A 57,602-nucleotide genomic window follows, 5' to 3' on the forward strand; every position below is an offset into this window, starting at 1 on the left:
TTTCATATGAAAAGGTTCCCAGCGGCGATGGAGAAAACTTTGAAAAGAGATTATCATAGCTGGATTTTTCCGAGTTCAGTTCACGGTTGTCCTACTCGGCGTTTAAACGAAATGATGTGACATTTCGTTTGTGAACATGTAGAAATAAATGATTGCTGAATCCGAGTTTGGTTAGGTCGAATGAAATGAAACAAAACTCGATTTGTGGGTTCTTCAAAGACGTTTTATTGAACGGTAAGAGATAACGAAAGTGATTACAAGTATTTTAAGGAAAAGAGACAAGTTCGGAGTTTCGTTGAAAGCACCGACGAGAATACAAAGAGGCTCGATCGGTTGTAAAACCCTAAACTTGCCGTCAGTGTTTTAGTGTCTATTTCGGATCCCCTTTCTCTCTCCTGCGTGTCTTTCTTTTATAGCTTCAATTCATTATCCTTCGTTCCCCCTAAGGCGGTGTTCGCCCTAAAGGCCCAAGCTTGATTACATCTTTGATGGGCTTTTGAGTCGAACAGAGGTTTGCTGAGCTGATGTTGACTTGATCAGTCGATCGTTTGTGAGGCTAAAGGAGTCGAACGAATCCTCAAGCCGGCCGATCCATTAACCGAGCTCATCAACGTCGGGGTTTCTATGTTAATGCGCCGAATCATGTTGTTCGATGGGCCTTGTGGAGGAATGTCAAATTCATCTCCAACAGTAACCCCCCCCCCCCCCCGGTAGCCCACTCGTGAGGGATCATGGTTCGTCTCAGTGGGTAGCAAGAGTTAGTTCTGAAAACAACATGTTCGGTCCTGCGCAAATCGATCGTTTAATGCTCTTTGGTATACTATTTGACCGATTGACATGCGCCGATTGATCGATTCACATGCGTCCAATTGCTCAAGTTTTTGATTAATGCTCACCTGATCGCAGGGGATTGATATGTCGCGGGTTTTAGAGAAGTATTGTTTGGTGCGAGGTTGTTTATCACGAGGATGTTTTGGTCTTGTTAGGCATTAGGTCGATCAATCGACATATACCTAGTTGCTCAAGTCCTCGATCGATGCTCGCCTGCTCGTTCGTTCTGATACGTCGCAGGGTTTAGAGATCGACAATGTTATTTGTCGTTTGATTGCTAACTGAGTTATCTGCCTGGTTTCCGTTGTATGGCATTCCGTTGTATGGCATTTGGGCGAAAGGAGGGGAACATTGATTAGTTATGCGTTGACCGGTTGATTGATCGGCCGCCAGGTTGCTCCTTGCATTGCTCACATTTTTGTTGAAGACTCATCGATCGGACGGTCTGATTTGACGTGGAAAACTGAAGCGACAACTCTAGTGGTGCTGAAAACGAGGCTTTAATAGGCCCAATAAGCCTAATGATGGGACTGTTCCCAAAGCCCGTATGTTTTTGCTATAAATAGGGTCTTCATCCTTTATTTTGTCATTTCTGCACAGATCCAAAAAGGTATCCTCTCTCTCCCTTCCTTATATTTTTTTTTGGCCGACCTCCTCTTGTTTTCGAAGAGCGCCATCGGATCTGGTCTCCGTCGCCGACTTAGGTTCTCGCCGTCGGATCTCCGCCGGATCTTTCACTGTCGTTGAGTCGTTCGATGTCGTCGCTCCGTCGGAGGTATTCTGAAAATGAAAAGGGAAAGGGCATTAAGGCCGATTCGAGTACTTCGATCGATCGGTCGTCTGGTCTAAAGCTGTTGGATGCTGCGATTAGGGCTCATCGAGGGGCTCCCGGTGATGTTGCTAGCTTGAACTCCGATCGGATCGAGGTCGCTGGCGATGCTGAGGAGCGATTCGGAAAACGATTAGCGACTACGACTCGCTGGCGAACGATGGGGTCGTCAACATTGGTAAAGAGGACGCGGGTGGTCGCTCGGACAATTCGACAAAGAAGACCCGTCAGCTGATTCCGTTCCTTTATCAGCTGGATCTCTCGTCAAGATTCCTTCGACCGGCTGTCATACAGGGGCAGAGTTGGAACGACGTTTTGCCCACCTGATCGACTTTCAAGAGTGTTTCTTCGCTGTTGAAGGAGTGTAGAGCGCACGGCATTGAGTTTATTATTCCTCGGCCCCACCAGTGGCCTTCGGCTCCACTGATCGGTTTTCAATGCGTCTATGAGTGTTTCTTCCAACAAGATTCTAAGTTGTGGTTTCCGATTCCTCGCATAATCACCTCTTATTGTGCGCGTCGGGACATAGCTATGACTAAGTTGATGATCAGAGCGGTGAGAATTTCCATTGCGTTGATGGTGATGGCGGCGGAGATAGACATGTCGATGTCTGTCGATGTCTGTTCGAATCTTCGAAGAATTGACACATATCCAACTGAGACCCGGCGGTGTGTACGCTGTGCAGATGCGTTCGGGGTTAAGTATCCTGACCGGCCATCCTTCGAGGATGAAACTCTGGCAGCGTTACTACTTTTATGTTAAAGCTAACAGTGCCTTTGAAGAGCCGCCGGACGACCCCTTCTGCATCCTAGTCGTACCGGTAGTTTAGCTGATCTCAAGCGACTGGTTGATTTTTTTAATGTCGGTTTAAAATGCTTGTCTTCTGACTTTGCAGTTATTCATCTGAATACTATTGGACCATTGGATACCTTTTGGAAGGACGTTCCGAAGATCGTTGTACTCAGTCGGCAACATTGGGAAAACTTTGACCGTCGGAGGATCAGTCGCCAGCAAGAACGAATCGCTAAAGGTCCCTTCTTTTCTCCCTTTTTATGATCAATCGATCGGCCATCAAATATTTCTCTGGGTTTACTTGTGTTTCTCTTTGCCTCAGACGATTGGCCATCGAACGTTCCTTGCGAGGAGATAAAGGGAAAAAGATTGAAGCTTCCACTCATGGGTAAAATCCTGAAGTCTTACCCAAACTACAGCGACATTCTCGATGCTCAATTAGGTGGCGAGAGATTCAGTGCCATGACGGCAGCGGAAGAGGAGGATTCTGACGCTCGTGGATCTCCTGAAGGGTGGATAGATGCTTATGCGGGCAAGGCTTTGGTAGAGGGGGCGATTGATCAGGTGTCTGACACTCGTCCGTCCAAAAAGAAGAAGAAGAAAAGTAAGTTTTCTAAGAGAGCGAAAGTTGGTTTTGAAGGGGAAAGAGAACAGGAAGTTGAGATCAATCGGTAGAGGACGATCGCCTAACCGATGAGGTGGAGGGGAATTGCGAGGCTGCTCAGACGGATAATCTTGAAGGCTTAACCGAGGACGGTCAAGTCGAATCTTTAAGATCAAAAAAAAAAAGTTGGTTGAACATGGTGTTCTTGAGTCCGCTGTTAAAATCATGTCAAACCAGTAGATGGGATTTTACGTAAAATATAAATCCCATCTACTCGTCTGACGTGAAATCCCAGTTTTATAATTTACGTGATATCATATATCAGGTCCTGAGTTAACATATTTTTTTATTTTGGAGATTGACTTAACATATTTCTTATTTTGATTAAAAAGTAAGTATTTGTATATTATACTGCTAATTAGGTGGGTTTAGGTTTTGTATTTTAATACATATTTGTAGATAGACCGAGTTATGATCTTATTATATAAAGCTTGGTTCTTAAAAGTTGCTAATTAATATGATCGCGACACATAGCAATTATATATTTAAGATTGTGACATGTGTTAATTTATCTCATAATTAAAAATATATACTAAGATATTAACAAAAATAAATTTAATAAAAGTTTTTTATATATATTATTTAATAGTAATTTTCTTTTTTTAAATCCTAATCAAAAGATTATTGCAAAAGATTCTTTGATAATAAGATATTGTGACTTGTGTTTAAATATATAATGATTAAAAATATATATAATAACATAATAAAAACAAAATTTGAAACAACTACTTTTAAAAATTATTTAATAGTAAAAACGATTTTTTTTAAAAAAACTTTAGTAGTAATTGTTTTAGAAATTTTCTTTTTTCAAAATCCTAAAAAATAGATTTGAAAACAATTTATTTAATATAATTTTCTTTTCTAAACTTTTAATGAAGATATAATTATAAAAGATTATATTGAGCTTGGTTCTTCAAAATTGCTAATTAACATGATATGACACATGGTAGTTATATACTAAAAAATGTGATATGTGTTAAACTATATCATAATCAAACATATATATACTAAATTAATAAAAACTATTTTTCTGAAAAATTAATTATAAATATTATTTAATAGTTATTAATATTATTATTAATATTATTATTATTATTATTATTGTTATTATTATTATTATTATTATTCATCATAATATTTGTATTAAAAGATACTAAAATAGTGAGTTATAAAAGATAAACATTAATTTTTATGAAAAAATGTTTAAAAAACGAATTGTAAAATCCTGCAAGTACAATAAATTATTTAAAAGAAACATGAAGAAAAACTAATTTTAAAATAAATAATATTACTTTTTTAAAAGCATAAATAAAACAAAATTGTAAAAGTACTCTTATTAGTTTCTTATATGTAAATAACTTACCCTTTTTAATAGATAATTGTATGTTAAAAAATTATGACAAAAAATAGCTGCAAATATTTCATATCTATATTTAAGTTTAAGCTTCCACAAATTATTTTAAAAAAAACCAATAGTATTTACATGAAAAGTATTACCTAAGTATTTTCTTTTAATTTCTTGATACAACTCAATTTTTTTATTATCCATACTACATCTTATGATGCTAGCATAACTTTTAATTTTGATGCTATTGTCGTACATGAGTATGTGTGATTATGATAAATATGTGTTTGTATGTATAAGACAAAATAAGTAAATAATTAAACAGAATATTTCTATTAAAATAAAATAGTTGTATAAAAATCTAAAAGAAATAAAATAATTAATTTCCTTTTTAAAATTCTAAATAAAATATAAAAGTAGAAGTAATCTTATTTTTCTTATAATTAACTAACTTTACTTTTTAATAATTTTGTGTTAAAAAATATAAACCAAAATTTCAAAATAAACATAGATCATTAAATTGTGAATGTGTTAATAAAAACTTTCATTATGTTAAAATAACTTCTTCTTTTCCTAGAATCTTAATAATTTCTTTTTTTTTCAAAGCGTGACCAAAGAGAATTTTAAAACTTTATTTAATAGCAATTTTTACTTCAAAAATTTAATGATAAACATCATAGTAACAATTATTCAATTAACAAGAAAAATTGTTAAAATATTAATGATATTGAAATTTGTTTTTGTTTTTTTTTTAAATTGCAACTTTTAAAATAGTTAATTCACTGGAAATAGTTATTTGATATAAATTATATTTTTCTTAAATCCTAGACAAATATAATTGTGAAAGATTATGTAATATTTGTTTTATTTTCTAAAATCTTACAAAACTGTAAAAGAATATTTGATAGTTGTTTTCTTTTTTTATAAAAAAAGTCCAAAACAAAAGAAATTTGTATAATATTTTTATGTCCTAACGAAAAGAGAATTGTAAAAATTTATATGATATTATTTGTAAGAGAGTGTTTGATGATGAGCATGATAGTAAAAATTATTTATTTAACAAAAGAAGTGTAAAATAAGTATTGATATGAATGGTAAAAATAGCAATTTTAAAAATATTTGTTAATAACTAAAAATAATTATTTGATGGAAAATATTTTTTTCTGAAATTCTACAGAGAAGATAACTGTACTAGGTTATATGATAGTAATTTAACTTTTCTAAGATCTTAAACAAAATTGTAAAAGAGTATTTAATATTGTTTTTTATTTTTTAATTATAAATAAATAGGAGATTTATAAAATAGAATGTTTTCCATTTTAAAAAAAAAATCATAGCAAAATAAAATTTTAAAGCCTTATTTAATTAAACATTAAATTAATACATAAGAATATGGATAATGTTGTCATTAATTCGATTGGTGTATTTAACTTTCATTTCTTAACTTTTAGTTTAAATGTTTATGTATAGTATTTTCTCTAATCCTAAGTATAAAGTTTATAACAAGTCATCTATGTACCATGGTAATAAAATAGAAATATTAACTTAACCTTATGTGTGAAAACAAGTTTTAGTTATAAAATAAATCTCAAACAACATATGCAAAAAAATAATCATAATACTATAATAAAATGATTTATTATTTTATGGTTTTTATTAAATTAAAACCGCAAACAAAATCCGTTGCAACGCAACAGGCTCATATCTCGTTTTATATAAATAATAGAAATCGTTATTCTTAGTTATTTTTGATGGCATAACATGTGATCAAATAGCAATTAAAAGTTTTGTAATGTTCCTCAATCAATTTATATTACTACAAATTTTGATTAAAAATTAAATATAGAAAAGTGATTACAATGTGTTTTTTTATCCAACAAACAAACCAAAGAGAAGGAATACAATTCATACATTCCTTCATAAGAAAATCAATACAAACATATAAATCAATAATTTTGTTACAAAATTTTATAACATTAAATGGACGTTTTTGTGTATGAATGTTGTTTAAACAATATCCACTTCTACAACGGGCAGGGTGACGATGTGGGCGACGTTAAGCTGCATATTAGATAGCAATTATCTGTTAATATATATATTTTTTTTAATTTGAGAAAGTATATTTTATTACCATGTATAAATACTAAATAGCATATATTAAAAATAAATCTGGAGAAAAAATTCTTACTCTAAGAAACTTTTCCAGCAAGAGTCACTTGTTTCATCATCAAGGAACTTCTCCCAGTCCTCTAGGACATCTGAAGCTGATGAGTGTTGAGTCGTACCACGATATTTTAAACCGGATGTTTCAGGAGAAACCGATATCAAACCAGTAGATGGGATTTCACGTAATTGATCACCACAATAACCCGGCATCATGTCGGGTCCGGTTTTATAATTTACCTCAGTGGTAGTATTGGTACCTGGTTTAGCTGATTTCAGATTCTCCTGAGAAACCGTAACCAAACCAGGAAGCTGGTTATCTTCAAAACCATCCCAGTCATGTCCAAAAGATGGCATGAAATCTTCATTGTCACTTTTGTTTATGAAAACCTGTTGACCACCAATAGCATTCAGTTGTCCAGCCCCCGGCTCCGGTTTAGGATTCACTGAATTTGTATTGAAATCATTGACTACAGGCTCATGTTTAGGAATCAATGAGTTGGTACAGAAGCTATTGATGTTTGGTACGGCTTTGGGGGTTATCATTTGAAGCATTTTATGGATTAATTGGAGTTTGAGATGATTTTCCAAAGCAGTGTTGTTGTTGAAGAGGTTACTGTTACCAAATTGCCCATTACTAAAAGCCGCCGCAAGCATTTGAGAAACGTCGAGTATAGGGGTAAGATCGTTGGTTCTTGGCTCGTGCGTGGTTGGATCAATCCTCATTTGCAACATCTTCTTCCTCATATGAGTGTTCCAATAGTTTTTTATTTCGTTATCTGTTCTTCCTGGTAGATGACTCGCAATCTTCGACCATCTGTAGAATAAATGTCAAATTTAATCGTTACAACCAAAAACCAAAGATTAACATTTTTTATGGTAAGAGATCTTAAATTGAAGACTAGACTTCTAATAATCCTATAGTCCCTCCGTATCACTCTAAGTGATGTTTTAAAGAAAAACAAATTGTTTCATTGAAAGTGATGTTTTCAAGTTTCCATGTAAAAAGTAAATGTAATTTTATGTTTTTGACTATTTGTATTCTGCAGTATGATTTTCTATTGGTTGAATTATATGTATTTATTGTTGTTTTTAGACAAGCGAGAAAAATTAAATAAAAATTTGTAATTTCCTAATCGGTGTGCAAAAACCTTAAAATCCACTTATTTTGATACAGAGGGAAGGAGTAATAGATAAAAAAAAAAAATAGAAAACGGGTCACCTTCTAAGCATTTTAATCAATAATTGTTAATCATTTGTAAGCGCAAACGATTAACGTATTTTTTTGACATCACACAAACGATTAACGTTAAAACGTCTAATATGCATTTCGCATAACTATTTTATGAAAAATGGAAAATGTTTTATATTTCAAAATTATGAAAACATGCAAATGGAAACAGATAAACATCGTTTTGAAAAAAAAAATAGAGACGTAAATCATTAGTCGATGCTAAAGAGTCTCATAAAAGAAAAAAAAAATACTAATTCACAAAAAGGTATTATTTACTTGTTGCCAAGAAGGGCATGGAGTCTAACGATATTACTCTCTTCTTCGTCGGAGAACTCGCCTCGCCGGATATCAGGCCGGAGATAATTCATCCACCGGAGACGACAGCTCTTACCGCAGCAGTTAAGTCCAGCGAGCTTTGGAAGCGACCGCCAATTCCCATAACCCTTCTTATTTATATAAGCCCTGAGCTTATCATCTTCTTCGGGCATCCACGGTCCTTTCTTCACGTCTTTGTCTTGATCGCAACACGGTGATCTTCCCATTTTTTTCTTAAGAACCCTAATTTTATTAAGGATTATTGAAGATTTGATTCTTTCTTTCGTAGCTATCTACGGTCTATTGTATGTGTATATATATACATGTGGGAAAAGGAGCCATGACAAAACTAAAGTTTTATGCATTCGTCACGATTTTATGTAAATATTATTTCTCACAGTGTGTGACAAGTCTATTAGTCTACAATATACGAGTCATTCAACAAATAAGTTAAATAAGCAATATATTTATACCAAAAATCAAGATTAGGTAATGATAATATGATGTGTCATGGCGTTCGCAGAGTAATTGTGGGGATGATATTCAAAGAAAGAATTTGCATATAAAAGAATAAGAACAATATATACTTGTTAACCCTTGTTTAAGAAGCAATATATAGTTGTTAATGGATTTCGTTATTGGATTTGGTATATAAATATTTGCCCTTGCGTAGCTTGAAAGTTGAAACGAAAATGCATATAGTTCGTTAAAAGAACTCTAGCTGATAGTTCAAAAAACAAAAAGAACTCTAGCTGAATTTGTTACGTACGTTTACTTCTAGATGTACTATACAACAAACTATAGTATAATTTCGCAATCTAAACCCAGCTGATCTTATTGACATTAGATTTACATTTTCAAAATTAAATACATCTGAAAACTCTGAATCTTTCCTATATTATATATATTTTTTGTATCAAATCTTTCATTACTTTAAATTCAAAAGCATATAGAGTTACTCATCCTCATAGAGAAAGAAGATTCAAACAAAGCTGTCTTGGTAAACCATCATCAACAACATTACAACTTGTGGGGATAAAATCGAAAGAAATAGAGGTAAAAGACCTACGCAACACACGGATGTCATAGAAAATGCATTTGATTGAATTCCAACAAGAGAAAAAAGTAACCATAATCTAACATGTATACCATCTATCTATATATATAAAGTAGACATTTTTTCCTTCTTTTCACATGTGGAAAATGGGTTTGATAACATGTGTTTTCATATTTTTTCTTTTTACATTTTATATCATTTTTCTTTTAGATTATTGCAATTTAGCTTAACATTTTCTAATTGTGTATTATCTAATCCTTCTTGCACTAATCATCACCACATAAAATCTAATCATCTATTTTATTGGTAATTTGAAATTCAATATGAATAAAGAAATAAATAAAATAATATAAATATATTTTAAATATTTAATTTATTATCAACTAAAAATAACATAAACTTTCATTATATTATTATTTTTTACTATTTTACAGTATTTTATTTACAAATTATATTTTTATTTTTACTATTAAAAATTATAAAATAACCAAAATAAGAATAATAAACTAGAGCAAACACATAATCTAACCCTAAAACCTCCACAATCATAAAGAAAACTAAAATGACATAATAACGCTAACTCAATAAAGGTCTGAAGCTGAAAAGAGATCGAGAACCAAAACCAACTTACCATAGAGTATCTTGGCCAGAACAAGCATAAGTTAGAGAATGGTCGAAAGATAAAATCTGAGACAAAGCAATCTCCGAACACAAAAAAGCACAATCAAACACTAACACAAAGAACCAAGAAAAACGCCAGAGGAAAAATAATCACCGGAAGACTAAAGTCACCTTGAAGCAAAGAAATATATGCCTAAATCACTGGAAGCACAACCAGCAGCCAAAAGGTAAGAACCATCTCATAAACTAAACAAGCATAGACAAGATGTCCATGCCAACAAAAAACCACACAGCTCTAGATATAAAGGACCAAAGCTCCAAGAGACTGACTTGGCATACCCATACCAAGGAAAAGAGAGGAACAAGATAAACAAGCTGAGAGAGGGAGACTGGAAGGTAAACACCGAGAAACAAGGCCTAAGCTTAACACCAGAGACAACCATCTAAGCCAACTGAGCATACACAAAGGAAATCACTATCCAAACTTGGATTGGCAAACATAGCGAAAAGGAGAACCACCAAAGATGCAAACAGTGATGAAAGCTGCATCAACGAAAAAAATTCAGCAAACCATAGAACAATCCTCAAGCTATGAAAGAGAGCATAGAAGTCAGATCATCAAAAACCACATCTTAAAACTCAAGACGAGCAAGGACTATCAACGACAAACCAACGACGACAGAAAGACAACATCAAAGAAGACTAAACTTTTTTCCAACCCAAGGGGATGCAGCTCCTAACATAATCCAAAGAAGAGGAGTGCCAATATTGACCTGAACAGCCTAAAACGCATGAGAAACAACCGCACAACTGGGAACTCATAAATCTGATCTACAACAGATATTCGATAATCTCACAGGAGAAAAAGGCGAGGAAGAACAAGAGCACGAAGGTTAGTCTTTTTTGGTGATGGTGAGAAGCACCGCACACCGGAAAGAGAAACGAAATACATAGATGGTGACGGCTCACAGTCGAAATATGGAGAGAGGGCACAAAACACTTAAAAGAATAATGTTCCAAAATATTATAAAATACAATTTTGAAGTCGAAACCATTAATATTAGAATCAACAAATTCATAAAATTTATTGAAATTTAATATAGAAACTAACTTCACTATTAACAATTACTACTATGCACACAACAACATATTATTGAAGAAAAAACACATAATATATTAATATATCACCTACTACTACATAACACAATAAAAACACCAAATAATTTTTTAACAAATAAAGAAAACAACATAATTACATTATCAAAAAATTATACTTAACAACAATGAAATAATATTTCACGCGAAGCAAGGACACGTCCCTAGTGTCTTTAAAACTTGCGATTAGCGCATCAGAGACAACAACTTTCAAGGTTCATACTTCCGTAGCAAGGCAAAAGGGGGGGGGGGGTGTTGAGATGATCATTTCTTAATAATTATGCATGCATTATTGTGAAAGCTCCAACCCATTTCGCGTTTGGGTGAAGGGTCTCACCTACTGAGAATGCCTTATTTTCTGCTTTCACATGAAGTATTGTAATTTGGAAAGGCATTTAACTTGCCAAATACATTGTTTCTAGTTGAATTTATCCACTGTTTGGATTGTAAAGCTCAGCTTGGCAAGGGCATAACCGGTTTTGGTGGAATAAATCCTTGATTCCAACTCGGCATCTATGTCTTTGGATCTCAAAGCCAGCTTTAAAGTCTGAATCTCTTACTGAAGTAAATCAAGTTTGATCACATCCACCATACATTCTCTTGTTGTTAGGTAGATCAGTTCATTGACAAAGAGGTTATCATGTCCTCTGGAAAAGTAAGGTCACATAGGCCTAAATGGTTGGATCTTGGACATCCATGTCTCATTCCATATACTGATTTGGTTACCTCTACCCACCACCCATCCTAGACCTTTTTGTAGGACCTCATGTCCAGCAAAAATGGCCCTCTATCCATGTGATGCATTTTATGGGGCGGAACAATTGAGTAAAGATGCGTGCCTACAGTACTTATCCAGTAGAGTCCAGCCCAATAAATAGAGAAGTTCTTTTAAGATAGTATATATGGAGTCATTAAAGATCTCAATATCTCTGAACCCAAGATCTCCCACAAACTATAGAAAGGTTAATTTATCCTAAGATACCCAACAAAGCTTCTTCATCTCATGTTTCACGTCCCACCAAAAGCATGTGAGGACCAACTAGATTTTTTTAGGACTTAGGTAATTTGATGTAGGAAATAACATAATTCGGTATTCTCACTAATACTGCTTTGAGGGGTACCATTTTGTCTGCCCTGGAATAAAAGCATGTCCAGATGTGAGACCGTTGCCTCACTCGGTCCACAATACTAGCAAAGATGTCATGCTTCTGTTGTTCAAAATGTTTGGGTATTTCCCAATTCCACCTTCACAAGAGACGTAGAGCTCCCTCTTAACTTGGTTTTAGTCTCTGAGCCAAGGACGTTTTAGAAAAAAAATTATGGTTGATTTAGTCATGTTTTTGCATTGTCCTGAGGCCTTCGAATTCTCATAGCGGAGGAGAATAAAGATTAGAGCTCGAACACTAGCCGGTACGATTTACCAAAAAACATAACGTCATCGGCAAAACAAGGTGACTTATCGGATAGAATTAGCATCCATTCTTCACCCTTAGAAGGGAGCCTACTTCCTAGGCTTGTTTGCATAAGCTTAAGAGTAGCTCCGTGTATAGTGAAGATGTACAAATAAATGGGGTCTCCTTGTCGGATCCCACGTGACAAGTAGAATTTACCATGCGGCATCCATTAAAGAAGAAGGAATATGAGATAGACGAGACAATTATATTATCCATGAAAGCCAAATCTCATGGAAACCCAGTTTCCTTAATCAATGACCTATGACCCTTTAGATATCAACCACACATGAGTCTCATTAAATCTTGGGTTCAGGGAGCTAGACTTAAGAGGTACATTATCATTGGATACATTTTCACCAATAATGTCCCAAAATAATGGTAGAAGCCAGCAAAGAATTCGCCAGGCTTTGGTGCTTTATCTGGATAGATATGTAACATTGCATGTTTGATTTCCAAGTCGTCGGGAATGATCCTGATTCATTTTTCGAGCAACCCTTTTCTCTAGTGCATTATTATTTACTACACTCAAATCTTGATTTTGTTAAGAGGTAAACAATTTGTCCTTCTTCCAAAAAAACATTTCCATTTCGTCTTCAATAACCGAATATTTATTTTGGGTTCTACAGCCTCTTTTATATTTGGAAGAAAGTTTGAATAACGGTCTACATCGTTTACCACTGAATTATGCTTCTCTGCCTCTAAAAATGTTCATGCTCTTCATACATTTTTTGCGACATCTTGGTCAGCGACTATACTAATTGGGGATCTGGAAAGTTGTTGAATAGAGCTTGTTCCAGCCAGTTTTGATTTTCCAGAATGATTACGGATTCATTTGGTTTCTTCACCCACTCCATCAGTTGGGTTCTAATCCGGATTATCTTGGATAAAACAAAATCTGAGTTACCTACCTTCCAAAATTCCTCGAACAGTTCACGAATTTAGGATTATCACACAACCGACTATCAAATTAGAACACACCTTTTTAGCTTAAAATTTTATCGAAGTGATTCAGAATTGGTTGGTGTTATATTCCCTCAAATTTGAGATACTTATTTTTATTCACAGGGAACATCTCCATCAAGACTACACTGGTGATAGTCTTGTTGAGATGAGACTGTATGAAGTGAAAATATCTTATCCCACGTTAAAATAGAGAGTTCCGGAATATTGAAAATCACATAATCTATTTTGTAAGAAGAAATTGCTAAAAGAAAAAAAATTCTAATATGTTTTATTTGGTCAAATCCCATATATAATATATGTTTACAGTTTTGCTATATATTTAGGTTAGACTTTATAGTTTGAAGAAAATGGTACAAACTATGATGAAAAATTTGCTTAAATGCATACTAATAAATTCCATAGTTAACTTTTTTCATTGAATAGTGTATATAGGTAATATTTAATTCAGTTATGCTTAATAATGTTCTCATTGCAATCTTCATCAAAATTGGAATCTTGTATTTACCATTATGTGATTGCTTCCACCGCATTCAAAGAAGTCTCTACCTGCTTCATTTCTCATGGTTAATCAAAGCCTACTCTTTCTCTTATTCCTCCTCCATTTGAATTCAAAAGAATACTGTTCTTCTAATTCTCCTAACCGAAACATTCCGGGCTTCTATGCATGATTTGGGATTTTTGCACTGAAATTTAAATTGATTTCTATAAACTTTAATCATTTACGCAAATAAAAATAATTCACCAAAGGCTGATTTGACTTCCGTTAAGATGACCAATGGTATCATAATATATAACTTTTTGTTTTTTTATACATATTGGTTACGTTAAAATGTAAATGGAACTGTATTTTTCTATATATATGTTGTCTCAGTTTCTGATTATTAGATATGTATACATAAATTTGATTAAAAATATGTATGCATAAATATAACTTATTTATGAAAGTTAATCTGTATTGTTAAAAAAATTGCATACTGCTTAATCTTTCAGTTTGATTACACAACAATATTGTCAGTATGTATGGGTGTATATAAGAAAAGGGACAAATGGTAGAGATTTCAAAGTAATTTACACTATATTCAATACAGATTTAGATGATCCCTCTTATACAATATTTTCAAAGTAATTTACATTATAAGGTAATTCAACTTATTCATTTGATTCATTTTTAAAATCTCGAGGTTTCCAAACATGTATTCGATAGCGTGAGGAACACATAAACTGGAAAGTGGATTATATGAGAAGGTGTAACCACAAAGTTGATATTAAATATTACGTTGTATTATACTATTGGACATTTAGAAAAATCTTACATGTAACAGAATCTTTGTTGTTTTCAAATGAATGAGATGGATCGCGACAAATTAGAAGAAACATAAAACGAAGTTTCCTATGGTTAGAGTAATCGTTGATTGTAATTTTTAATAATGAGGTTTCACTCTCACAGAAGATCTTTGATTATATACTTTTTTGGTGTAAATGTTAAGCTTTGATTATATACTTCATTACTATGTACTTGTGATCGTTAATTAATTTCATGGATTAAAGGGTCAATGTTCAGGCTTGTTTCACATTGTCAAATTAAAACCCAACATCTACCAACTTTCTGTTTATTCGTTGACTATATAAACAGTCGACTATATAAACTAAGGTTCCATATAAGTCGCAGCATATCGTATACAAAATTCATATCCTATATTTATGTGACACTGTCAACGAGTGTAGCTAAGCCATGGCCAAAATTCCAGGTAAAATTATTGTTACGACACAGAGATATTATTCAAGTTAAATAGTTTAAATCTGAAATCAATGGTGTCATTCTAATGGTCCGTATCGAAAATAAACTTTCGAATACAATAACATAAAATTAAGGAATTTTTTTTGTTGAAAATTACACCTTTTCTTAAGTTAAATGACTTGTTTTTCAAAACCAACCCATATTTTCAAGTCAAATCCAAAACCAACCCTTTTTTTTTTGTCCATACTATTCATCAATAAAATTTCCATACTATCCTTATGTTTTTGAATTATTCACAAAATTGCCATTTTTATTTATTTTTTTATTAATTTCGAAATTAACAAAAAATCAAATACACCCTAACCATTTCTTCTTATTTACAAAAATGCCATCATCATCAATTTTTCCAACCACCATGAACCACCATTTTTGAGCTCTAAAGCTCTAGAATTCAATTTTCAACCACTTTTTTTCTCATTATAACCCAAAAAACTTCATTTTCTCTCATCTCCTCTACATTTCCATCTAAAAAACTCTCATAACTATCATTTTCATAATCACAAACTTCATATTTTCGAGTTTCTTCATTAGTGAATCGTTAAAGATGCTTCTTTTTGCTCATATTTGGAGTTTGGACGGTTGAAAAGGTTGGAAACAAGCTTTACACATGAAAAATGTAACTATTTACATGTTTTCGTTCTTTTTCAGATCTGTGTCGCGACGGTAGACTGTTTTGTATGTCTACGCCTCCGTGGAGACTTACGATGCAGTCTATTTGTCAACGCACGGGTTAGTTTTGCAATTGAGCAGACAAATTTTTTTTCTAACGCAGACTTCCCCAGTAGTCTCCGTCTTTACCTTTGACAACAAAAATAAAACTTTCGGTAGACTTACTAAGACGTCTACCTAAAAGAGGTTAGTTTTTCATTTGACCGAACTTTTGACTTTTCAAAATAGACTTCAACGGAAGTCTACAAAATGTAGACTGCCAACAAAGTCTATAAAAGGTCAGTTTTGCATTTGACCAAAACTTTGACTTCGTGGAATATGTTAGTTTTGTGTTTGACCAAAAAGTTTAAAAAGCAATCAAAAATTTATTAAATTGTAGACTTCATATGCAGTCTTCTTATCTTAAAAAAAAAATGTAGACTGCGTATAAAGTCTACTTTTTTATTTTGGTCAAATGCAAAACCAACCCGTCGGATTTGAGAGTAGACTTCACAAGAAGTCTACACACCCGTAGACGTTCATTTTAATCTACTGATTTGAAGTCAAACTTGGTCAATTGCAAAACTAACCTCTTTCAAAAAAATTCAAACATGTAGACTACATATGAAGTCTAGTTCTGAAAGTCAAATCTTGGATGAATTCTGGTCAATTGCAAAAAGTAACCTTTTTAAATTGTAGACTGAAATGAAAGTCTACATGTACAAAATTACAACTTTTATTCAACTATAGAAAGCAACCCGTAAAATGGTCAATTGCAAAAACCAACCCAAAGAGTAGACCTATTTGACAGTCTACGTCTGTAAACTGAAAAGAACGTCAACATCTTCAGAGACTAAATATTAAGTCTTCATAGAAAAATCTATAAAAATGTGAATTTGTGTATTATTCATTAAATTTTTTCTAGTTTTTTTGTTTGACAGTGTGTGTTAGTTAATCCTAATGGGTTTGAGTGATTTTGAAAATAATTTTTTTTTTATAATTATGAAGGTATAATTCATTTGATTTGACAATGTTGTTAGCTAATAATTGTAGACGTATTTCTAAGTCTTCGTTTATAGTTTTGCTAGTAAGGCTGAGCTTGTTTCAAAGCTGAAGTCGGTGACTGTGGAATATAATTTTACATTTTCAGCATATAAGACAACAAAAACTCTGTATGTGGCTAAGTGTCGTGTTCAAGGATGTGGTTGGAAACTTAGAGCGAGTGTGAAGTATGGGCCAAAGACATTTTGGGTGACAAAATATTCGAAAAAGATGAAGAATCGGAAAGGTTGAAGAATGTTCCTTGTGCATGATGGCTGTACACATGGTAAACTTCTTGAAATGACACAAGAAGATTATGATCTGGACAACAAAATTGAGAAGATGGTGCTAACCTATTCCTTACCAAACATCATTTAAAACAAATGACTCCGAATAGGAATATACTCCTCTTATGCCTGTCACGAATAATCGACAAGTACGGAACTTGATCGAGTTATCTAAGACACACTTTGTACGCCTTTGTGTATCAAGCCTGCGCCAATACACTAAAAAAATTTGGATTGACTATATGTTAAATAATAAGTGTAGACGTTTTTGTAAATCTACAAATGTAGACTGCAGTTGAAGTCTACGTCGTAAATTCTATTAAAAGTGTATTTGTGTATTATTCATCATATTTTTTCATGATTTAATTATTTTACAGTGTATGTTAGTAAAATTTTAATGGTCTTGGATGAATTTCACAATTTAATGTGTTATAATTATACACTTGATACTTATTGCAAATTGTTTTGATTAGTATTATTCTTGAAAATTTTTGGGAAAATTTTGTATAGATTTTCTTCTTCTCACATGTGTGTTAGTTATTATTTTAGCTTATGGTGGTTTTACTTGTTTGGTTGGTTAGATCTTGTGAAAAAATTGATATCTAACAAAAAATTAATAATATCATACAAGTGAAAACAACTAAAAATGAATACAATGTTTATAGATTATGCATTAAAAAATTATTTAAAAATTAATATTTTATTATGAAAGTTATTACAGAGCAATATATTAAAAAGTATTCTTGAGTATGTTTGATTTTTCATAATCTTGATGCTTCAAATAAAGTCTTGGAAAAAGTACCTGCCAAATAAGATAGAGTTATGAGAAAAACATAAGATAAAAAATAAAATCATATTTTAGTAGACTTTTTATTAAGTCTACGTAAAGTTATTGTTTAGTAGACTTTAGTTGAAGTCTACACTAATGGAAAATTTTCATATTTAAAAGTGTGCATTTAGAAAATTTGAAAATATTTTGTTCTGGAAAATATTTCAAAAATGGTTTTTTGTCATCCTTGTAACAAAGCAAAAAGATAATGTATGAATCTATAAATTTAGTTCATTATAAACACAAAATATCTTATAATGAATATATGGAAAGCTTACATTTTTGGGAAGATGATTTGAAAATATTGGAAGAGAATACCTGCAAAATAAAATAAAATTTTAAAAAATAAGATAAAAATTAAAATCATATTTGAGTAAACTTCTAATGAAATTTGCTTAAAATTCAAGGCTAGTAGACTTCATTTGAAGTCTACCAGCCGTAAGTTTTAAGTAGATTTCAAATGAAGTCTACTCTATCAAAAAAAATAGATCTGAAAAATAATACATTAAAAATATGAAATAAGTTTAAATCTAAAAAACTTTTAAAAATATGATTTAATAGACAAAATAGTTATAAATTAAAGACATATTAATATGAATTTTAATATGTAACTTTATTTGAATATAAATACTAGAACACATATTTTAAATCTATAGATGTAAACCTTACATTTCTAGGAGGAGAAGAGAACAACTATGGAAGAAAATACCTGCAAAATAAGATAAAATTATTAAAAAACATAGAAAAAAAATTAAAGTCATATTTTTGTAGACTTCCAATGAAGTCTGCTTAAACTTTATGGTTTAGTAAACTTCATATGAAGTCTGCAAGCTTTAGTAAACTTCTTTAGAAGTCTACACTGTCTGATAATTTTCAGATCTGAAAAAATCTATATATTTTGAAATGTGAAAATAATTTTAAATCTGAAAATACTTTACATAATATAATTTATAAGGTAAACTAGTAGCAAATTAATGTAGAGAGCTTGATCTATAAATTTATTTGAATATAAACATGTAAATACATATTTAAAATCTATTAATCTAAAACTTACATTTTTAGAGGAGATGATGAAATCCATGAGTGATAATACCTACCAAAAAAAGATAATATTGTGAGAAATAAACATAAAATACACATTTAAAATCTATAGATCGAAAACTTACATTTTTTAAAGGAGAAGATGAAAACCATGAATCATAATATCTAAAATGACAAGATAATATTGTGAGAAAGACTTGAGAAAATTTTAGAGAGAAAGAAGATAATGAGAGAGATTTAGAAACAATTGAGAGAATTTTAGAGAGAAGAAAGAAAGTTTTAGAGAGAAGGGAGAGAGTTTTAAGAACTTGTGCAGCCACTTTAGAGAGAGATTGAATAAATTTTGTTTATATAGGGAGACAAAAATGTAACTAGGTTAAAATTTACGATACTGTAGACTTCGTTTGAAGTCTACTAAAATTAAAATTTTGGAGTAGATCTTACTATAACATAGTAGACCTTTTTGGAAGTCTACTATAATAATTTAATTATTGTTGTTTATTCTTTATTATTTTAATAATTTTAATATATGATTTATTAAATTTATTTCTTTATTTTTTAATAGTTATAGTATATGATTTCACTTTTTTATTCTTAAGGAACTTAACTTAGTTTAAATATAATGATTTTTTTGTAAAACAAATTGAAAAATATAGACTGAAAAAGACGTCTTCAGATAAATAGACTTTATTGTAGGTCTACGAAACCCTAAACCACAAATATCAAACCCTAAATGTTTTGCTTGATAATCAAAAAGTCTCATTTATACAAAATATAAACTACTAAACATTAATATGCAGATTTAAGTTAATAAAACAAAAAAAAAACAAAATCTAAAATCTAACCCTATGAAATCAACTACTAAAAGACATAACATGTTAGAACCTTTTGTTTCTAAACTATGAACATAGTCTAGCACATGATAACCAAATTAGTATATATTCTTCAAAATTGTTCGATTATATGAAATTTTAATTTATTTACTTCATATTATCCATTATATTGATGATTAATTAAAAATATCACAATAATTATTTTTATACATTTTCAAAATTAAATTAGTAGACCAAATTAGAGTGTAGACTACAAAACAAGTCTATAAAGTAGACTTCGTAGGAAGTCTATATATATGTAGACTTCTTTTATTACGTGTAGACTTCCAAAGGATAGAAACGTAAAATATATTTATGTTTTTTGTTTGGTCATAAGGGTGAAATAGTACTTTCACTACTCCTTTAGGTTGGTTTTGCATTTGACTGAAAGTGGGGTACACTTTTACATTTGACTTGAATATTTGGGTTGGTTTTAGCAAATGTCCCTTATTCTAATTAGAAATTTATAGTTATATTAATAATGTAAGCTAGAATAATATTTAAATTAGAATTAAAATTAAATGACAAGTATTCATAATAAATAAACATAAAAAGTTTTTGTTTACTGATTTTGTTTTTATGTTTAAATTAATAATTTAATTTGGATTTACAAATGTATTTAGTTTATAAAAAAAATTGCTTTTATAAATTTTAGTTACTTCTTTTTACATTGTACTTAACTTTTTCATACCTGAAAGATGATGGTATTTTGTAAATCGGATACAAATTCCCTTATGCTATAATATGTACATATACCCTTATGTTATAATCTGATACAAATTATGTGGTGAGATTTTGTATGGGACACTGGTCAATTGTGTCAAAATGCCAAAAATATCAGGGACACTATGGTCAATAAAGTAAGATGAGTATGGGACAAAGTTTATAAGCTCTTATCTCACTTTCTTGGAAATCAAGTATATAATTTGGTAGATGGGAAAATCTTGGAAAGTTCAGTTAACGTGTAAAAATTATTTGAACGACCAAAGGTTGATCTATACGTAAAATTATAATACAAACAAGTTCTATAAAATAGGATAATTGCATAAAAATATCCATTTGCAAAATTTTCTCAAGAGTTGTCCTATATTAAAGATAAACAACCGTGATCGTGTCTCTTGGTCTCGGAGACGTATATGTTTTGGTTATTTCCAGCAAAACAAAACAAACATTAATTGTCATTTTATAAGTTGTCGTTACATAACGAATACATATCTTAATTTGCCAACACTGAAGGTTTTTTTTTCACTGGTATTTTTTTTTGTTAAATAATTAAAACGAGAAAACATAAAAGCACATAATAATTTAAAAAGAATTCCGAATGTGAATGCACGTTTCATCAAATAGACAAAAAAAATTAATGCTAAACTCTATCTAAATTTGTTTCCGATAGAAAAACTCCAGTTTTACTTTATGTAATAAAATAAAAATAAAACTTTATGTAATAGATGCTCCCTTTAATTCTGCCCCTTAAACATTTAGTCTATAACATAAAGGGCATTCGAACATGAACCAAACCTATAAAATTCAAACCGACTCCGATCTTTTATGTTTAAATATTCAAATTGAGTTTAAACCTTATGTTCGCCAAATCCAAAACTCAAAACAAATGAGTTCTTAAGACGAAATGTCAGAATGCGGTCAATACGAACTAAACCTTCACAGAATCGGGGGAAACCATGTGTTTAAGTGAGTAGATAATGCACAACTTGAAAATTTTGAATTTTTGATAGAATTATGGTGCTTGAGAGAGTTTTAGAGAAAATTCTAAAAGTGAGTTGTTTATTTTTAGCTTACCATTGACTTTCAGGTTGTTTCATCTTGATTTTGGATTATCCGTAGAATGTTCAAAATTTTATTTTTAACTGTTGTTCCAAAACTTGATTCTTAAGGCAAAGTAAAAGAAGCAATACGGTTTTACTATGTTTGAACAGCCAAAACAAAGTTAAAAAGGTTTGAGTATACCTTAAGACGAGTTAAAAAAATTAAGAAAAAAAGTTTCTTAGCTACACGAAGTTTACTATAATATGATGGAAATCATCTAATGTATGAGAATGTGTCAACAACTACACGAAGTTTATATTAATACATGTCACACGTATGAAGTAAATAATAATACGGTGGCAACATCATAATCGGGTTTAATTGATTTTAAGCTAACTTGATGGGGTCAATCTGTAATTTACTAAACTTAATAAACTTAATGATTTATTAAGTTTAATAAACTTAATTGATTTATTAATAAACTTAGAAATTTAATAAACTTTAACTTAATAATTTATTATACTTAATAAATTTATTAAACTTAATAATTTAATAAACTTAAACTTAATAAATTTATTAAACTTAATAATTTATTAAACTTAATAATTTATTAAACTTAATAAATTTATTAAACTTAAATTTTTTTATTAAACTTATTAAACTTAATAAATTTATTAAACTTAAGAAACTCAATAAATTATTAAACTTAATAAATTTAATAAATTTATTAAGTTTATCAAATGATTAAGTTTATTAAGTTTATTAATAAATGATTAAGTTTATTATAAATGATTAAGTTTATTAAGTTTAATAAATTTATTAGTTTTAATAAGTTTAATAAAGTTATTAAGTTTATTAAGTAAGTTTAATAAATTATTAAGTTTATTAACAAAATCAATTAAGTTTATTAAACTTAATAAATCATTAAATTTATTAAGTTTAATAAATTATGGATTGACCCCATTAACTTAGCTTAAAATCAATAAAACCCGATTGTGATGTTGCCACCATATTATTATTTACTTCGTACAAGTGACATGTATTAACATAAGCTTCGTGTAGTTGTTGACACATTTTCATACATTGGATGATTTCCACCATATTATAGTAAACTTCATGTAGTTAGGAAACTTTTTTCCAAAAATTAAGCCAATAAACATCATTAGACAAGCTAAGTCGGGCCAAGTTCAATCATTCTCTTATGTTCTCTTTATGGTTATTCTAGTGGCCTTTTAGGTGACTTACATTTTTGTTTGTTCTGTCCAATTTGTCTGACAGTTACTACATGTCTGACAAATACAAAACTTATTGCATCAAACCCAAGTAAGATAAGAGAAATGAAGAACACATAAATTGTTACTGCAGTTACAACTACATCCGTTGGCAGAAAGGAATGAAATTCCGAAGGTGGTTTGGGTGGGATTTCTTGCACTCTAACTTTTCGTCGTCTAAACTCATTTGTCTTGGATTATCAGGTTCGCAAGCATAAATTTAAGTTTCATTCGGATATTAATACATAACATATCGGCTTTGGTTCATAATACAGTTTGGATTAAATATTCGTTTATATTTATGTTGTGAATTTTTAGTGCTAAAAATCCCAGTTAAGTTGGGCTTAAATAGAATTTTCTAAACTAAAATTTAACAGTAACATCATCTTGTTTAAAGGGTATTATAGACATAAGGTCTAATTTATTAAATAAAATTAAATTAAATATTTTCATGGTAAATTTCTAATTTAGAGGTTTCTACTCAAAAATATAAAAGCTTAGTTATAGAGGTTTTAGCTAAAAATCTTTATTATTAGTATAAATGGTCAAATGAATATCCCCGATTCTTTTAATATTGTGTTTTAATGTTAACTTTCTACTTTTATTGACTTGCTTGATGAAAACTTGATAAATGTATACTTTTTCAAAATAACTATTTCAGGTGTTTGTATATATAAACCTTGTCTGTATACATTAATAGTCCATTTAAAAAAAAAAAACAATAAATTCGAACCAATTTTTCTTTTTAAAAAATCATCCTCCATTTCAAAATAATAAGTGTTTTAGGGGATATTTTTGTTTCAAAATATATAATGTTTCAACATTTTTGGGTAAACTTGTGAAACCAATTGTGTTCTACAGTTTTATAAATGATTGAAATTTTTTAGTTTGTATTTTTAATAATATTTTAGGAAAGCAGTACATTTTTTAAATTTCATACTTTTAGTTATATATTTTGCAATGGATAGGTATTTTATATTTTCTAAGAAAATTATTTGTTTAAGGGATATTTGGTCCAACAAAAACTAGTTTGGTTTGGCCAGTTTTAGACAAACTTAACTGAACACTCTGAACTGGTTGCAAGAATTGATTTTGATTCGGTTTGGTTCAATTATCTCTTTAGATTCAAAAGACATACTGTTTTGTCGAAAATTGAACCACAGCTTTTTTTTGGTCAGGGTAAAAGCCTCTTTAATTATAGAAAGATAAAGGGAAAGTCGAAAAAGCCACACGACCCAAGGAAAATAAAGCTGCGAATTGCATATGCCTTATTGAAACCTTTTTAACAGTAAAAATGTAAAATAAATTGAGAAAATTGCTAAAACAGAACAAAAAAACAGCATAGTTGTCCCTTTAGTATAACATCAAACTTAGTTTGTCCCTTTGGTATAAGTTTTTTCGTAATTCCAAAATTAGCCTTTGATTAATCAAATACAATATAATTTAAACTACTTTAAATATTAAAAACGTAATTAAAAATAAAAAGAAAAATAATAATTAAAAAAACCCATTTCTCCGTAACCCTAGATCTAATTGTTTACTCCGTCTCTCTCGACAAACTGAGACGGCTACAGATGTGGATCCCTTCGAGAAGAAGTAGATCGTTCGGAGAAGAGAAGTCGGAGATACGATGGCTGTAGACGACCCTCTCAAGCCTGTTGTTGCTACCAAGGAAGCGAAACCTAATTATGTAGAGCATCTGATTGGACCAGGCGACGATGCGGAGGAAGGAGAGATCGTAGACGGAGATGTTGACAAATCGGGAAATCCACAGTTCCTGAATCGCATCCGTTGGAGCATTTGTGGACTTTCCACAGTTCCTCTTTTTATTCGTTGACTTTCTAACGAAAAGACGACTTGGGGAAGCTCCTTAGATCCGCGTTCACGTTCTCCACGGTCGAGGAGTTCTGGAGGTTGGTGCTTTAAAACAATCTTTTCGTTCTTCCAATAATTCTACAATCTGGGTTTTGGTTTGGATTTAGATTTCTCGAGGAAAGTTATGTTCTTTGTTGATGGGTTAGATCACATGAAGTCATCGTTCTTATCTGTTTCTGAAGAATTGTTTGTTTGATGTTTGAATTTGTAGCTACAAGCTTATATGTTAAGTTTTTAAAAAGATAGCGAAGATATTATATTCGATGTAAATCAATGTTTTACACCTTAGTATTTTTGTTGGTAACAGAAGATGAACAAAGAGTTATTTGGTTAGTGTTGGATGCTATTGTATTGCTGTGCACTCGTGTGTGTATATGCTTTCTTGTATTCTCCTTTCTTGAGAACCTTTCTCTCAATGGGAATAATGAACTTGTAGTTCGTTCTATTGGGAGACAATAGAAGGAGTTCCTTGATTACAACAGCTGCATTGGTTTCATCATCCATGTGGGAAGAGTGCTTGTCTTGATGCTAATTCAAAAGGCTTTTCTTTTGCATTTCTCAGTGTTTATTTTTTTTTGTCTGTATTGGCTTGTTTTCCCTTCAGGAGGATGCGACGAAGATGAACAAGTACAACCATACTGTTATCGATCTACAATTTGAGTTTTAAGGCTGACGGGCTGACCAGATTCAATGCTTCAGATCCGACACTGAGCACATGCTTGTTCGATATCACATTTTCACTTTGGTATATTTGTTACAAACTTAGTTATTTTCCATGTCAATATCAAGTTAGGCTTGTTCCTATACTCAAGCTTGATTTCTTTTCCATGTTTAAAGTTGTATTATATTGTACCAGATGCAATTGAATGTCTTGGTGTAGTTTAATGACAGTTACTATAGAAACGTTTCTTCCAATTTTTCAAACCCACATCTCAAGTTTAACCAATTCAACACTGCACGCACCCATCTAGAGATATTTGACCCGTATTTTGTTTATGAACAAAGATAAGTTTCTCCTAAATGAGACCCTAAACAAACCTAAATGGGACCCTTAACAAACCCTAAACGATACCCTAAATCACAACTGTAGTGGAACTTTAGAATACACAACAAATAGACCCTAAGGCAGTGAAATATTAATTCCTTAATTAGAATCGTCCCAAAAGTAGTCTAGAGACGCAAAGTTATCAAAATAATTTGTCTAATTCTCTTCCACGAGTTCATATCATGACTGAAATACAACACTCTTGACTATGTTTCTCATAAACCCGAGATTATGATCCAGCTCAGTCATAAAACCCGACCCGATTGAGATCCACAATTAACCTATTACCCAACATATGTAAGAACAAAAACTCAACTTTTCCCATTTTTTGTAGGTGAACCATCGTTATATATTTACAGATTTACTATGAAAGCAATTATACTTGATCATCCTAAAGGTCGTGTGTTCGACCTAAGACTGTCTTATTATAATTTTTAATCCAAAACACGAGCAAAAAAATTCAAATTTGACGTTCGAGCTCGGGTCCCTTAGCCCCTATAAGTCTTTCCTTCACAAACTGAGCCAGCTACATATACAGTACCTGTAATGCAAATATATGATCTAACTAAACCTCCTACTACAAATATATACGTTTTAAGAAAGGAAGTTAGAATATATTTTTAACGGAAACTTCCATAATTTTTGCCAAAATCAAGTTTTCTTATCTGTAGAAGGTACTTTCTACACTGGGTAGAACCAAGACAAAAATCCCATAAGCAGATTCTACCTCACGTAGACGTTTGAGTATTGTCTAGATTTCGCATTCCGAGAATTTTAGAATACCTCATAAAAGTAGAAACTGCATTCTGAGAAAAAGTAGCTAACTTTACAGTTAGTAGAATTCACATTCCATATATTTAGAAGTTTAATTAAAAGTAGATTGTTCGTTCTAAAACAAGTAGATGAACTTGTTTAATCTGGAATTCAATTTCTACTAACCTATTTTCCGTAGAAGACGAAATCTACTTTTGGTAGAACGTAAACAAAAATTTTAATTTACCAAGTTTTTCAACAAAAAAAAATACAAGTTTGTGTATATGGGTATTTTATCAATTGTTTCTATTTTTATAAAAAATTTTTGATTCATAAAACTATTTATTTCATTAAGTCTTAGAAATGGAAAGGGTAAAAGGGAGAAAAAATGGACAAAAAATGTTTTATACCAAAGGGACAACGATGCTGGTTTTTTGTTCCGTTTTGGCAATTTTCCCAAATAAATTTGAACCTAGCAAACACCAAACATTAAACGGTGACCAGAAACACATCAAACATTCTGTAATGTGTCTTTGACAAAAAAAAAAAAAAAAATTAACATATAACATTTTGGGTAATTGTGAATGATCCAGACGGCATCAGACTGGTGTATTAAGTTTACACATGAAGATTCTAGCTCTACCAGCCAATGCATCTTCCGATTCATTTCAGAGATTAAATTCATTGTTTACTAGATTTTCAGTTAGGAAATCTAAAAGTCAATTTGTTTTGCAAAGACAAAGTGATACGCCATCAACCCTGACTACCAAACATGCGTTGTTTTACTTTCCAATGTTAGACCCATAGAAGATTAGAGTAATTTGAATGATCCAGAGCCAATACTCTCGATTGATGTGAAAATGTAGGTACATGTGGTGGTTGTGGTGATGATTCGGAGCCCCTGAACTCATGTACTTTTTGTGTGATACTATATATTTTTAGTCATATGAAAAGTTCTTAAACGTATTATCGAAAACGAAAAAGCTTGCTAGAGCAACTTGAAAATTTCTAAACTAAATTAAAATAACCCCAAAGTGTTGCACGCTGCCTCTGTCTTTTTGTTACCTTTAACAGAAGAGAATACATTTGATTCTATCTTAAATAATCTCTATATGTAATAACATATCTCTGTATATAAATAAGCTCAGTCCACCAAAAATTAGAGCGACTTTTTTTTTCTTTGCAGGCTTTCAGTTCCAAATAAAGAAACATTTTATTTTTAAAGGTAATTATATTGTTCCAGTTATAAATAAATTTATTCATATTTGCCTTCAGATCCAACTTTCGTTCCCTCTTTCGAATTTTTTTAAGTACCAGCAAAGTTTGGTTAATTCTTTCCCCCTCTATATATTTGTACCTCCACTCCTCTTACATCTCCACAAATCCTTGACAAAGAATAATTCTTCGGTTTCATTTTCCTCCCATCCAAATAAAATTACATACATATGTTTATTATGTTCCCTTTAAAACCGACGCATAAGCCATCCAACATTCATATTTAGAAGTCTTGTATACGTAACGTATGGAATAATAGTCGTGCCTGGCTCCCTGTATACCACAAGCAAACACCGATCTCTTATGAAATCGATCGCTAGTGGTGTATAGAGTAGTCAAGCATGACCAAAGCTTTTCTTGATATATAAGTACTTTGTCTTTGTAACGCATAATGTCTATAAAATTTCTGGTATATGTATACATGAATTATGTTTAGAAATTTCTGTTTTTTTTCATATGCATCTTCATTATTTTCTTAGCGTCCTTTATTTATTAATGTTTTATTTGGTATTAAGCAGGTATTAATGATATTACATTTCTAAGTGTAATGTAATGAAATCATAATTCAACTATTATATCCATATATTGTTTTTTCTATCTTTATGTTGAAAAATATAGGTGTCTCTATCTATCAGTGATTCCTGATCATGTATGTTTAATCACTAAACTTCTTACAAGTTGTAATTTATCATACTTATGCTGTCTCGCTAACTGTTCAATTTCTCTATTCACTTTAACAAAATCTTGCAATGATAGCTTTGCAAGGTGTGTACATGGATAGGACCTGCCAGCTATCCAAGAGGGTTAAGCTTTAGATTGAGGTAGAGGTTCTTCACAGAGTGGAAGTCTCTCTTTTTTTTTTTTTTTTTTTTGAATATAATGTTAAATTTATTCAAAGAAAATGCTTTTGTACATCATGTGTAACGTTTGTGTTCTAAACTGAAAGAGATAAACTTTTCCTAAAGCATATTATTCTTGAGAAGCAAACCAGAGCTGCAGAAGAGCTTCAAGTCTGTTGTTTCCCATAGCGTCGATGGATAGGCATTTGTTCTTCACTTGGCGATCAACAAATCTGACCAGCAGTGCAGTAGGCATGGGGTTTGAGCCATGACGTCTTTCATTCCTTTCCCTCCAGAGAGTGTGAATGGTTGCTTGGAAAACAAATCGCACCAGAAATCTGACCCTGCAATCGAGAGTGTTGTTGACTAGCAAAAGAATCAAACTATCCCAATCAGCACTGAAGTGTGAACCAAGAAGTCCGCGTGTTAACTTGGTCCATGCTGCCATAGTATATGCGCACTCGAAGAATAGATGGTTGCGGGTTTCCACACTATGTTGACAGAATATACAAGCTGGATCAATGCTTGAATTCCATGTGTGCATACGATCCCCGGTTGTTAACCTGTTGTGCAGAGCTAGCCATGTACAGAAAGCGTACTTAGGTGTTGCATGCTGAAACCAAACCCCTGTGTGCCAGTAAACTGTCTGAGAGGCTTGTCGAGTGAGTTGCCATGTTTTCTTTGTGTTGAACAAGTTCTTGTAGGTCCCTTGTTTCTGTTGCCACAAAGGAATATCCTCTGCATCAACAGCCTTTAAACGCTGGTTCTCCAAGGTTACCTCAATCTGATTGAACACATCCACTCGATGATTCCTCTTGCGCCTGCTAAAAGCAGAGGCCACTGATTCCATTGCTCTGATACCCATATCGATACACCCCCTGGGCCCGACTACATCAAAGAGGCACCCCATATCCGACCAGACATCATGCCAGAAGGACGTTGATTTACCATTCCTAACCTCCATTCTGTGGAAAACCTTGGCCTTGTCTCTATATTTCAACAGTTTACGCCATATCCATGAACCTAAAGATGTATTCTCTTTAATAGACCAGAAGTTACCATTGCGTAGCAGATAGGTATGAACCCATTTAACCCATAGGGACGCCTGCTGGGATGTTAGACGCCATATGAGCTTCAAACTGCTTACCATGTTGGCCTCTTTCAAGGGACGAAGCCCCAACCCTCCCTCTCGTTTAGGGAGGCACACTATATCCCAAGAAATTTTTGCTTTTTTCGAGCTTAGCGTAGGGCCTGACCACAGGAAAGCAGAGCAGATGCTGTTAACTTCTTTAATGCACTTTCCCGGTAAGATAAAAGATGACATCCAGAAATTTGCAATGCTCATAAGAACCGAAGCAATTAGTTGGAGTCGCCCGGCCATTGATAGGAAGCGGTTTGTCCAATGGCTAATGCGTCTTCTGATTTGCTCTATAAGAGGCTGGTAGTCCTGTATGGCTGGAAGTCTCTCTTTTGCCTAGTGGGTTTGAAAGATAACGCATCAGTATGTTGTCTTTTCTTGTGCAACAAAAGAATATAGAACAACACATCAGTTTGCATTAAAACAAAAAAAGAACACCACATCCACATCTGCCTCACCTCACCTTCTCATGCATTTGTTCCTCTCAGATTTGTCAAATTTTTAAATTTTAAAGTGTTTTTTTTCCCTCAAATCATCGACATTGATTAGACGATGTTTCAGAGTATATCTAACTTTGTAAACATAAGAATTAATGTTTTACTTTTGGATGACGTAAATAAAAACCTTTTTACATTGTAAATTAATTAATGATTACTGACAGATTTATGGGATGTAAAATGAATTAGTGGTAACTTGACGTACTAACCAGATTGAAAAACATCAGTCACCTGAGTTACCTCAAATGCTTCTCCAATTGTTGATGTTCCTTACCACAGCTTCTTCCTCGCTACATTCATCGATTTGTTTCCTGATGTATGTCACTGTCCGGTATGAGAAGTCATCTATCTTGTTTTGATCGTACTGTTTCAGTGAGCATGATTATTTTCAAAGTGTAATGTGTTTGGTTTTGTGGCAGAGGCTGGGATTGCTCTTGGAGAGCTACAATCCTTGGTAGATCTTAATGATTTCATCTCAATGGCGACTATATTTCACATCGATGTACTCTCTGTGACTCCAACTCTAATTAGCCAGAAAAAGGCGTAGAAGAAGAAGATCAAAGGAAACATAAGACAACGCCCTTTTCTCATACATATGATGATAATGATGATGATGAAAAAAGCCTGTGTATATATCATTTAGAATGCTACGACCAATTTCAAAACCGAACATGTTCTCGACATGTTTGTAACTCAAAAATATACTTGAAAATACTACCAGTTGAGAAAAAAAGATACTACCAGTTTTGGACTTCCATTGTCTTGACAGTTCAAAGGTTCGATTTCCAAACATGCCTTTATAATGTGGGTTACTCACCTAGACCGACTTCCAATAAGGAGTACTGTACTTGCTAGCTAGATACTCAGAATCAAAATAAATTGTTGAATTTGTGACAATTATGCGAATCTAGAGATCATTAATTTATTCTTCTGATCTGAAGTGAGTGAATTCGGGGCTTCGCATTCAACACTTAAATGGCTTAATCTATTCGGCAGGGGTTGTATCTGACTTTATCCCATAAACTCTTGGAAGACTTGTTGGCCATGGAACTATACTCGGGATTTGTTATGTACGCAACACGAGGCTTCACAACACTGTCTCCTCAGTTCCACAACTAAATTGTAACATCGATATATGGTAGTGTATGTTGAATTGACTTGGACAAGTATGTCAGCAAAGTAAATTTATTTCTTTTGGTCAATTAAGTTAACCATTGAGTTGGATTAGTGGAAGAATAGATGGCCTATTGAAAAATGATTCTTGATATTGTATGAATGGGGGTAAAACATGAAAAATATGTGGTGTTTGTAGAATTAATAGCAAGTCTTTCGAGTATTCTAAAAATTAATTAATACTGACCATTGGCTATGTGATAAGCCTACAGGGCAAGTGCACGGATGTAGAAACCACTAACAGAAGCGGTTGGAGTGTTACATGAATATTTAAAGGAAATTAATCCACATAACCATAAAAAACATAAATTCACTAATTATCAAAAATCTTTCCCTCCTTCTACTTTCTTTTCCTATCTCTCTATCCTCTCTCTCTGCAAATCAAATTTTCCCTTTCTTTAGGTTATTTTACAAATAAACTCAATATTTAATCCATGATGCAGTTTTTGCCGAAATTAACCGCATTTTTTAATTGCAAAAATGGTTACGACACCTAATTCTCTAAACTTTTGATTATCTAAGCCGTGTTTTGTTTACATATTTTAGTAAGTCTTTACATACTTTTAAGAGGTGATATTCAAATTCACCTATATTTATTGGTGATTAGTTAGAAATATTAAAGGTTAGACAAATCTATATATATATAAAAGGGTTTGCTTCTCTCCTATGCTGCCACCTAGGATTCCAGCTAGAAAAGTCGTTTCCTAAAGATCTGACACGTGTCCATTGCCTTTAAACACACCGTTTCATTAAGTAATGTATTCAGGTTATTTCGGCTTCTTCTTTACGCATACATTTCAATGTGTACTTGGGCTAAGAAATCAGAAGGGTCTGTATTTAGAAGTACATGCAGCCCGAAAGCCCAATAAAGTGTATCCTAATTGTGTCGACAATAAAAAATGGAAATTTTAGGATCGGCCTCTACTTTGTTCTATGGCGTCTTCTTATCTTCCTCACTATCTCTGAAACCGCACGAGTTATGTGATTAATCATATTAATTCAATCAACCAGGACGGGGTCTTGAATGTGTGATTTACATCAGTGAGGCGGTGTATTGCGAGTATAAATTGGTCAGTATTTCTGCTCTCGAAATCATCATCTCTTATATATCTCTTTTAGTACATTTATATTCCGTGATATGGCTAATTTGAGAGTTTTTCTCCGAATTGAAGTCCGGCAGGTGTTCCTCTGTTGTCGAGGTTAAGTTGATGTGGTTCTGGAAGGCGTGGTGGGGAGATGTAAATGTAAGTTTATTCTTCAGATCTTGATTGTTGTGTATTCAAATAATTCCGGTGAGCTGCTTTCTGTTTATTGATACTGACTTCAATTGACCACCGTTTCAGGCTATTATTTTGCAAACCACCATTAAACTCTGACACTAAATGAATATCCGTAACTGAAGAATTTTTTTTCTAGGTGTTGAACATCAGAGAGGAGATTAACAATATAGTTCGGATTAAGAGTTATCAAAATTTTGATTTATGTGTCTCCAAACTAATAATTTGATTAATAAACAAATGGTTCTGTTTTCCAGGGAGAATCGTGTCTCAAGACGTTTCTCTTCGATGGTCTTGATGGACTTGAGGAAGGCCGCTTAAAGGCTTCCTCTTCGTATTCTCATGGTACAAGTGAACGGGCGATGATGAATCACTGGAGAGTCTGCATGACAGAGTTTAATTTCTAAAGTGAGTATTCTCTTTTCATATCTACAAACATCGACATTAGGATCTATAAATGTTTTATAATCTGTAATTCTTGATTATGAATTGGCTTCTGGTGTTAAAGGTTGGGAACGGATCTGAATTCTTAAGAGTATATCAACAAGGATTTGTATGTGTAACCCTTATTGAATCTTGAGCTATAGTCTATTGCTTTCTGACAAGTCTAGCCATAAAGACAATACCATTTTGATGTTATTCTTTTCATACTCATGTATGATATCATCAGGTGACTGGAGACATACACGAAGAAGTTGAGAGTTATAACCGCTTGCTTGACAAAGTGGTAGACTGGTAGTTCACAATGGAAGAAGACTCACGAGCCTGCACAGAAAACTGCTGTCGTTGTGACAATCCTATTGAAATTAGAGCCACATGTGTTCCCAATACAATCATGGATGAGATGGGTTTAGGTTGTTTCTCCATTTGGCTGAGTTTCCTCCCATTAAATATGTGCGGTAATTGATCTGAAATTATGTGAACTTTACAGGAACATTGGAGAAAACGAGCGCTCTGGCTGATGTCATATAAGTTCCTGGAGGCACTTGCTGTTATTTTTAGAAAATATTTAATAAATTTGTTATGTAATATTGGAATCTTTTGATTGTTCCATTACTTATTTATTGTTAATAAAATGACAAGTTTATAGAGGAACACATAATCCTATAAAAAAATATTTAATGAAATCATATATTTTACACCGTGCGAGTTCCAGCACTGGCTTATTTTTAAGTTTATATAAAAACACGTACAAATCACATAGATAAAATGTTGCTTAGTCACATATTTTACACCATGTGTGTTCCAGCACTTGCTTAGTCACAGATTTTTTTTTTTTTTTTTTGGTAAAATGTTAAGCTTACCATTTTCTGAATATTTTACAATGTTGTTGTTAAACAACTTATTACAAAATAAAGAAACACACACACAACCACAACCCAGCTTAAAGAAAAGAGAAAGAGCCTCAAGGAGGCCTAATATATGATAAGTAAAATAGTAGCAGAGAGGTGGAAGAAGATCTTGCCGGGTACAATAAGAGGCGGTCACACATCATCCTGTCAAGGGATGAACTGATGACTGCTGCTGGCGTTGATGTAGCGGTGAACACTCGGGCATTGCGCTCCTTCCAGATGACGTACACTGCCGACTGAAAGTAGAGCTTCATGACTGAGGAGGCAAGAGCAATTGATGAAGCACGAGGCTGATTGATCCAAGCTGCGACAGAGTGTGGATCCATAGGGGGATTTGACCAACAGAATGTTAATTTTCATGCATATATTTTATATGCACCTGATGTTTAAATAAACTCTCTTTCAAAAAAAATACATTGATTTAATTTAATTTAATTTTATGATTATAATTTTTAATTTTATTTATGAAATCAGTCATTGTAAAAATTATGTAATGTATGGCAATTAAGTTTTCCATTGAGTTAAATTATTTTATCTTAATGAAACCACATATATTCAAATATGGAATGAATATTTTTAAAAGACCAAAATATAATAATTTTGGATAATATCTTATTTGTTTATTTGTATTTATGTGTATTTTTATTTTATTTTAATTAAATTTTTTGTTTATAAGTTATTTAGCTTTGGTGTTATATATTTTTTGCGGTATATTTAACTTGGCCATGATATATATTTCTAAAATCCTAAAATCAACGATGTAGAATTTAATATTTAATCTTAAATGTGTTATTTATTTTTCGATTCACTTTTGTCAACTTTTCTTATAACTTCTTCTCAAAGATATATTCTATCACATATAATCCTTCCTAATCTAAAAATTTCTAAAAGATAAATACAAATCATTATCATACATATTTTTTGCAAATGCAAACCTGAAAACAAACTACAAAATCATATAAAAATAATAATCTAGATCACAAGTAAAGTATATCTCGCCCGTAGGGCGGGCCGACCCTAGTTTTTTATAATGTATAGTTTTTTATAAAAAAATAACCCACCTAGAAACAAATTGTGTCCAACTTTGTGCTTTTGTTTCAATAATATTAATTTTTTTTTAGAACTAAAAATGTATTTATATAACTAAGTTATAACAAAATACTACTATCTTATTACTTTTTTTTTATTAACCTAAAATATCTTGAATCGGAGAGTCGAAGGCCATCTTTATCCCACAAACCTCACTAAAGGGTTACGATTCATTGCATGAGAACACCATGAAATAAATTTGGTCGTGAACAAACCAATGTAGGATTTATTTACGAGTGAAATGATGACGACTCGACAACAATATAAACCTCACTTAGAGCATCTCCAACCCAATCTCAAATCTTCAAATTTTAAGGTTTTGTGTCATTTTAACACAACCTCAAAATTTTAAATTTTTTAAATTTTAAAGTTGTGAATAGTAAAATTTTAAATTTGAGATTTCACTATTTACAACCTCAAAACTATCTTTTATTTTTTTTGGTCCTTATAGTTATTTTTTTCATTAATATTAGTAACTTTTGTTAATGTCAAGGACTATAATGCAAATAAATAATTTTTTAAAGATTTTTTGAAGATTCATGATTGGAGTAATCAATCCTCAAATCCTCATTTTGAGGTTTTGCTTCTCTAAAAATGAAGTCTTGGGTTGGAAATGCTCTAAGAGCTAAACAGTAAACTACCAAACAATAATGGTTCTAAAAATTAATTAACTAACTAACCGCAAGTAGCTCAAAACTAGAAAATAATTAAGAAAGAAAATCCCTATGCTATATTGCTATAAGAACTTAATAACTATGCAATTAGGTGAAAAATTTAAGATATATATAATTCATCTTAGTATAGGAAATGCCTAACTCCTTAAATAGCCACAAGGGAAACTAAACGTAATTTATTTTTAAAATTGAATTGAATTAACTAGTTTATTTAACCATTCTTGCCTACAGTTCTTAAAATTTCTTGAAATTACAGATAGGGTCTCTGCAATTTACAGTTTTTTTTTCTTAACTTCTTTTCAAACTATATTTAGCATGAAAGTTGATACAATAGTCCATATAGATAATGAGTTGACGGGAGATGAGTTGATAAAATTAAATTATTGGTCTACCCTATTCTCTCTACTAATATCGTGGTTAATAAGTACACGGATGTTCATAGCTTCCATCATCTTCAAATGCATGTTTTCATTGTAACGTTTTTTCTTTTTATTCATCAGATTCTCTACAGTTCTTGAAAACTTCTAGATAAAACTCAAATGGCCAAGAAATCGTATCACCTCCGTCATCAGCAGGGCCGGCTCACGGGAGGAGACAAGCGGTACGATCGCGCCGGGTCGAAACCCGTGTCTCCCTGTATAATAATAATTAAGGGTCTAATCATTTTTTATAAATCTCTATTTTTATATATATAAAATTATAGATAAAATTGAAAAAGATCCAAAATTATTTAATATGTATATAGTTTTATTTTCATTACAAAATATACAAAATATTACTAATTAATTTTTTTTTAAAAAATAAACATTATCTATTTATAAATTTATATATTGGAAAGTAAAAAAAAAAATTTGCCCTAGAACTCTGATAGTATTGAGTCGGCCCTGGTCATCAACCGCGTAAATCTTCATCGACGCAGGCTTTCAGAGTGATCATTCTTCTACTCTTCTTCATTGTGATTCTTCTCGATCGGTTCTGTATCCTTTCACTACTTAGCACCAGCAGGTCCTCTTCAAGACCGATTGATTTGACCACAGTTGTACGGGATAGCGAGGAGAGGTTAGGATTTCTGTTTACTTATTTTACAAGTTATCTTCATTTCCTGGTTGAGTAATAGATTTGAATTTATCAAGCAGGGAGAGCTATGGAAACGAAGATGGTAATGGTGGGTTGAAGTTATCTCGTGGGAGCCTAGAGCTTTCCTTTACCATAATTCTTGGTAATTATATGTTTGCTTCGTTTCCTGGTTGAGTAATACAATTTTGAATTTTCAGTCATGAGTAAAATGTTTAAAATACCACTCTTTTTTTTTTATAAAAATGTTAATATTATACCATTTTTGATTTTTCACAATGTTGTTTACAACTTATTACAAGAAAACAATAAATAAAACACCACGTCATGAAACAAAACCGATGGTAAATCTTCTCTTTAGCTTTTACTTTTGTATGTGTTAGTGTTGTGTTTGTAAGAAAGTTTCAATAGAGAAAAGGTTAGAAGTTTGTTTATTTTATTGCAAGATTCAGCTACTGATCGATATGAACTCAGTTGTAAAAAAGTGTTGTAAAACTATTATGTAGCCATGTTGTAGGGAGCGAATATAAAGAAAAGAGCTGAAAATGCGAAAAGAAAACTATGTAGAAGTGTTTTTACGAGGATGGGCTCTCGTTCCATTTTCAAAAAAGGTTTAAAAAGTTCGTGCCATGTTTACATGCGTAGTAATATTCAGCCCACCTTGATTTGACAGTGACTAGTGTCAGCCTGTGTCCCACATAAATACATCTCATAATTTGTTCTTCTTTTTATTTTTTATTAGAGAATTTGTTGTGGGCAATCCATCATGCAAACCATTATGGACGGCAATTACAACTTATAATATTTTATTATTATTATTATTTTATTATTTGTACACATAATAATATATTATCAAATTTCATTCATCCATCGGGTCGAGGTCTCATTAGAAAATTTAGCGTAGGAGTACAATATTAGTTGGACATCGGCTAGATAACTCATACAAAGATATTTATTTGGACTATATATTATCTTTTATTTTCTATTTGCATACTCCCTATATTTTTTACATTCTATTTACATACTTTAAAAATCGATTTCTTCTAACTATGGCAAAGGTGATGCTGGTGCAAGTTGCCAACTTGATTAATTTTTGCAAGTTGCCAACTTGGTTATTGAACGACGACATAAAAGAAATCGGCATTTATTATTTCACTAAAAAGTAGTAGTAACAAATTTTATATTCCACACAGAAAATAAAACAAAGAATGAATAAAAAATACATATTCTTGTTGATATGGAAGTTAATGATGGTGAGCCAATTAGAAGATCGATATGTTATAGCACTCACCTACTTTAATGATTAACATCGTTAACGTCAAACATTTCTCATTTAATTAGCTGTTAAGAGATCTAAATCTAAAATTATTAAATCAAACTGTACGTTGAGATACCATTTTTAGGGGAGAGAGTCGTAACAGTAAATAAAATAAAAGTGTATTTATTACTCCTTAAGTCCTTTATGCTCTTCTGTTCTGGTAAGCGCTTCATAAACCTAGATCTACTTCTGTCTTCATAAACCTAGTTCCACTTACTGTCTTCTTCGTTGATCTTATTTCAGATGTGATTCTTCTTTTGCATGTATCTCATAGATTGATTTGTATAAACACACAAGAAAGAACCATCACCATGCCTTCGGAGTTAACTCAGGAAGAACGATCCGCCCTCGCACAATCCATCGCCGAGTTCCACACTTACCAGCTCGGTCCAGGAAGCTGCTCCTCGCTCCACGCGCAGCGAATCAACGCGCCGCCGGAGATCGTCTGGTCAGTCGTCCGTCAGTTCGACAAACCGCAGACCTACAAACACTTCATCAAATCCTGCTCCGTCGAGGAAGGATTCGAGATGCGTGTTGGATGCACGCGCGACGTGATCGTGATCAGTGGATTGCCGGCGAACACGTCGACGGAGAGGCTCGATATACTCGACGACGAGAGGCGAGTGACGGGGTTCAGCATCATCGGAGGAGAGCATAGGCTGGTGAATTACAAGTCGGTGACGACGGTGCACAGGTTCGAGAAGGAGAGACGGGTATGGACGGTGGTGCTCGAGTCGTACGTCGTGGATATGCCGGAAGGGAACTCGGAAGACGATACAAGAATGTTCGCTGATACTGTCGTTAAACTGAATCTGCAGAAATTGGCAACTGTCACCGAAGCCATGGCTCGTAACGCCGCCGGTGAGCGAGGCGGTTCTCAGGTGACTTAGAAAACAAAATTATATGGAAAGAAGATGAAAAATGAAAATTGTTTTTTCTAAAATTACTTTGTTGGGAAATGTTATTTACGATGCTTTCATATAAGACTAGGGATTAACCCGGGCTACGCCCGGGATTTTTATTTTTTTTCTAATTGAAGTTGTTAAATTATTTATATTTATATAAATGTTAAAATGCATGTCATAATTAAAATTTATTTTTAAATTTTAACACGTTAAATTAACATATTTTTTACTATTTAAATATTTTTTTGTAATTTTATTGGCTATCTAGTTATCATATTTAACAAAACTATCTTTTGAGTGTTGGAATAAATGTTTTAGAGATTTTATTAAACTGCAGAGTATTTTTGGATCGACCACATGCTCAACATTCGATCGATCCGTAAAATGATGGTCGATCTCCTTGGCCAGGTAAGTATAATTTTAGCAAAAATATCTTTTATTTTCAAATATTAAGTATATAACTATTCTTTTTAATATTTTTTAATTGTATTTTTGATTAAATTATTGTATTATAATGGTTATGTAAATATTTTTTGTGATGTTTGAATTTTTGTTGTTCGTATACTTAACCTAGATGATATTGATGTTTAACAATTTATTGTTTTCTGGAAATAGAAAATAATGATATATCAAAACGTATCTAATACTTGTTAAATGATATTATAATGTAAATTACATTCATTATTTGAAAATAAACATTTGTTGTTTTTATTTTTATTTTAAATCAGAAATTATTTTTATTTAAAAACATTATTCATATATAATATAATAGTTTAAGTTTGGAAGATTAATCTAAATATATAAATTATGTATATTTTTAAAAAAATAATTTAAGATATTATATATTGAGTATCTGAATAAAAGCTGAATTTCTTATCTTGAAAATCAGATATTTATATTTTTGTCTTCATGTTATACTCACCAATCCATCATTGAAATTTATAACTCAGTACGTTTTTTAAAAAACTTAGTTTTAAGTAATAAACGAATTTAATAAATTAAATTCATCACCTATAATGTTCTGTAAACTATATTTGAAAAGACTCTAAAATTATATTTTAAGCATAATATTATTATTATTTAATTTAAGTTATTTTAAACATAATATATGCTAAACCAACTTAAATTATATTTACAATAGGACCATCCTAAACCGGTTAGTAAACCAAAAACAATACTAAACCAATATGAACCAATACTTGATTCGGCGAGGAAGGAAGTGTTTCGGGATAAACGTTTGAATGGTTATTAACTGAAATGGTTTGATCATAAAAGAGTTAGTATGAATATTAACAATAAAATTATGGATTAGATTAATTTAAATTTGTAAGAATACCTTTGAGTCTATGAAAAACAATTCAATTCCCATGAATAAGTTTGGCTTTTGGAAGTTGCGGGTTTCCCAACAATGAATCCACATAACAAAAAGTTTGTTGTTATAAAAAAATCTCATTCAAGGTCATTAAAGGTTTTTGGGACGGCAAGAGTTGATAGTGAAACTATTTTTTTGCTCGAGTGCTTTGAAATTTTCCTTAATAGTGTGAGATTGATGTGGATGGAATAATGAGTTTTATAGGGACTTTTTTGATGTAAAACTATACATTTTTTTTGTTTAATGTGGTATTTCCATTTTTATATAATTTACTACCATTTTAAGATAGAAGTACATTTTAAGATAGATGCTTAAATCTTAATGTACTTTTTCCATTTTTTAAAATGTTTATTTCCATTTCTTATATTTTTATTTACGTAATATCTATATTTTATATTTTTAAATAGATATTTAAATATTAATGTACTTTTTCCATTTTTAAATTGTGTATTTACTTATATTATATATTTTACATTTTAAGATAGATGTTTAATGCTTGATGAACTTTTTCCATTTTTAAAAAAATTGTGTATTTACTTATTATTACATATATAATTCATATATTATATATTTACATTATTTACTTATTATTTATTTTCATGTATATGTATTTCCATTTCTTGTACTTTTAATTTACTTAATATCTCTATTTTACATTTTAAGATAGATGTTTAAATCTTAATGTACGTTTTCCATTTTTTTAAATTGTATATTTCCATTTGTTATACTTTCTATTTACGTAATATCTAAATTTTAAATTTTAATATATATTTTTAAATCTTAATGTAATTTCCCATTTTTTAAATTTGGTATTCACTTATATTATATATTTACTTATTATTTATTTTTCTTTATATTGTGTATTTCTATTTCCTATAATTTCTATTTACTAATAATTTTATATTTTAAGATTGATTTACATTTTAAGATAGATGTTTAAATACTAATGTATTTTTTCCATTTTTTAAATTGTGTATTTCCTTTTCTTATACTTTCTATTTACTTAATATCTATATTTTACATTTTAAGATAGATGTTTAATATTTAATGTACTCTTTCCATTTTTTAAAAATTGTGCATTTACTTATTATTGTATATATAATTCGTATATTTATATATTTATAATATTTACTTATTATTTATTTTTCTATATATTGAGTATTTCTCTTTCTTATACTTTATATTTAGTTAATGTCTATATTTTATATTTTAAGATAGATGTTTAAATCTTTACGTATTTTTCCATTTTTAATGTAAAACGGCAATGTTTAATAGAAGAACTTGGATAAATAGTCAAATAGTTAGATTTATGTTTTTTTTTCTTTTTTTAATAAAATGGTAATGTTACATTATGAAGATAACCCGTTTTTTTAGTGAACAATGGTAATCTTACATATGTTTAATGTAGTTTTTCCATTTTTTTATGTTGTATGTTTACATATTATTTTTATTTTTAAATGTAAAATGGTAATTTTACATATGTTTAATGTAGTATTTCCATTTTTTATGGTGTATGTTTACATATTATTTATTATTTTCGAAATTATATATAATTTTCTTTTTTACAAAATAGTAATGTTACATTATGGAGATAAGCCGTCTTTTTTTTTAGTGAAAAATGGTAATCTTACATATGTTTAATGTAGTTTTTTCATTTTTTATGTTGTATGTTTACATATTATTTTCTTAAAATAAAAATGTAAAATGGTAATCTTACATATGTTTAATGTAGTATTTCCATTTTTATGTTGTATGTTTTACATATATTTATTATTTTTAAAATTATATATAATGTTTTTTGTTGTTTTTATAAAACGGTAATGTTACATGATGGAGATAAGCCGTCTTTTTTTAAGTGAAAAATAGTAATCTTACATATGTTTAATGTAGTTTTTCCATTTTTTTATGCTGTATGTTTACATATTTTTTATAATTTTCAAAAATAAGTAATATTAAAATGTAAAACTATATTTTATGCCACGTGTCATCTTTCGAGATTATATTATATATTTACTTATTATTTATTTTTCTTTATATTGTGTATTTTTATTTCTTATACTTTCTATTTACTAATAATTTTATATTTTAAGATTGATTTACATTTTAAGATAGATGTTTAAATACTAATGTACTTTTTCCATTTTTTTAAATTGTGTATTTCTTTTTCTTATACTTTCTATTTGCGTAATATCTATATTTTACATTTTAAGATAGATGTTTAAATCTTAATATACTTTTTTCATTGTTTTTAAGTTGTGTATTTCTTTTTCTTATATTTTCTATTTACTTAATATCTATATTTTACATTTTAAGATAGATGTTTAATATTTAATATACTCTTTCCATTTTTAAAAAAATGTGCATTTACTTATTATTGTATATATAATTCGTATATTTATAATATTTACTTATTTTTTTTTTATATATTGAGTATTTCTCTTTTTTATACTTTATATTTAGTTAATGTCTATATTTTATATTTTAAGATAGATGTTTAAATCTTTACGTATTTTTCTATTTTTAATGTAAAACGACAATGTTTAATAGAAGAACTTGAACAAATAGTCAAACATATTTATGTTTATTGTAGTATTTCCATTTTTATGTTGTATGTTTTACATATATTTATTATTTTTGAAATTATATATAATGTTTTTGTTTTTTTTATAAAACGGTAATGTTACATTATGGAGATAAGCCGTCTTTTTTTTTAAGTGAAAATAGTTATCTTACATATGTTTAATGTCACGTGTCATCTTTCTAGATTATATTATATATTTACTTATTATTTATTTTTCTTTATATTGTGTATTTTTATTTCTTATACTTTCTATTTACTAATAATTTTATATTTTAAGATTGATTTACATTTTAAGATAGATGTTTAAATACTAATGTACTTTTTCCATTTTTTTAAATTGTGTATTTCCTTTTCTTATACTTTCTATTTGCGTAATATCTATATTTTACATTTTAAGATAGATGTTTAAATCTTAATATACTTTTTTCATTGTTTTTAAGTTGTTTATTTCTTTTTCTTATATTTTCTATTTACTTAATATCTATATTTTACATTTTAAGATAGATGTTTAATATTTAATATACTCTTTTCATTTTTAAAAAATTGTGCATTTACTTATTATTGTATATATAATTCGTATATTTATATATTTATAATATTTACTTATTATTTTTTTTATATATTGAGTATTTCTCTTTTTTATACTTTATATTTAGTTAATGTCTATATTTTATATTTTAAGATAGATGTTTAAATTTTTACGTATTTTTCTATTTTTAATGTAAAACGGCAATGTTTAATAGAAGAACTTGGACAAATAGTCAAACATATTTATGTTTATTGTAGTATTTCCATTTTTATATTGTATGTTTTACATATAATTATTATTTTCGAAATTATATATAATGTTTTTTGTTTTTTTTTTATAAAACGGTAGTGTTACATTATGGAGATAAGCCATCTTTTTTTTTAAGTGAAAAATAGTAATCTTACATATGTTTAATGTAGTTTTTTCATTTTTTAATGCTGTATGTTTACAATGTAAAACTATATTTTATGCCACGTGTCATCTTTTGGGAGAATTTTTTTTCGCTGATGTAGACGTCCTATGGAGCCTCAAAAGGTCCCTTTTATTAGTAGAGATTCTACACTTTTGTCTGTTTTAACCTCAAAGTTATTTAGTATCCATTTAAGTCTAAAGGTTATTTTGGACATTGAGCATTCCGGATAAGTAGGAATCGTTTCCTCTTTTGGTAAGTTATATTTCTGCGCGTCTTAGTCAAAACTTTCGTCTACGCAACTAACTCTCATACAAACCATACTAGAAATGTAGAGATAATGGTTTCTCGTGATATTTTTATTTTTGGTTAGTTATATCGTGATAAATTTTTTCACGTGTATTTCTTCTTTTGTGTAGGTTGATTTTTCACGTTTATTTTGTTGCACTGTACACGTTATCCGTGTTAAATTAAATGTAACTATTTGTTTTGGATCAAAACTGTTACTATTTTACTTTTGCTTTACAGTAGTAAAATGATTGGGTTTTCTTCTTAAAGAGAGCAGTGAAATAAATGTACTTTTGGTGTTTATATAAAACTACAAAATATAAAAAACTAGGGTAAACCCGCCCTACGGGCATGTGACCAAGTAAAAAACAAATAATACAAATTTATTTTAAATGTTTTTCGGTCAATTTATTTTAAAATTTTAATTTACTTTTAACTAAAAATAGTACTAAAGTTCATATATTTTACAGCAATTTTAACTGTTCATATTAGAAATTATACTTGTCTAATTATTATAAAATTGTAAAAAAAACTTATTTTTATTTTTTTATACATTTTAAAAATCTAAGGATTTCACGATATAAAAAAATAAATTATTCATTATAACTAAAAATATTTTAAGATAGTTAAATAGAAAAGTATGAAACTATTGTTACTCTTTATACATATACATCTTTGTTAGAATATTATATGTATTATCATATATTAAAACAAAGTTAACCATGTTATTAAAATAAATATTACTGTCTAGCTTATAATATATAATCTTTACAATATTTAATTATATATTTACTATATTGATTGTGTTTTGTTATTGAATACAATTATTTCTTTTCTTTATTATAGATTCATATATATTAATCTTATACACATATTTAAATTAATATAATTTAGTATAAGATTCTTATTTGAAATATTAGTAATAGAAATTTATTAAATCTACTATTCGTTTAGATTTTTGATGAAAAAGCGGTTTTTAATTTATTAAAATATCCATTTAAGTATTTAATAAACAAAAGACATATAATTAGTTTCTAAAGATAATTTTTGAAATCAAATAATGTTTTAAATAGTTATAAAGCTTATGTAAGGAAAATTGTATTTAATTAAAGTGCTGAAAATAGATAAAGTTTCTGAAATATAGGAAAAGAGTGTTTACAAATGTGTATAAATAAGCTGTATTTTGACTACGATTCTTGCGTTGCTTTCCAAAGACTCGTTTTAACTTACCAAAATGCTACGATACAACAACGTCTTGGTTCCAATTTGTATTGAGAATTCGTCAACTATTTATATTCAGTGAACACAAAAATGATTTCTTTGGTCCAGTCTCTGACTCTGTTTTTGTAATGAGGATCTTAATTATTTAGTTATTAGTAACATTTTGGAGAATGAGATGTGAATATGTAAGGGGGAAAACGGCTGATTATTTGCCAAACTCGTGTATTTGAGATCAGTAACTTTTTAAAACTCGATGTATATCCTTGCAGAGTCCGGAGTGATGGGTGGTTATGTATCTTGTTGGGTTAACCTGATACGACTGTTGGAGGAAGAAACATTGTTTTAGGTTTTAAAAATGTTGGCTTTTATTGTGTTACAAATTGACCAAAATTAGCTTTAAAAAACAATATGATTGGAATATGTTTAAGGTAGCACTATTGTTCGAATAATTTGAAAATATAGCAGCTAATAGATATCAAAAGCATGCGAGTAAATAGCAGTATCATAAAGCCTTCTTGACTGTATGCTCCGTTGTTGGCACTGGTCCTTCTTCAACAGTGCATCTGCCTAAAGCAACCTGAACATGTGCGGTGATGGTCTCTAGGAAGAAACACATCTGCCTCCCGCCTCCGAACATATCACTGCAAGGGTTGTCGCAATTGAAATCTATAGTAGTGTATGGTGTAATTGTCATAAGAAAATGACTCAATTCTCAAGAATCATGTCCACTTTTTTGTTTCCATTCAACAACAAAGATAAATAGAATCATAATATTATTCTTTTAATATCTATTATATATTTCTTACCCAAGATAAATTCAAAGTGTTACAAAGAAACTTGAACATCATCTCAACTGATCATCATAATGAGAATCTCAGTGTCACACAAACACATAATCAGACATCTACTTTGTGTATAGAACACAATTTATTATATAGGCGGTGTGTATGTGTACTTGTGTTATTAAATGTAATGGAGTGCTTCTTTCTTCAATACACACTCCTACGAACAGGAAAAGGAAGAGTGTGTATGTGTACTTGTGTTATCCGAATTACTTCCATATCTCATTGTCCATATGCCACAATGGTAAATTGCAGCATTCTAACCTTCAAATACCACAATGGATCCTCCTAAGTATATCACTGCTTAAGCTACTTCATGTGCACTCACCACCATGCCGTTGAGGATCCACATTCTTCTGCAAAGTGAAAATCCAGATTTAAGTTTTATTCATGGCTTTCTTGGTTGGTAAGTACATCAACAAATTAAAATTAACAGATAAACATGGATGATTAAAGAGACACTCGATAGTAGGCAATGTACATGAAAGTCTGAGCCATTTACCTTCTTTTGTGGATCTTTCTCAAGGTTTGATTGAAAAATTGTTCATGTGATGTCATAAACATGTTTAAAACCAAACATGAACCCCAGCCGCCAGATTACAATAACCAAAAGAAAATAAAGCTTTCCATCAGCGAATGCAAGCACAGTGTTTTTGAAATGAAAATCTTGTACCTTAACTGTTAAATCTTTCTTCAGCTCTATCGTTTCAGTAACATGCCTTACAAAGAACCCCACTAACAACAGAGAGAGCAACTTCATTCACCCCTTGATCGATCGTACACCTCCTTCTTACAACTTGCAAGGCCAAAACACTGTATCTAAAGGCATACAAAAGCTCAGCACAATAAAATCAAGGATTACATTTGAAAGCTGGAAAAATAAGCAAGTATTACCAAATGCAGTGGATATATTGGATGGTCAAAAACAGAACCATAGCTCATGTAGATGACTGTTTCATCATTGATACACTTCCAATATACCACGTCATCCTTACTCTTTCTGTCACACTTAATAGATGCAGACGAACCTTGCATTTGATCCTTTCCTGTAGCCATCTTTATCTCTCACCTTCCGTTAATTACCTGATCTTAACCCCGAAGAAATCATGCGACAACGAAAAGCGAATCAGTGAATCATATGCTTAGCTCTATAAATGATCGAGAAGATTGAAATGATAAATTTCAAGGCATGAGACTGACCTTTTTGTAATATGGATTCAGGAGAACAAAAGGCGGAGTTAAATAAGAGACCTGAGAATCCAGCAGGAGCATATCAACTCCCATGAGCTCTCCACCACGGCGGACATTCCTGGCCTCCCAGAAACGGAGCAACCGGACTTGAACAGTGGAGTAGGATCGGCCCGTCTGCTGATCGGAGAGGAAGACCAAAACGTTAGCCATAGCTCACATATTTAGTTTACTGGTTAGTTTAGGACGAATGAGCGAATGATTCTTACCTTTTTATAGTTGAACTTAAACCGCCTTTCAGAATAAGACCCCGCATTGAATATGGATAGTGGGTGATAGATTAATTGAGGGTTTTAAGAGAATTCGGTAACTGGTATCGTTTCGTATGAGGAAGAAGATGAAAGATCGATTGAGAAACTCTCATCGCCATGAGCTCCGGAGAGGTGAAGAAGAACACAGGATCTAACCCTTAAGGAAAACACGGCGTTTCATGCTGGCTGAGATGATAAACGGACTGGTCTGTAAGAAGTTCACACGAAGCCCGGCCCAAACGGATTGCACACATCTATTAATGAAACGCAGCGGATTGGTTATCATGACACGTGTCGCATCCAGAAGAAACGATTTGATGACGTGTCTCTCTAAGGAGAGAGACAAAGTCTTCTTTATAGTATTAGATTAACTTTGTTTTGCAATTGCATAATAGAGTTTTTGTTCATACATGTGTTTTTCTTCTGTTTGTTACACACTAGAATCAGACCGACGAATATTACATCTTTCAGCCAGGTGTAAAATGTTAAAATACCACATTTACTGAAAACGAAATAAAATAGTATGCATGATATGTCTTCTCTATATCTTTTACTTATGTATGTTAGTGTTTTTTTGTTATTATATATTATAATTATAAAAATCGGTCTGAACCGGGAATCCTACGTCAGTTATAACTTTGAATCTGAAAAAAACAACCCTTAGATCTTCTCCAACTAAACCTCTTTACACAAACCTAACATGCGCAATTTATTAGCCAGTTTTGGCTTCCACATATTCGTTCAACGTTTTCAGCCGTAGTAGGAGTAATCCGAAAAAGTAAAATTAACATGATTGTTGCCAGCAGTTTCTCAAGAAAAAGAGATTGCTGCGGTCTTATTTTCTTCATGCCGGAGCAGTTGGATCTCGATGACGTCATCATCATTGTAACCGACTCGATCTACGAAAAGACACCGGACAATCGGGTGAGGAATGCAATAACTTCGCTAGTCAAGATAACAAACGAATTGCATTACCTCCAAACAAGTACATAATACAATGGTGGCTCCTCAGTTTCAAGAGTCTTCATAACCTGGTAAAAAACACAGAAAAACCTGTCAAGGAATCAAATGAACTCCTTGAAACTGGAAATACCATTTTGTACCCAAGTCTCCAAGTCGCAAACAGGCCAGACTAACTAAATTCGAGCTGCTACACGACATCTTAGTTGTAACTAGAGAACGTAATCCAATTCACTTTGCGAAACTAATTTCGACCCACTGAAGAGATGAAGATGAAAAAACACGCCTTTCGCGAAAGGTTGGAGCAACTTGAGACCAAACATGAGGAGCACGAGCAAACGCGATTTGGAGAAGAAGAGACACGCCTTACATGAAAAGCTGGAGAAACTTGAGATCAAACATGAGGATCACGAGCAAACGGAGAGATACCGCCAGAGAGAAATTTCCTCTACGATAAACGACAGAACAAATCCGCAAGTTGTAAGCTACCCAGGAAGAATGACAGGGTCATGACAGCCACATGACCACCACAAACCACCGTGAACACACCAACAGTGAGTAACATACGTCTCCCTTGAGCTTCAACTGGACCTTATTCCGAGATAAGACACCAAGCCTCAGTTGAAGAAGAGCAAATAAATCCTCTCCGCATCAAAAAAAACTTCATAATAACAAAACAAGGAGAAAACCGAAGAAGAGATTCAATACCTACCCTTGCTACCATTGCCAAGGACAACAACTGATCTACAAAGAGGAAAACGACGATTCGTCGAAACCTCATCTTCAAAAGCCAACTCCATTTGCCTTACGACCACTGCCGCCTTGTCGAAGCTCCATAAATGAACTTTAACCACCAGATCAATCAGCCCCGAGGAATATCTAGGGTTCCAGCTTCAAAGTTTCACCAGAGATTTGGACATATCGGCGACAAGGCTAAGTAAGGGAGCGAGACAAAGGAAAACTGAAAAACTGAGAGGAGGGAGAGATCTCCGGCGCCAACACACACGGAGATCGAATGCCAGAGCATGCCAGAAAACTACTGATCGATATTGTTTAGTGTTGTGTTTCAAAAGTTGGACTCGAGTGAAATAAGATTCATAAAAATGATTAGAAGTTTGTTAATTTGTTGTAAGATTTAGCTATTGATTGATATTAAATTCTCTTGTTTCTTAATTGTTTAAGTGTTAACCATCAAAAACTTATAAAACGATTATGTAGCCATGTATAGAACCAGACTCGACATAGCTACATCAAACATTGACATACGATCCCAATTTTTTAAGAATTAATAATATAAGTTTAAAACTCCAAAATATTAAAACCAAAATTTATTAACATTTTAATCTAAATTGTACATAGCCCCTTAATTTCCATGACCGATCTTTGGCCATGTATGGAACAAATCGAAAGAGAGCTGAAAATGCGGGGAAAAGACTATAAATGTTTTTAAGAAGATGTGCTCGCGGTCCGTTTTCAAGAAAGGTTTAAGAAATTTGTGCCGTCTTAGAGCACACCCGCAATGGTGTTACCCAAAGAGGAGTTCTTAGAAAAAATGTATTTTGATTTTATTATTATTTTATTTAGATAAAAAAAATATCAACCAATCACGGATCGCCACATGTCGTGGGGGCCCACAAATAGTGCAAGGATTCACTAAGAAATAGTCTTTATTTATGGATTTTAAGGATTAAGGGTCTGACTAGTTCAAATGCAGCGGTTGCGGTTGCGGGAGTTTGTGGATGCGGGCTGTTGCGGTTTTTAGCGGTTTTAAGAGATTTGTACGACTGGTACTGCGGTTGAAAATTAGTGCGTTTGCGGGTGACTTATGACTGACTAACTACCAAATACGGTAACAATCAAATAATAAATTAACAATATTTTCATTTAATATAATTATAAAAATATCAAAAATCATAATATTATAATAAATATAAAATTTAGATTTAGAAAGTTATAATTTTAATTTTTTAAAAATTTATTGAAATTTTTTTTACTATACAATTTTATAATATTAATTAAAACATAATAGATATATTTTAATATTTTCATAATATCAATTTTTAAATTTTTATTAAATATTTTTACTTTTGTATATATATTGTTTTTGAGAAAAAGAAAAAAAATTTACCCTTCCGCAACCGTCCGCAACCGCAAATGCTAGCTGGAGCCAGCTTTTGAATTTATGAGATTCAGAGCGGTTTAGAGCGATTTGAGTGATTGTTGCAAACTGTCGACAACTGCTACCAACCGTAAAAGCTGCGTTTGTGAGTGGTAGCGGGAAAACCAGTTGCCCTCTAAATCATTTGCTTTTGATGGGATCTACTGATTATTTAATTATTTTTTCTCTAAAAACTTTTTTTTAAGGATTCTCATTGCAATGCTCTTACATGCGTAGTAATATTCAGCCCATCTCGACACTGACCATAGTGTCAGCCTGTCAGCATGTGCGCCACTTAAAATACATCTTAACATTTCTTATTTTATTAGAGAATTTGTTGTGGGCGATCAATTATGGCCGGCAATTACAACTTTTACATATGATATGTAGTGCTAAAGAAATATATTTCTTTTTTAAAAACAAAATGTACTATATTATCAAATTCCATTGTATCGAGAAAGAGAATAAAAATTATTTATAATACTATTTTTTTCGTTTCTTCTTTATTTGCATACTTAAAAAATAAAAATCGATAAGTGTGACTGGATCACAGAGGCGGAGGCAGCTGTGTGAGAGGGGGTCACTTCACCCCCTATATATTTTTGTTGAAAATAAATTTACTTGCATTTTGGAAAAAAGAATCCGGTAAAATGTTGTACAATTAGTATTCTAACCCCATAATATTTCCTCAAATATGACTTGATCCCATCAATACTATTAAAACAGAAGGTCATTTTTTGAGGTATCATTTTGTTTCAACAATATTTACAGAACCATGCCACTACTTTATTTAAAACCTATACTTTTAATTATATAGAAATATTCAACTAAATATCTTTTAATCTAAAAATTAATTTTTATTTAATTTTCTTTCCTTTACTTTCAGCGTAGTGAATATAGTTGGAGGAATTAGATTTATTTTCAGTTTTTGGATTCGATGAAGGAGCTTTGTTGATTCCCAAAACTTTAAAAAAATTCTCATGAGTTCTTCCATTCTTTTTTTTTCTTCCATTGTTCTACCAATTAGTTAAAAAATAGTCTCTTTTCTCTCTTAGCAACAAGATTGAGAAATAGGGAGACTTTACTCTTCACCTTCTTCTCTTTTCTCTCTGTGACTTTTTTTAGCTGATTCATCTTTCTTTTTCTCGCTGATTAAGCTCTCAAGTCTCAGGTCTGTGTATGCTCTTTCTTCTAGACACATCTTTTTGGGTTTCCACCTGATTTACATTATTAGGGAAACAAATGCAGACATATAAGAGTTTAAGAGCAATTCTATCTGAGTCAATCACCGGCAGATGAACTCGTGTTGCCTAGCATATCAAAAGGTATTCGATCTATTCTATGTTCCAATCAGCGTTGTTATTCAGTTGTTATTTCCTTGTGTGGTTTACGGTGTTAGTTCTTTCACTGTTAAGGTTTATCTTGATTTATGTCTTGTCATAGAAAGTTTTTTGTTTTGAATTTCGTGTAAGGAGCTTTTGAAAGAAACAATGCCCAAACATAAGGCTGTATTGATCTGGTATTTTATTTCCTCAGAAGAGTGTTCGTCTCTGATTGATGGAGTTGATGTGTTTGTAAATTTCAAGGTAAAACTCCTTATTCTCAAACTCCAGCATCAACCTCTTCATTTGTCTGATTTGACACCCTTTTCTCATCTCTATTTTTTTTTTAATGGCATGAAGGTGAGAAGTTGGTGCTGGAAAGAAACATCACTTCCTCTGCATTGTTTCCTTCTCAAAACAGTTAACTGTTTCAAGTAATGCACCAACAAAAGGAAAATTAGCTCCAGTGATTCTGCCGAGATTTATGCAATACTTAGGCATATTTTGTATATATATGTCGAATAATTCTCATCATTAATATTTTTAAATCGATGATTCTATACAGCTATTGTAATATTTATTGTTAAAAAAATATATTAAGAGATCTTAAGAGATTTAGAATTTGTGATCAACACAAAAAATTTAAAACGTTACATAACTAACAAATATAATATCATTATCTAACTACCACTATATAGTATATTCTAAACATGTACAAATAAGAGTGTTTCTAATACATAGATAAGCGTACTAAGCATATCTTTTCCCTAACTAAGAGGAATGTATTAAATTAAAGGTTTTAGAAGATTTTAGAGTATTTTAATTTTGGTTGGATTTAGGTGAAATTTGAAATTATTTGAGTGATTTTAGTAAAACTTAAAAATAAACGATATTTTCTAAGAGTTTCAAAGTTGTTTAGGTGATTTGAAATGATGATATATATTTTTAAGCTTGGGCATTCGGGGTCCAATCGGATTTCGGCTTTGTCTAATCGGGTTTTGGTTATTCAGGTTTATCAAAATCAGCCATATTTGGGTTCTATCGAGTTCGGGTCGAGATTAGTAAATCATCAGAGAACCGGTATAACCCAATGTAATTTTGGGTTCGGATCTCAATCGGTTCTTTAGTTTAAAAGTATCTGATTTATACCTAATTTGTAATCAAAACATAAGTAAAGTCGGTTCTTTGATTTTAGAGTATCTGATTTGTACTTATTTTATGACCAAAGCATAAGTAAAATCGATTCAAAAAAAAACATCAAACGTGATCATTTAAAATCAAATGAAATGTAAACATAGTTATTAATCGAAAGAAAACCAAATAACTAAAAGAATAAACGACAACAAAGTTCTCATGAAATGAAATCATTATTCAATGAAAACAAAACCAAAATATAAAAATTTCAAGCCTCAACCGCCACCTTCAACCATCAAACTTCATGTAATAGATAATTAGTTTAGAAGCATATTAAGAATTGAAACTAATTTGAAAAATAATCAATATAATTTGAAAACCCAACAACTAATTTGTTTTTTTGAAGTATATACAAAATAAAAAATAAAAAAAATATATTAGAAATTTTAAAAATAAATTAACTCTCAAATATAAATATTAAAACGAAGGTTGAAAAAAAAAGTTAAACGTGAATCAAAATCAGTTTTAAAAGATTAGCCCCCGTTGTATAAGATTGGTGGTTTATAGTATAAGAATATTTTATTCAAAAATGTGATTTTAGCCGGATAACTCAAAATTTTCTGAAAAATATGAACCATGCAAAAATTGAAGTACTTAAAATTTAACGGGTTTCTAACATCATTATATCGAACAAACTGAAAACCAAAATATTCAATCACCCTAACCAAACTCAATATCATAAAAAACTGAGCGGTTTCTATATCTTAAACCGAAAAATGAAAACATTAAACCGAACTAAAATCAAAAACCAGAAAATAATAAAATGGAGCAAACCAAACGGCCACGCTTAACATATTAGTTAATAAATAGACGGGTTAATAAATTTGTTAATAAAAAATAATCCTGCGCTTTCAAAGCGCGGGTCAAAATCTAGCGATTATTTAAAATCCATACGGTTTTTAGTTTGGTCAAAGTCCATATAATATAACTAAGCAGTATGTAATTGTTATTTTTAGTCTTTTATCTTTAACAGTTCATGTTTAATTACTGTTTTCAACCGTTTTATTTCTGATAAAGATAATTTAACTATAAATTATTTTACACGTACACATTTTTCCTTTCAATCTTCATAACAATTTTTGACCATTTTTTAATCTGAAAAATCTTTTAGTCACAATTTTAATTTTAATGACTAAGAATACTAACTACTTTGTAAGTTAGAATTTGGATATATATAATATATAGGTAAATTATTTTAATATGTTCAAAAATATTATTGTTTAACAGAACTATTATAATAAATTTAAATAAATTTAAAATGTAATTAAAATTTTGTATTAAATTAAATTAACCTTGGTCAAAAACTTTTACTTTAAATTTGTTTTACTTTGTATTCAGCTAAAAAGCTACCAATCAAGTTAAATGTTATTTTTTAACTTTTACTCTACTTGATAAAATGGAAAAAGCACTCTAAGTTTTACTCTCATATTTGTTGGAGAAATATAATTAAAACTAGCTTTTCTTTCTCTTTCCTGTTTTCACCTTTTAACATTTACCTTTTTATTTCGAAAAAATTACATTCAAAGACAGTTTCCAAGTTTCTATTATACTATAGAACAGTTTATACTATTAGGGTAGTTCTTGCTAACCAAACTCACTTTCTACCTAAAAGCTAACTAAATGAACTTGTAGTTAAAGACAATATATTTATTATATTTAATATATTCTTTTTTTTCTAACGCAATTTGACCACAACCACAATAAAGTGGGTCCATGTACTAGTCATCATAGTCTTCTCACTTCTAAGTTTTGCATATTCTTTATAAAATAAAATTTACTGTTTCAGTTTATATTTTCCAAAAATTATATTTATTTATTATTTACATTATTTTGTCTATCTTTTGAGATATATCAAGGTACATTTTTGATGGTGCTGTAACAGGTGATGTATACCTCAACTTTTGCATTATTTTGGCATTTTTGGCATTTTTGCATGTATAGTCTCTCAACTTTTGCTTCATTTTGATTTTGACCTCAATACTCTTTAAACGTGCAGATTACTCTTCAATTCCGTCCCCAAAATTTCAAATTTCTATTTTAGCCCCCTGTGATATAATCAGTGTTGTTTTGTCATATAATCATTGTTATTTTATGCAATTACGTTATGAGTTATGACATAGAGCTAGAATGTGTTATATTTGTTTGTTAACACGTCCCACACATTTGCAATAGCAGAAAATTTAATTCAATTATATTTTTACACATATTCAGCCAGTTCATACACACTCCTTTTTTTATCTTCATATGAAAAATTCTTGAGGGTGGACAATATGTAAAGAAGAAAGGCTGAACGCCCTTTTGTACATGTGGATATGTAAACTGATGTACATCCAGTTCGCATACACTCTTTTGTACATGTGGATATATAAAGCGATGTACACATATATAGTACTAAAACATTACATGTGGAAGTTTTAAATGAGATTTGTACTTTTACTAGTCTATAATCTTGTCATCTCGGCAACAACCAAATTAAAATAAATCACATCTCATATATATATAAGATTTGAGTAATATATGACATGATTCAAAATGTGTACCGTTATTTGGCTTTAAGATGTACAAATATATAATATTGTACATGTGTACACCAAATATTGTACATGTGCACATCCATAATTGTATGTCACATAAACAAAATCAGAAATATAACACATATGCTATCAAAATCTAAAATAAGTCTCATTCGCAACAACGAGAATCTTTTTTTATTCACGTAAACCACGCTTCTTTGTCCTTATACCTACACAGACAAATCTATCTCTTTAAGATGTACATGCGTACACTAACATTATGTACACATTCACGTAGTCATCTAATGTACCCGTGTACACGAACATGTGTACACTAAGTACACATCCACGATTATGATTATGTGTATACAAATAATATATAATATTGTACAAATAATATATAATATTATACATATGTACACAAAAACGCTTGTACACATGTACACACATGTTACATATACAAGATAGAAAATATAATATCAACGCATATGGTATCAAGACCTAAACTAAGCTTCACTCAAAAAATGAAAACTCTTTCCATTCACGTAAACCACTGCAGTTCAAACCAGAAAAATATATTGTGGTTGGAAGAAAAGAAATGAGTTTTTTTAGTCCTACAAAGAATCGTTAAGATTCAGATTTGAATAATAATTTCCTTAAAGCAAACTGAAGGTGTTAACATTAGTTTTGTTTTGCTTCTATTTCATGGCTGCATTTTACTGATTACCTTTTTAGGTTAATGTAAGAGGACATCGAAGTCTGAAAACAATACTAATCCATTATTTGGTATGGTGCTGACAAAAAAAAAAAAAATCCATTATTTGGTTGGTAGGATTACTCAAAAAAATCACCTTGTGGTGGAGGCGTAAAAATAGTGACCTCACTACAAGAAAACAGCGGTATTCTGACGGACGTTCCGACGGAAAATGAATTTCTCGGAATATACCGAGGAATTTCCGAGGCAATTCCGAGGAAACACAAAATTTGGCTTCCTCGAAATTTCCTCGGAATATTCCGACGGAATTCCGAGGATAATACATCTCGTCGGAATATTCCGACGGAATACCGAGGAAACTAGTATTCCTCGGAAAAAACCGATGAATTCCGAGGAAATATTATAGACGTTAGAGAGCCGTTGGAGAGCCGTTGGGGGATTTTAAAAATTCCGAGGAAATTCCGACGAACTAGCCGTTTGCATCGGAATTCCTTCGGAATTTCCTCGGACCGTCGACAGGATTTCAACTATAAATACAAGCACCCCTCTTCCTCTTCATTCACTCCATATCTTCATCCTCCCTCTCACTTTCTTTACACACGAATTTGATTCATAAAAAACATGTCTTCTTCAAATTATTTTCGTTCTTGGATCGATCGACCTCATTTGGATCCGAACACGAGATTGCTTACGGAAGAATACCAACAAGGTATAACCGAATTCATGGGGTTAGTTCACCGA

The 57,602-nt window shown here is 31.1% G+C and overlaps 2 protein-coding genes and 3 long non-coding RNA genes across 9 annotated transcripts; 4 read left to right on the forward strand and 1 right to left on the reverse strand.

The window, feature by feature from the left end:
• Positions 1 to 6,604: 6,604 nt before the first annotated feature.
• On the reverse strand, positions 6,605 to 11,204 carry LOC106359641 (transcription factor MYB39-like). Its single transcript, XM_013799304.3, has 2 exons — positions 8,135 to 11,204; positions 6,605 to 7,441 (listed from the first exon to the last, which is right to left on the reverse strand). The coding sequence occupies exons 1-2, from the start codon at positions 8,398 to 8,400 to the stop codon at positions 6,646 to 6,648; spliced, it is 1,062 nt and encodes a 353-aa protein (XP_013654758.2). The 5' UTR covers positions 8,401 to 11,204; the 3' UTR covers positions 6,605 to 6,645.
• A 19,019-nt stretch (positions 11,205 to 30,223) lies between these two features.
• Positions 30,224 to 31,133, forward strand: LOC111205685. Its single transcript, XR_002658214.2, has 2 exons — positions 30,224 to 30,727; positions 30,816 to 31,133. It is a non-coding gene; the product is annotated as an uncharacterized LOC111205685 (long non-coding RNA).
• Positions 31,134 to 32,478: 1,345 nt separating this feature from the next.
• On the forward strand, positions 32,479 to 33,941 carry LOC106405481. 4 transcript variants are annotated; one of them, XR_007315756.1, is made up of 6 exons: positions 32,480 to 32,639; positions 32,742 to 32,813; positions 33,104 to 33,254; positions 33,355 to 33,399; positions 33,517 to 33,700; positions 33,778 to 33,941. It is a non-coding gene; the product is annotated as an uncharacterized LOC106405481 (long non-coding RNA). The 4 variants fall into 4 exon arrangements; XR_007315754.1 differs by having other exon boundaries at positions 32,479 to 32,639; positions 33,517 to 33,941; XR_007315755.1 differs by lacking the exon at positions 33,355 to 33,399 and having other exon boundaries at positions 32,484 to 32,639.
• A 4,339-nt stretch (positions 33,942 to 38,280) lies between these two features.
• On the forward strand, positions 38,281 to 46,089 carry LOC106360843 (abscisic acid receptor PYR1). Of its 2 annotated transcripts, XM_048738709.1 has the most exons (4): positions 38,281 to 38,513; positions 38,597 to 39,234; positions 39,596 to 39,666; positions 45,928 to 46,089. In XM_048738709.1, exons 1-3 carry the CDS (start codon positions 38,498 to 38,500, stop codon positions 39,644 to 39,646), a joined length of 705 nt encoding a protein of 234 aa, XP_048594666.1. In that variant the 5' UTR covers positions 38,281 to 38,497; the 3' UTR covers positions 39,647 to 39,666; positions 45,928 to 46,089. The 2 variants fall into 2 exon arrangements, 1 of the variants encoding a protein (XP_048594666.1); XR_007315757.1 differs by lacking the exon at positions 39,596 to 39,666 and having other exon boundaries at positions 38,282 to 38,513; positions 38,597 to 39,336; positions 44,292 to 46,089.
• A 4,560-nt stretch (positions 46,090 to 50,649) lies between these two features.
• LOC106360844 lies at positions 50,650 to 53,053 on the forward strand. Its single transcript, XR_001272842.3, has 4 exons — positions 50,650 to 52,288; positions 52,366 to 52,442; positions 52,590 to 52,703; positions 52,800 to 53,053. It is a non-coding gene; the product is annotated as an uncharacterized LOC106360844 (long non-coding RNA).
• Positions 53,054 to 57,602: the final 4,549 nt, after the last annotated feature.

This window comes from Brassica napus, chromosome A8 (assembly GCF_020379485.1).
Source record: "Brassica napus cultivar Da-Ae chromosome A8, Da-Ae, whole genome shotgun sequence".
Taxonomy (NCBI): Eukaryota; Viridiplantae; Streptophyta; class Magnoliopsida; order Brassicales; family Brassicaceae; genus Brassica; species Brassica napus.

Excerpts from the sequence above, each read along its gene's own strand:
- LOC106359641 (XM_013799304.3), bottom strand. The coding sequence starts at position 8,400 with ATGGGAAGATCACCGTGTTGCGATCAAGACAAAGACGTGAAGAAAGGA. Across the intron at positions 7,442-8,134 it reads CATGCCCTTCTTGGCAACAA|ATGGTCGAAGATTGCGAGTC; the intron begins GTAAATAATACC and ends TTTATTCTACAG.
- LOC106360843 (XM_048738709.1), top strand. Across the intron at positions 39,235-39,595 it reads GTGAGCGAGGCGGTTCTCAG|AGTATTTTTGGATCGACCAC; the intron begins GTGACTTAGAAA and ends ATTAAACTGCAG.